This window comes from Lolium perenne, chromosome 3, assembly GCF_019359855.2.
Source record: "Lolium perenne isolate Kyuss_39 chromosome 3, Kyuss_2.0, whole genome shotgun sequence".
Lineage (NCBI taxonomy): Eukaryota > Viridiplantae > Streptophyta > Magnoliopsida > Poales > Poaceae > Lolium > Lolium perenne.
Window position 1 is genome coordinate 31,869,604 of NC_067246.2, and position 72,089 is coordinate 31,941,692.

Genomic DNA, 72,089 nt, shown 5'->3' on the forward strand with positions numbered 1-72,089 from the left:
CTTTTTGAGAACTCCTTCTGTAATATCCATGTAAATTTCCTGGAAATCAATGAAATTCTTCCTTGCACTATCATTGATCCCGAGACTTTCTTTTCCAGTGAATATTTGATAACTACTCGACCAATCCTTGCTCTGCCGATACTTCGCCTGCTTCTTCATTCTCGAAGAAAACCCTTATCGGAGATTTTTCAAGTGAACATTTGACGCAAGATTTGCAAGAACTTCGCCAACAACTCCAATCCATGAAGAAACAAACTCTTGCGATGATGGAACAATCTCGACAAGCATCCGAGAGACAGAAAATTGCTCTTCAACAGGCGAGAGAAGCCATTGCTGCAAAGGATGCTGCTGTTGCTGAGGCTACCGAAACTTCTTCTCGCGAGAGTTATATGCTTCAGCTAATGACTGACGCCAGCCTGGACATGACAGGTATGTTTCCTGTTCATAACCATGTTGGATGTTGTTCTTACTGTTTTTTCCTTCCTTGACAATTTATTTGCTGTACCGGGCTCATTTCTGGATACTGCTGCCGAAGATCAACGTGTTGAAGCTCGAGCCAATGTTTTGCTTAGGCTGGCTGCACAACATGGATCTAACTTTTGGGTTACTCCTGAGCGCACTCGCCAAATTGTCAGATTCCAAGATCGCGCGGCTCAGGTCCGTGACTTCCTTGACTTCTGTACGAAGACTTTATTTTTAGTTTATGGAACCATGTTCCCTCGAAACAAGATGCCAGAAACCCTTCCTGCTTTAATGGAAAAATTTCGAGATGCTCCTCGAATCCATGGCTTTGTGCGGGCTCAACTCTCTGCCGGCGCAAGATTTGCCATGATGATGATAAAAATTTGCTATCCAAAATTGCCCATGGATCAAATTGTTCCCACGTGCCTGGCTAAAATGTCGAAGAAGAAGAGAAATATGAGCAAGATTGATGATCTGGTGACTCCTGTCGCCGAGGATATGATGGATGAACTTCTTCGGATGGATGCTGAGTTCTTCGTGAAGGGAAGCTATGCCGAGCATAGTACTCGTCCTTCCAATGAGCGAATAACCATAGACCATGTGCTAGGTATCCATTGAGGGTTTTTTACTTTTTCTTGCTGTAGTTCCACCATTGATACGTCTTTGTGTATTTGTGAACATGATCTATATTGTAAAGCTGTCAACTCTGTAAATATGTATTGTTTCTATTTTTGATCGCCGAGCCCCCGAGCCTTTGGCTGGAGTTTATACTGTTTTTCTATCTCAAAGATTTTTTCCTCTTGTCGTAAGAAGATATATTTATTTTTCCATCGATGGGTTACGAGCCCCCGAGTGTCTTGGTGTCGAAGTTCTATATTTTTGTTGCGAGGTTTTCAGACCAAAGCAATAAGATTTGACGAGTATGCTGTATTTATAGTTGTTAGCTTCCGATGTTCTATTTGGCGAGGTATTATTGTACCAAGGCGAAATATTTCGGTAAGTCTAGTTTATCTATATTGTATATATTTTGTAACTTGAAGGCGTTGAGCCTCCGAGCGTGTCGAAGAATAAGAGGTATATCTCCACTATCTTTATTATATTGCAGCACCGCGAGCCCGCCTCATTAAAAACCTTTCCGGCCCCACTCGGTGCCCCGAAAAGGAAAAGAGTGCGTCTGAAAACTCGCGGGCGTTTCAGTACATTGTATTTTTCAGAGTAGAACTATATTTCGACTCTAGGCATAAAACCGCCTGAGCTGCGCCACATTCCAGGGTTTTTTCTCGGGAACCCCTGTCTTCTTGTCCTTGATCCTGTATGCACCTCCTTCGATTACTTCTGTGACGATGTAAGGGCCTAGCCATGGCGATTCGAGCTTTTCAGTACTTTTTTGATTCAACCGTAAGACCAAATCTCCGACCTGAAAAGATCTTGGCCTTAACTGTCAACTGTGGTAGTTTTTGAGGTCCTGCTGGTATTTGGTGACTCGTGAAAGTACTTCATCTCGAGCTTCATCGAGTGCGTCCATATCATCCTCCCGAGCTTTTCATGATGTTTCCTCGCCATACTCTGTTACTCTTGGAGAATCATGCTCTATCTCAATTGGTAGTACTGCCTCAGCTCCGTGGACGAGGAAGAACGGAGTTTCTTGTGTCGCCGTATTTGGTGTTGTTCGGATGCTCCATAAAACACTTGGCAATTCTTCTGGCCAGGTATGTCGAGCCTTTTCAAGCGGTCCTAGCAAGCGCTTTTTGATACCGTTGCAGATGATGCCATTGGCTTTCTAGACTTGGCCATTGGTTTGCGGGTGCCCAACTGACGCAAAGTGCAATTTAATGCCTACTTCTGCGCAGTACTCCTTGAATTCCTTGGACGTAAAGTTAGTACCATTGTCTGTGACGATGCTATGAGGCACTCCGAACCGAAAAACGAGGCCTTTCACAAACTTTATTGCTGATGCTGCATCTGGTGAATTTATTGGCTTCGCTTCTACCCACTTTGTGAATTTGTCAACAGCAACCAACAGGTACTCATATCCTCCTGGCGAAGCTTTGTGCAACTTGCCCACCATATCGAGCCCCCATTGGGCAAAAGGCCATGACAATGGTATTGGCATCCGTTCTGCCGCCGGAGAGTGAGGTTTTGCGGCAAATCTCTGGCACGCGTCGCAGGTTCGTACTATTTCTTTGGCATCCTCGATTGCTGTTAACCAGTAAAATCCTGCCCGAAAGACCTTGGCTGCAATAGCTCGACTGCTCGCGTGGTGACCACATATTCCTTCATGCACATCTTTTAAGATTATCCTTCCTTCTTCGGGTGTGACGCACCTTTGCAGGACGCCTGAAATACTTCGCTTGTATAACTCCCCTTTGACCACTGTGAAAGCTTTGGACCGTCGAATAACTCGCCTTGCCTCAACTGGATCATCGGGTATTTCTTTCCGAAGGATATACGATATGTACGCTTGCATCCAAGGAACTTCTACCATCATCACAAGCTCTTGGTCCTCTTCATCCTCCGCGGCTTCTTTAAGGGGCGCCGAAGTTTTTTCTTCCTTTGCTTTTTTCTGCGCCTTCTTCAGCTTTGTGGATCTCTCCGCTATTTCTTCCCAAAATACACCTGGCGGGATTGGAAGGCACTGCGAACCGATGTTTGCGAGAACGTCGGCTTCATCATTGCTCAACCTACTGATGTGATTTACCTCGCATACATCGAACAGCTTCTCAAGCTCATTGTACACCTCTTTATATGCTATCATGCTATCATTGACCGCATCACATTGGTTCATAACTTGCTGAGCCACCAATTGTGAGTCGCCAAATATTTTTAGTCGAGTTGCACCGCAAGCTTTCGCCATCTTCATCCCGTGTATGAGGGCTTCGTATTCTGCTTCATTGTTGGATGCGTTTGGGAAAGTCATCCGTAGGACATACTTTAACTTGTCGCCTTCAGGTGATATAAGTATCACTCCTGCGCCAGCTCCTTCTACTCTCTTGGATCCATCAAAGTTCATGGTCCAAGTTCTCGACAAATCTGGGGGTCCTGTGTTTTGCAGCTCCATCCACTCTGCAATGAAATCTGGCAAAACTTGCGACTTGATTGCCTTTCTTTTTTCGTACGTGATGTCCCGAGGGGAAAGTTCTATTCCCCAAAGGGAGACACGTCATGTAGCTTCTGGATTGTTCAGTATATTTGAGAGAGGTGCTTCATTGACTACTATTATCGGGTGTGCCGAAAAATAGTGGCGCAACTTTCTTGCCATTGTAATCACTCCATATGCTAGTTTCTGGTACTGCGGGTACCTCTGTTTGGAAGGCGATAAAACTTCACTGATGAAATATACCGGCCTTTGCACTCCATGGAGTTTCCCTTCTTCTTCTCTTTCGACGACTAGCACCGTGCTAACCACCTGGGGTGTGGCTGCAATGTACAGCAGGAGAGGTTCCTTTTCCTTCGGTGCCACCAAGATTGGTGGTGTCGAGATTGTGCGTTTCAAATCCTCGAAAGCTCTATCGGCTTCTTCGTTCCACTGGAATTTCTCCCCTTGCTTTATTAAAGCGTAAAATGGTAACGCTTTTTCTCCCAGCCTGGCGACGAATCTGCTTAAAGCTGCGACTCGCCCAGTCAATTGCTGTATTTCTTTTAACTTTGTTGGCTTCCTCATTGTTACGATAGCTTGTATTTTGTCGGGATTTGCTTCAATCCCTCTTGCTGAAACTAGGAACCCAAGAAGTTCTCCTACTGGGACGCCGAAGGAGCACTTCGTCGGGTTCAGCTTGAGGCAGAATTTGTCGAGGTTGTCAAAGGTTTCCTTGAGATCCTCGATCAGCGTCGTCCCCTTTTTTGATGTTATGACGACATCGTCGATGTATACTTGCACATTTTTTCCAATCTGTGTCGCCAAACACTTCTGCATCATCCTCTGATATGTTGCTCCCGCGTTTTTCAGACCAAAGGGCATTGTTCTGTAGCAAAACACGCCGTAAGGTGTGATGAACGCTGATTTTACTTCATCTTCTTCTTTTAACCTGATCTGGTTATAACCAGAATATGCGTCCAAAAAGGAAAGACGTTCACATCCTGCCGTGGAGTCGATAATTTGGTCGATCCTCGGGAGGGGAAAGTGATCCTTTGGACAATGTTTATTGAGACACGTAAAGTCGACGCACATGCGAAGGACCTTAGTGTTTTTCTTTGGCACCAACACTGGATTAGCTACCCATGTGGCCTCTGTATGCAGCTCCTTGATAAAACCAGCTTCTCTTAGTTGATCAATTTCTGACAGCATAGCCTTGCGGTTTGGTTCCGAAAAACGTCGCAAGGGTTGTTTGATTGGTCTCGCTAGTGGATCCAAGTTTAGGTGGTGCTCGGCAAGTTCCCTGGGTACTCCTGGCATGTCAGCTGGACACCATGCGAAGATTTTCCAGTTCTCACGGAGGAACTCGACGAGCGCGCTTTTCTATGCGTGGTCCATGTCGTTTGCGATGGATGTCGTCTTTTTCGGGTCTGTCGGGTGGATCTGCACCTCCTTAGAATTTTTCTCAGTATTGAAAGTTGATTCTTTATTTGGCCTTCCAACGTCTGGCAGCACGTCGTAGTCAGTCATGAGCCTTGACGCCAAATACTCAGCTTGCATCCCGAAATTTCTGATATTCGATGAAAATCCTTATCACATTTATCGGCTAGGGCGAAGCTTCCTTTGACTGTGATTGGTCCCTTAGGTCCAGGCATCCTCCATAACAGGTACGTGTAATGTGGTACCGCCATAAATCTAGCATATGCTGGTCGACCCAACAGAGCGTGGTACTGTGACGGAAAATCGACGACTTCGAACTCCAGCTTCTCGATCCTGTAATTTTCTCAGGTCCCAAACTGAACGTCGAGATTAATCTTCCCCAGCGGATAACTTGGCTTCTCTGGTGTGATACCGTGGAATCTTGTGTCTGTTGGCTTCAGGTTTGCTAGGGATATGTTCATCTTCCTTAATGTATCTGCGTACATAAGGTTTAAATTGCTACCACCATCTATAAACACGCGAGATACGTCAAATCCTGCGATGACCGCTGGTAGTATGAGTGCTGACTGCCCTGGTCGAGGAACTTGCTGTGGATGGTCCGCTATAGTGAAGCCAATGTCTTGCCCGGACCAGTTAAGGTACAAGACTGTTGGTGGAGGCATTTTTTCTGCCATAAACACCTGTCGCGAGATTACTTTCTGAGTTCTATTGGATGGCCTTCCCTTCTGAATCATCGAGACCGCTCCGTTAGAGTTAGGATCAACGTAGGGCGGTGGTGGAGGTGCTGCCGCTATTCTGAGCTGATGTCGATTGTCGTCCGTAATCGCGGGAGGAGGTGGCAAGTGAATCTCACTCCTTGGTTCTCGAGGATTTCTCTGTGCTGCTTGAGCATTAGCATGCCCTGCATACCTTAGCATTGCCTGGAAATTGCGACAATCCTTCTGCAGATGTCCTGACTGTCTTTTCCCGTTGCTGTCGAGGAAAAAGTGCATCTGCCACGGCCCGTTCATCATCTCTTCGGGAGACACAAAAGGCCTCTGGAACCTTGGCCCGCTATTTTGCCTATTATTTCGAGAGTCCTCTCTATTGTCGCCTCGTTGCTCGTTGCTTCTCTGGTACTCCTCTCTGTTGTTTCCTCCTGCGCTTGATCGGAAACCAGCCGAGATTTGTCCTGGAGCATCATAGCTCGAGTACTGCCGAGGAAATCGTCGCCTTGGTTGATAATTTCGACTGCGGTCTTCCTCTGGCGACCTATGCCGTTTGTTGTGAACAGCATCTTCTCCATCTGCCCATCTGTTTGCTATTTCCATTAACGCGGATACTGTCTTTGGATTGGTCCTTCCCAAATCCTCGACAAAATCTCCACGCCTGATTCTTGCGACAAACGCATCTATTGCTCTCTCGTCAGATATATTTTCTGCCGAGTTTTTGATGATATTCCACCTTTGGATATATTTTCTCATAGGCTCGTCTGGCTTCTGTCGGCATGCTCTTAGCTCCTCTAATGACGCAGGTTTTTTACATGTGGACCGGAAGTTCTTGACGAACACGTCCTCGAAGGTTTCCCAGCTGTCGATAGATCCTGGAGGAAGTTTCTTTATCCAAGATCGTGCGGCTCCACTCAAATGTACCTGGATACTTTGCATAGTTGTTGCTCTGGTTCCTCCTGTGAGTTTCACCGTCTCGAGATAATCGATTAGCCAATCCTCTGGATCCTGAAGGCCGTCGAATTTCTTGAAGTTATCAGGTAACTTGAATCCCGAAGGGACTCGAGTTTTTCGGACTCTCCTTGTGAAGCATGGCAAACCACACATATCCTCGTCGTTTAGCTCTGGGGACTGCCGATGTTCCCTTCTGCTTTGTCGCGCTCTATCGACCCTTGCTTGTGCTGCCGTGTCCCTTGCTCCAGTTGGTCCTTCGGGAGCTGCTGCTGTTGCTGCCGCAGGTCGTGGACTATTTTGCCTTGTTGTTCCTTCGGGAGGTGTTGATACAAACGCTGTCCCCATGGCTCCAACTCCTGCCATTGCCATGTTATACAATGCCTCCCTTGGATCTCCTGGGGGTGGTCTGGATGCAAGGATGAAAGCTTGTGTCGCTATATATCCAGCTTCTGGTGTCTTGGGTATGATGTTTCCTCTCGTGTCTATCGACATAAAAGACATGTCGAGGTTTTGAACCAAGTGCTCTCTTTCTCCTTCAGGTACGTTTTGTAACCTTGATCTTGCTCTGTTCCGAGCTTCTCTGTGGCAATCACCCGAAGTTCTAGATTGTCGACTCAGCTCTGCCCTTCTCCTACTTGATGCAGAGGCTGCCTCCTTTCTTCTGTTTAGCTCAGCTGTCTGTTTTTCCAATTCCTTGCAGCTCGTGCTAGCCTACATTGATATGCTTGTAATTCTTCTGGCGTGGCTGTGGTGGCCATTGGTTCTGAGCCATCCATAGCTCTTGCGGCTCTATCCCATGCTGCTTGCGGGAGTCGGACTCTGTCTCGCGGCTGTGGCCCGATATATTTATTGCCTAGGCCTCGTCGCAAATCAGAGGGATCGACGTATGGATTTCCCAAATCGTCGAAAGCCTCAGATGTTTCCTCCTGATCATGACTTGGCTCTCCGATGACATACATCTGATGATACTTTGTATTCAGATCTATGTTGGGTTTGGTGACACCATCATGAAGATTGGCGAAGACCTTGCCCACTGTAGTAGATTTGTCGATGAAGTCGTAGCTGTCGACACTGCTTGAGCCATCGCTTATATAGGAGTCCGCAGATGAATCAAGCGACATGTCGCTGAAGATCTTGGCAAGTTTTTCTCTTGCCCTGGTGCTGATGAAGCGTGACGATGAAGTTTCTTCCTTTCCTGATTCGGTTGATGATGTATAGCTTGAAAAATCGGAATTGACCGTCGACGATCCCGACGAAATCGGAATTTCGACACGATACGATCCTTCTTTCTCGACGCGAAAGTGAAATCTTCCGAACGTCATCTCCATAGGCTCCTCCAGATACGCATATGCATCCAAACGGGAGGGCGGGTGAGGAACAAAATCAACAGGACCAGTTGCGATCTGTTTACCTCGATCCATCGCGTTGCTTGCGGTTGATGAAGTCGACGATCTTGAACGTGCCATCGATATCAGATCCTTGACGTCTCTAGTTCCCACAGACGGCGCCAATTGACAAGGTATTAACTTGTCAATGCCTACGGGTTGTAGACTAGGGTTTAGTTGGAAGTAGAGGTCAAGTAGATCTCGAAGGTTTCAGCCGAAAAGTACTCGACGATTATGAAAACTAGGGTTTGAGAGATAATGATTCGATGCTTTCTTTGTCCCTCGACTCCCCCTTATATAGGAGGCGGAGCCGAGGGATTCGTATTGTACAAGTTACAGAGTCCGGGACGGTTTCTAACTCATCCCGCAAGATTACAAATAATGCTTCCTATTACAACTCTAGCTTTCCTTAATAATATCTTGGGCTTCCGAATCTTCTTATTCTTCGGGTAGTGGGCCTTTAGTAAACCCCGGGTACTATCTTCGGCAGGCCCATTGGGGATGCCTATGTCCTTATCACATTTATCGGCTAGGGCGAAGCTTCCTTTGACTGTGATTGGTCCCTTAGGTCCAGGCATCCTCCATAACAGGTACGTGTAATGTGGTACCGCCATAAATCTAGCATATGCTGGTCGACCCAACAGAGCGTGGTACTGTGACGAAAAATCGACGACTTCGAACTCCAGCTTCTCGATCCTGTAATTTTCTCGGGTCCCGAACTGAACGTCGAGATTAATCTTCCCCAGCGGATAACTTGGCTTCTCTGGTGTGATACCGTGGAATCTTGTGTCTGTTGGCTTCAGGTTTGCTAGGGATATGTTCATCTTCCTTAATGTATCTGCGTACATAAGGTTTAAACTGCTACCACCATCTATAAACACGCGAGATACGTCAAATCCTGCGATGACCGCTGGTAGTATGAGTGCTGACTGCCCTGGTTGAGGAACTTGCTGTGGATGGTCCGCTATAGTGAAGCCAATGTCTTGCCCGGACCAGTTAAGGTACTCGACTATTGGTGGAGGCATTTTTTCTGCCATAAACACCTGTCGCGAGATTACTTTCTGAGTTCTATTGGATGGCCTTCCCTTCTGAATCATCGAGACCGCTCCTTTAGAGTTAGGATCAACGTAGGGCGGTGGTGGAGGTGATGCCGCTATTCTGAGCTGATGTCGATTGTCGTCCATAATCGCGGGAGGAGGTGGCAAGTGAATCTCACTCCTTGGTTCTCGAGGATTTCTCTGTGCTGCTTGACCATTAGCATGTCCTGCATACCTTAGCATTGCCTGGAAATTGCGACAATCCTTCTGCAGATGTCCTGACTGTCTTTTCCTGTTGCTGTCGAGGAAAAAGTGCATCTGGCACGGCCCGTTCATCATCTCTTCGGGAGACACAAAAGGCCTCTGGAACCTTGGCCCGCTATTTTGCCTATTACTTCGAGAGTCCTCTCTATTGTCGCCTCGTTGCTCGTTGCTTCTCTGGTACTCCTCTCTGTTGTTTCCTCCTGCGCTTGATCGGAAACCAGCCAAGATTTGTCCTGGAGCATCATAGCTCGAGTACTGCCGAGGAAATCGTCGCCTTGGTTGATAATTTCGACTGCGGTCTTCCTCTGGCGACCTATGCCGTTTGTTGTGAACAGCATCTTCTCCATCTGCCCATCTGTTTGCTATTTCCATTAACGCGGATACTGTCTTTGGATTGGTCCTTCCCAAATCCTCGACAAAATCTCCACGCCTGATTCCTGCGACAAACGCATCTATTGCTCTCTCGTCAGATATATTTTCTGCCGAGTTTTTGATGATATTCCACCTTTGGATATATTTTCTCATAGGCTCGTCTGGCTTCTGTCGGCATGCTCTTAGCTCCTCTAATGACGCAGGTTTTTTACATGTGGACCGGAAGTTCTTGACGAACACGTCCTCGAAGGTTTCCCAGCTGTCGATAGATCCTGGAGGAAGTTTCTTTATCCAAGATCGTGCGTCTCCACTCAAATGTACCTAGATACTTTGCATAGCTGTTGCTCTGGTTCCTCCTGTGAGTTTCACCGTCTCGAGATAATCGATTAGCCAATCCTCTGGATCCTGAAGGCCGTCGAATTTCTTGAAGTTATCAGGTAACTTGAATCCCGAAGGGACTCGAGTTTTTCGGACTCTCCTTGTGAAGCATGGCAAACCACACATATCCTCGTCATTTAGCTCTGGGGACTGCCGATGTTCCCTTCTGCTTTGTCGCGCTCTATCGACCCTTGCTTGTGCTGCCGTGTCCCTTGCTCCACTTGGTCCTTCGGGAGCTGCCACATTGTCGCCGCAGGTCGTGGACTATTTTGCCTTGCTGTTCCTTCGGGAGGTGTTGATACAAACGCTGTCCCCATGGCTCCAATTCTTGCCATTGCCATGTTATACAATGCCTCCCTTGGATCTCCTGGGGGTGGTCTGGATGCAAGGATGAAAGCTTGTGTCGCCATATATCTAGCTTCTGGTGTCTTGGGTATGATGTTTCCTCTCGTGTCTATCGACATAAAAGACATGTCGAGGTTTTGAACCAAGTGCTCTCTTTCTCCTTCAGGTACATTTTGTAACCTTGATCTTGCTCTGTTCCGAGCTTCTCTGTGGCTATCACCCAAAGTTCTAGATTGTCGACTCAGCTTTGCCCTTCGCCTACTTGATGCAGAGGCTGCCTCCTTTCTTCTGTTTAGCTCAGCTATCTGTTTTTCCAATTCTCTTGCAGCTCGTTCTAGCCTATATTGATATGCTTGTAATTCTTCTGGCGTGGTTGTGGTGGCCATTGGTTCTGAGCCATCCATAGCTCTTGCGGCTCTATCCCATGCTGCTTGCGGGAGTCGGACTCTGTCTCGCGGCTGTGGACCGATATATTTATTGCCTAGGCCTCGTCGCAAATCAGAGGGATCGACGTATGGATTTCCCAAATCGTCGAAAGCCTCAGATGTTTCCTCCTGATCATGACTTGGCTCTCCGATGACATAAATCTTATGATACTTTGTATTCAGATCTATGTTGGGTTTGGTGACACCATCATGAAGATTGGCGAAGACCTTGCCCACTGTAGTAGATTTGTCGATGAAGTCGTAGCTGTCGACACTGCTTGAGCCATCGCTTATATAGGAGTCCGCAGATGACTCAAGCGACATGTCGCTGAAGATCTTGGCAAGTTTTTCTCTTGCCCTGGGGCTGATGAAGCGTGATGACGAAGTTTCTTCCTTTCCTGATTCGGTTGACGATGTATAGCTTGAAAAATCGGAATCGACCGTCGACGATCCCGACGAAATCGGAATTTCGACACGATGCGATCCTTCTTTCTCGACGCGAAAGTGAAATCTTCCGAACGTCATCTCCATAGGCTCCTCCAGATACGCATATGCATCCAAACGGGAGGGCGGGTGAGGAACAAAATCAACAGGACCAGTTGCGATCTGTTTACCTCGATCCATCGCGTTGCTTGCGGTTGATGAAGTCGACGATCTTGAACGTGCCATCGAGATCAGATCCTTAACGCCTCTAGTTCCCACAGACGGCGCCAATTGACAAGGTATTAACTTGTCAATGCCTACGGGTTGTAGACTAGGGTTTAGTTGGAAGTAGAGGGCAAGTAGATCTCGAAGGTTTCAGCCGAAAAGTACTCGACGATTATGAAAACTAGGGTTTGAGAGATAATGATTCGATGCTTTCTTTGTCCCTCGACTCCCCCTTATATAGGAGGCGGAGCCGAGGGATTCGTATTGTACAAGTTACAGAGTCCGGGACGGTTTCTAACTCATCCCGCAAGATTACAAATAATGCTTCCTATTACAACTCTAGCTTTCCTTAATAATATCTTGGGATTCCGAATCTTCTTATTCTTCGGGTAGTGGGCCTTTAGTAAACCCCGGGTACTATCTTCGGCAGGCCCATTGGGGATGCCTATGTCAACGACAGTGCCACATATAAGTAGAATTATCATTCAATTTAATTCGTTTAGCATCAATGTTATGAACATGTGTATCACTACTATCGAGATTTAACAAGAATAAACCATTCGTCTCAGGCGCATGACCATAAAAGATATTATTCATAAAAATAGAACAACCATTATTCTCAGACTTAAATGAATAACCGTCTTGCATTAAACAAGATCCAGATATAATGTTCATGCTCAACTCAGGCACCAAATAACAATTATTGAGGTTTAAAACTAATCCCGGAAGTAGATGTAGAGGGAGCGTGCCGACAGCGATCACATCGACCTTGGATCCATTTCCAACGCGCATCGTCACTTCGTCCCTCGCCAGGCTTCATTTATTCCGTAGTTCCTGTTTCGAGTTACAAATGTGAGCAACCGAACCAGTATCAAATACCCAGGCACTAGTACGAGAACCAGTAAGATAGACATATATAACATGTATATCAGATATACCTTTCTTCTTCTTGACAAGGCCGCTCTTCAGATCAGCCAAGTACTTGGGGCAATTACGCTTCCAGTGCCCCTTCCCATTGCAGCAATAGCACTCAGTATCAGGTTTAGGGCCACCCTTGGGCTTCTCAGGAGGCGCGGCAGCTTTCTTGTCGCCCTTCTTGATGTTGCCCTTCTTAGGTTTGCCTTGCTTCTTGAAACTGGTGGTCTTGTTGACCATCAACACTTGATGTTCTTTCTGTATTTCAATCTCAGCAGACATTAGCATGGAGAAGAGTTCAGGTAACTCCTTGTTCATATTCTGCATGTTGTAGTTCATTACGAAGTTCTTGTAACTTGGTGGCAGTGATTGGAGGACACGATGAATACCCAACTGGTTAGGAATCACTATCCCCAAGTCACTGAGCTTCTTCGCGTGCCCGGACATAGCGAGCACGTTCTCACTAACGGAGCTGCCTTCTTCCATCATACAACCAAAGAAGTTCTTCGAAGCCTCATAGCTTTCCATGGCCGCATGAGTTTGAAATATCGTTTTCAACTCATTGACCAGCTCATAAGGGTCGTGGTGCTCAAAACGCTTTTGGAGCTCCGCTTCAAGGCTGCATAGGATGGCACACTGAACTTGAGAGTACCGAATCACCCGAGTCTCGTAAACATTCTTTTCTTCCTCGGATACTGCAGGGGGTGGTGGGGGACCTAGCGGTGCATCAAGCACATGTTGCAGATTTCCGCCATTGAGGAAGATCCTCACATGACGGAACCAGTCGGTGAAGTTGCTACCATTGCTTTTAAGCTTTTCTTTCTCTAGGAACTGGTTAAAATTGATTGATGGGGACGCCATGATCTACAACATATATTTGCAAGAGTTTAGACTAAGTTTATGACAAATTGAGTTCAAATTTTAATTCAACAAAATTAAACTAGGTGAACTCCCACTCAAAACAATATCCCTCGCATTGTCTTAGTGATCACACGAACCAAATCCACTACACCAAGTCCGATCATCACGAGACAAGATGTAACTTCATTGGCGAACACTCAAAGTGTTCATCATATCAATCATATGACTCATGCTCTACCTTTCGATATCCCGTGTTCCGAGACCATGTCTGTACATGCTAGGCTCGTCAAGGCAACCTTAGTATCCGCGTGTGCAAATCTGGCTTGCACCCGTTGTATGCACATGTAGAATCAATCACACCCGATCATCACGTGATGCTTCGAAACGACAAGTCTTAGCAACGGTGCTACTAAGGATGAACACTTTATTATCTTGATATTTAGTGAGATGGATCATCTTATAATGCTACCGTCGCGATCTAATCAATATAAGATGCATAAAAGGATTAACATCACATGCTATTCATATGTGATATGATATGGCCCCTTTGTCTTTGCGCCTTTGATCTTCATCTCCAAAGCACGGACATGATCTCCATCATCAACGGGCATGATCTCCATCATCGTCGGCGTAGCGTCAAGGTCAATGGCGCCGTCTTCATGATTGTTCTCCATGTAGCAACTATTACAACTACTTTGAAATACTACTCAACATGAAATTTAAAGACAACCATAAGGCTCCTGCCGGTTGCCACAATACAATAATGATCATCTCATACATATTCATCATCACATTATGGCCATATCACATCACCAAACCCTGCAAAAACAAGTTAGACGTCTCTAATTTGGTTTGCATATTTTATGTGGTTTAGGGTTTTCGAGTAAGATCCAATCTACCTACGAACATGAACCACAACGGTGATACTAATGTTGTCAATAGAAAGAGTAAATTGGATCTTCACTATGGTGGGAGAGACAGACACCCGCAAAGCCACTTATGCAATACAAGTTGCATGTCGAGCGTGGAGAAAATCTCATGAATGCGGTCATGTAAAGTTAGCCCGAGCCGCTTCATCCCACCATGCCGCAAGATGCAAAGTACATGAACTAAAGACAACAAAGCATCAACGCCCACAAAACAATTGTGTTCTACTCGTGCAACCAATCTATGCATAGACACGGCTCTGATACCACTGATGGGATTCATAGCATAGAAAACAAAAAAATTCCTACCGCAATAACGAAAACAAGGCCAAGATGCAATCTAGAAGATGGTAGCAATGAGGGGATCACGAGACTAACCCTTGAAGATTTCCAAAGCCTACGAGATTAGATCTCGTTGTTGCAGAAGATGATCACTTGCCGCTTGCAAAAGCGCGTAGAAGATCTTGATGGTGCCACAATCGGGCAGCACCTCCGTACTCGGTCACACGTTCGGTGTTGATGAAGATGACATCCTCCTCCCCATTCCAGTGGGCAGCGGAAGTAGTAGATCCTCCTCGGAATCCCGGTAGCACGACGGCGTGGTGGCGGTGGTGGTGGAGAACTCCGGCAGGGCTTCGCCTATGCGCTGCGGGAGTAGTATGTGGAGGAGAGGCGCTAGGGTTTGGGGAGAGGGAGGGTCTTGGGCGCCAGCCACTTGGGGGCTGCGGACAAGAGGGCTTTGGTGTGTCCACCCCCCTCCCCTTACTCCTCATTATATATGTGGAAACCCACAAGAGTTAGACTACAAGTCTTCAAATAAGACCCGAAACCAAAACTTGCCATAAGGACGAATCCTACTCAAGATGGGACTCCCACTCAAGGTGGGACTCCCACCTTTCCTTGGAGGGGGGTGGCCGGCCACCATGGTGGAGTCCACCTGGGACTCCTCCCCCTTAGGGTTGGCCAGCCATGCTAGGTGGAGTCCCTCCGGGACTCCGCCTTCCATAGTGATTTCTCCCGGACTTTTCTAGAACCTTCTACAACCTTCCATAAATGCACCGGATCATTTTCAAACTTGGAAAATGACTTCCTATACATGAATCTTATTCTCTGGACCATTTCGGAACTCCTCGTGATGTCCTGGATCCCATCCGAGACTCCGAACAAAACTTCGAACTCCATTCCATATTCCATATCTACTTAAACGACATCAAACCTTAAGTGTGTCACCCTACGGTTCGTGAACTATGTAGACATGGTTGACACTTCTCTCCGACCAATAACCAATAGCGGGATCTGGAGATCCATAATGGCTCCCACATATTCAACGATGACTTAGTGATCGATTGAACCATTTACATACGATACCTATTCCCTTTGTCACGCGATATTTTACTTGTCCGAGGTTTGATCATCGGTATCTCTATACCTCGTTCAACCTCATCTCTTGACAAGTACTCTTTACTCGTACCGTGGTATGTCATCTCTTATGAACCATTCATATGCTTGCAAGCTAATTATACGACATTCCACCGAGAGGGCCCAGAGTATATCTATCAGTCATCGGGATGGACAATATCCCACTCTTGATCCATATGCCTCAACTCATAGTTTCTGAATACTTAATCCCACCTTTATAACCACCCATTTACGCAGTGGCGTTTGATGTAATCAAAGTACCCTTCCATTATAAGTGATTTACATGATCTCATGGTCGAAGGACTAGGTAACTATGTATCGAAAGCTTATAGCAAATGAACTTAATGACGTGATGTTATGCTACGCTTAATTGGGTGTGTCCATTACATCATTCATCCATGACATAACCTTGTTATTAATAACATCAAATGTTCATGATCATGAAACGATGATCATCTATTAATCAACAAGCTAGTTATACAAGAGGCTTACTAGGGACTCCTTGTTGTTCACATAACACACATGTATCAATGTTTCGGTTCATACAATTATAGCATGGTATGTAAACATTTATCATAAACATAAAGATATATAATAACCACTTTATTATTGCATCTTGGGCATATCTCCAACACCTAAACACCCCACATTTCCCTCATTCTCCAACACCATCCACCACACCCACCAACCCCACCCAGCCCCATGCATCCCACCTCCACCTACCCCATCGCACCTCCCATAGACACAACGTGTACCCTACCCATCATATTTTTCGGAAGTTCACTTCATTTTTGGAAGTTCAATTCATTTCTTCAGAAGTTCAATTCATTTTTTGGGAAGTTCATATTATTATTTTCGTAAGTCCACTTCATATTTTAGGAAGATCACTATTCTTTGGGAAGTTCACTTCATTTTCTTGGAAGTTCATTTCATTATTCGGAAGTTCTGATCATTTTTCAGAATTTCACTTCATATTTTTGGAAGATCACTATTTTTTCGGGAAGTTCACTTCATTTTCTTGGAAGTTCATTTCCAATTTCGGAAGTTCACTTCATTTTATGGAAGTTCACTTCATTTTGTTTGAAGTTCACTTCCTATATATTTTACGGAAGTTCACTTCATTTTTTGGAAGTTCACTTAATTCTTTTTTTCGGAAGCTCGCTTCATTTTCTTGGAAGTTCACTTCATATTTTTCGGAATTTCACTTCATTATTTTGGAAGTTCACTTCATTATTTTTGGAGGTTCACTTCATATTTTTTTGGAAATTCACTTCATTTGTTCAGAAGTCCACTTCATTTTTTTGGAAGTTCACTTTCTTTTTCGGAAGATAACTATTTCTGTTGGAAGTTCACTTCATTTTTTGGAAGATCACTTCGTTTTTTTAAGAAGTTCAGTTGAGTTTTTCGGAAGAACTTAACTATAATTTCTCGAAGTTAACTATTTGTTGAGAAGTTCAAATTCATGTTTTGAAAAGTTTACTTCCTTTTTCAAAAGTTCACTTTATTTTACTAAGTTCATCTTTTGCATGTATGTTTCATTTGTTCGAAAGTTCACTAACACATACCTGGAAGTTCACATGTGTGTATTATTGGGATGTTCACAAGTGGTTCCAAAATAGATATTCTACTATTTATTAAATGGTCATGATAACTTCGAGTCAGTAGCTAGTTTGGAGAAAAGGAAATTAATTAATTAAGGAATGTTTGATTCGTAGAATAACAAAGAATACATAAAACGTTGGATTGCATGCAATGTCATACCACTTCGATCCAGCCCACATGAATTCATACAAACCAAAGTTTGTGTGATTCCACCACATGAAATAGAGGTATATACATATGAGTGCATATGCGTTAGATTTCCTATGAAATTCAACGTAATTGATTCATTTTAAAAATACTAGTATCAAAATCAATCCTAGAAATAAAAGAACCATACTAGAAAAACTTCCTACTCCCTCTGATTAATATTACTTGATGCTAAAATGGATGTATCTATACCTAAAAGGTGTCTAGATACATCTATATTAGCGTCAAGTAATATCAATCGGAGTACTATAAGGTTTATCCTACAAATTTCCAATACAAATGCTTTTAATCAAAATGTTTGGTTTATGCAACTTCCTGCGCAGGTGAGCAACGACAGCGCAAGCCTGTGGTGACAAAAGCTATAGGGACACCAGTCAACATCACCCAAAAAGGTGATGCATGTCTCCGCTTCACCCGACCAGGTGAGGCGCCAGTAAATATTTTCCTTCTACACGCCATCTCTTTCCAATCCTGACTTCCTGATGTATGTCAGAGGGCTACACTCTTTACCTACTGCGGAGCCCATCATATTATCAATGTAACAAATTGATTATATTCTAGGCCTCATAAGGTTGGTGACCGGGTCAGGTTATGAAAATTGCAATCTTTTATTTCATTTGGCAATTCCTATTTTTCTTATTAATAGTATATGGATGGTAATTTGATTTGAGAATTCCCTCCATGTCCATGTAGCATGACCTCACACCCCACCATGCACCGTGAACATCTACTTGTTTTTCTTTGCATAATGTCAGACTAGATACGTTTGGTTCCTCTTTAACCGCAATACAATTGAATTATTTTCTTTTTGTATAGGCTGAGTGCAGTTGTTTGAAAGTTTTTAAGTTAGTATGGCATTTGGATAACTCATTATTGTAGCCTAGTGTATTTCCTAAAAAAAAATTGAGCATTTGAAATCCCAAGAGTTCTCCATGTGAACTGATGTGTTCTCTGTCTGATATGACTTAATAATGGAGCAGGGAGCATACAAGCAAAGATATACTTGAGTGCTCCATCATGGTACCTTTATCTTCTAGCTCAATTTTATTATGTTTGATTCGTTGATGACATGGTCTTAATTTCCTGTGCACTTCTCATCTCATGTACCTTAAATGTTGATGCACACAATGCTACTGCGAGACTTACAGTTAATTTGTTATGCTTAGTTACACACAATGCAACTGTAACACTAACCGTTATGCTTAGTATATATACTTTTGTGGTGAAACTTTAGGTGATGGATTATAGTTCCAAGTGGCAACATCATCGCTTCGTATACCACCAGACTTCAATGATAATACAAAACAAACTTTGATAGTAATACCTATAAGAATGCATACATCAATGAATTTGGCAGATCTTATACATCATAATGCTTTAGCTCATCGAAATTGTTAACAAGAATCATTTATGGCATCATTATGCACATGATTTTGATGTGAAAGTTTACTTTGTGCAATTTAACTTCGAGACTCTGCTCATCTATTTTCTATAGATTGAAAAAAATGCCCAAAGTAACTTCTCTCTCTATGTTTATACATGTAAGCTGAACAATAATGCACTTTCACCCTCCCAAATATTTTCATTCAACATACCTGAGGTATAATGTAAACATCATGTGTGTTTCAGATCAGTATGGCAGTTATTGGCTACGTGGAAATTTCACTTGGCATAGACTTTATTAGGTGGTTGACTCAAAACTCTTGAACGAGGTCATTTTTTTATTAATACTAGAAAAATACCCTTTGCATGTTCGTGCAGGTCACGCCATGCTGCTGTTGCTCAATAAAAGGTTTTATTCCACAACTCTTCACAGGAATGTAGTACTCTAAACTGTAAGCTGGGTTGGATGTGAGCCTTCCTAGGCCATCTTTTTTTTTTTTGACATGGGCTTGTCTGAATTATTAGCCGCCAGATTTAAGGGTTTCTCTAGCTTTGGATTATTTTATAATGTGACAAAACTATTGTAGTGTTCAAAAGTGCAATGTTCGAGTATTATTCAGTCTGGAGCAGAGCAAACCGTTCTATATATTGTTGCTTTTAGGTATATATGTAGCTCTGGTTCAGCAAAAGGAAGCTCAATTGGGGCACCATGGTGCCCATGCACCATACATCATGACCGTACAATTACATCGTGGGTGCTAGATTGCATCATATGTGTATAAAGGAGAGAAAATCACTTTCTAAATATCAACAGGAGAGAGAATGCACTTTCCAATTATCAGAAACAGAGACAAATCACTTCCCAGTTTCCTGTGCAGGTTTCTTTTTATGATTCGTGGTGCCCAGGCACCATGGAGCAAACAATTTCGAAGTATGCTATTTTTATCAGAGCTCTGAATTGGAGCTTGTAGGAGTCTGTTATATCTGCTTGAATACCACGTAAACTATAAGCAACTAGCTAGGCTGCTGTTTTTTATCTTTTTTTTTTTTTGCACAGAAATGGGGTCAAAAGACCCCAGTGGAGCATTTATATTAACACACGTGGCAGGTACATTTTACAGAAAAGCCCCTTAGCATCTACTGCCCTGAAAAACCTAGAATTTGAAGAAGAGGCCTTCCACTTTGCACAAAGCACCCTGACTAAAAAGAAGGAAAAGCAATCAAGTCCAGGTGCTTCTCTGCCACCCATCGCCGGCGGACTCAAGGCGTCGCCGCCGAGTCCCGAGTACATGACGCTCGAATACTCTTGTCCGGCGCGAAGATCAGGCCCCTGGCTACCACTTGAGAGTCGGGGACGCACCACTTGACTCCCCCGCGGCGTCGAGCTCCAGCAGCCGACCAAGAGGGCCTCCGCCATGGAGGTTGCAGATGGGCCGCCACTACGGCCAAGGATCACAGCGACGGTCATCGCTGTGTGTTGCGCCCAGGAAGAAGCTCCGAAGCAGCAAGAAACTCCCCGCCACCAAGCAAGCTGAGCTCGGCTACCTCCTTCGCCACCATGACGATGAGAGGAACAGCAGAGCTGATGAAGACCTTGACGGAGAAACTTTCTGCGGCGATTATTGGAGAAGATCTCGCCAGATCTGCATCTCCCACCACGCCTCCACCTTGGAGAGTCGTCGGAGCGCTTCACCGGAGAGCAGCCGTTGCCTCGCCAGGACATCGACTCCTTCAGAAAAGAAGGACAAGGGGAAAAAGGAGCAAAGAGAGCCGAAGCTACTCCTTGCCATGGATCCGGCCTGGGGGAGTCAGCTGAAGAGCAAATCACCGCCTCATCCCCACCAAGAATGGCAGGAGGAGGAAGAAGATAGTCTCCAGATCTGGCTTCGATTTTATTTGCCGGGGAGGAAGCTATCACTAAGAAACCTAAAACTACAAGGAGCCAGACCCCTCTCCCACCCAGCGCCGGCCACCATGGCCGCCGGCGGCGAGGGGGAGAGAGGCCGGCGAAGGATCTAGAAGAAGGGGTCAAGGGCGATGGAATCCACGAGGGTAATCTCCACTTGGGTACTGTAGCAGGCTGCTTCGGTCCATCTGCTGTTTTTTATCCTCTGGTCGACTGCTTTGGTGAGAAGGGCGAGACTATTGAGATTGGAGTTTTGCCATGGACAATGGCAGTAAAAATACAGATGTGTTATGCCTGACTATCCCGAATCAAAGCACCCGTGAGTGCATAGCAATGGACAGGCTGTGTGAAACCCCATGCCGACGGCGTGGCGAAGTGTGCCTATTCATCTAGAAGGGGTTAAGAAAAGGGCACGCAGGGAGTGGCGGGAACACGAAGTTGGCGCAAAAAAGTTTGTTGAGGAAGGAGCGGCCAAATATAGTTTGTTGAGATTGAACTTTCTTTAATCGTGTTTCTACAAAAATGACTATTAGTCATTTTTTCCAAAACGCATATTCCTGGCTTTGTGGAAACCAATTTTTATTAATCCCTATTTTTGTTGCCGCAGCCAAACACGGATTTAAGTTGTTAGACAGTTATATAGGGTTACGGAAAACTAGCTCTCCCAATACGGTGTATCCAAACAAGACCATAGGGGCGTCCGGGGTGGTGGGTTTGGTGGTCGGGAGAAATCCTTGTTGGCATGTCCAACTCCGACACAGTGACGCCTGCGGGTGCCACCTTGCTTTTTTGAAGGGCGTCGGATGTACCTCCTTCCTATTCCCCTCTGCATACCGGGGGAAACCCTAGGACTAGTCCGGGCAGCAGCGGCATCGTCGTTCCCTTGTTGAAGATGTTACTTGGTATGCAGCGTCTCGGTGTGCTAGGAGCATGGTGGTACTTCTCCGGAGGGTGCAGCGGTTGCGGGTCGTCCTCATTTTCGTCGATCTGCTAGTGTCAGCATTAGTTTACTTTTTCATGTCTTTGTCTTTTTTTTTGGGTCTGGTTGTGCTGCGGCCTTAGCGTGCTTGGTGTATCGGTTGGTTGCTATATTAATATAGCGGGACGAATTTTTATTTCGAGGATACCATACTAAAGGAAGAAATTCAACACAACTGATGGACTTATACTGAATAATTACTTCTAGGCGTTGGATATTGAAGAGTATCTGCATTAAAGAGGAGGGCTTATAAATAAATGCACAGTAAGTTAGAAATAGGTCTTCAGCAAGTTAGGAAGGCTAGAGAGAGAAGCGTGTCTTTGCATAACAATCAGCGGCTTGCTCTCTCCACCATCTCAGAAGAGACCTACTACAAGTCTAACTCTCAAAATTTGATCCATATTAACAGTTGTAAGTAAATCACAACAAAAAATAGCGCTAGTAACTACTCCTTCCGGACCCACGTAGTTTTAAAATGTTTCGGCCATAATTTTAGTCAAAAAAATATAAAATATATATCATAAAAAATAACATATAGTTTATATTTTGTTAACCAAATTAGTGATCAAATTTTGTCTTAAACTACATGCGTGTCTGTTAAACAAGAGAGTAGTAAGGCATCTTGGCATCACCTCCTCTTTCTCATCGGTGCCACCAGCAAGGCAACCGCAATGATCGTCAACAAACGATGTGCTCTAGTATTCCAGACTTATTCATGTGTGTGCCTGATATTAGGATGCCTCAACTCCCATCTCTATAGAAAATTGTACACTAGACATTAAGTACTCTTTCTTTCAAGGGTCCAGAATTGATTTGATCATTCACAACACAACGATGCAACGCTGGATCAAATGATAACCGAGGAAATCTTGGATCTAGTTAAGACAAGCGTGCTTCTAGTAAATGAAAAGATTGGAAGGCAAGGAAACAGAGGCAAAGTAGTATCAGTACTGAAGTTAGGAATGCACTCGGATACTCTCTTGGAGAGAGGTTCTGCCAAGCACAACAATGTGAGAAGTAACAAGATAAAACGAAACCCGACTTAAAATATTACTTGGGGAAGATGAAATTCCCTGGATTATGCATCCAAAAGCATCTTGTTGAATTACAAACTTAGGCAAGCTAAGGCATACATTCTGTAATTCCTTTGAGCTATCTTATATAAACACAGTGCCCACCACATTGATGCGACGTGAAAAAATTAGAGAGAACTGCAGATGCCTTTCATTGACCTGAAGAAACAAAAAAGGTCTATCCATTAGTTACCTGGTACAGATATCCTCTGAACATAATAGTAGCACACATATAATAGTCTATGAACACGATGTGTGCACAAACTCAAGATCAGCTCAGCAACTTATGGAGCTCTATAACAGATCAAACTCCTGGCTATATCTCCTAGGAATAACGATGACTACAAAGTAGCATATAAAATTCTGAAGCCTTTTGGCACTGTAATTTGTTGGAGTGGGTTATGACTGATATTTATAACAAAAAATGGACAACTAATGCAAAGCTTTCAAATTGCTGATTCTGGGATAAATAAAACAAGGACTATATGCATGGCCAGATAGGTACACACATGCAATTTCAATATCCACACATATTCAATCTGCATCATCTGGATATCACTTATGATCTGAAAATTAAGGATTTATTTTGCCTTTCAGACACACACAAAATTTATGTCTTTGTATATTAGAAAGCGGCATTGGGAAACCAACAAAAAAAGGAAAAACTGAAACGAAGAAAAAAGAGGAAAAACTGAACTGCACAAGAGCTAGAACCGCTAGCGAAACTTAAGGGTTTGATACTAACTTAACTGTGACCAGGAGTCTGAGAGCATTAGTACTAACCAACACGCCTCCTATAGCATAACCATTATTTTAAATGGTATATATGTTATTCACATGTGTCACACGCTATAGCTTAATGGAGAGAGTATGCGGGTGCCTACTCCTCCTTGGTAGCCAAATAATTTCCATAGAAGAAAACTGTGCACTACAAACTCTTATACTATATAACCAGATGATATTCTAACCTGCTAATCCATGCCACCACATCAAACTATAGAGTCATCCAATGTACCGTGCGATTCAACTCCATCATGCCCATCAGCAATGGCTATGCCTAGAAGCATAAAAAATCAAGCTATTCACTACGGGAGAAACTCCATGTGCCGACGGCCAGCCCATGTGCCGACGGCCAAATGTCGGGGCCGTCGGCACAGCGGCCCTCGTCGACCGGCGACGGAGCTGACCGTCGGCGCACGGTCACCGTCGGCACACTGCTGTCTACACCGACGGTCACCGTCGGCACAAACCGGACCGTCGGCACAGATAGTTGGCGCCCGAAGGTCACCGTCGGCACAGCCACGGCCGTCGGTACACGCGCAGACAGGCGGGCCCAGCCGTTAGGCTGTCACGGCGCCGTCTACACTGTGCCGACGGTAGCCCACGGCGCAACGGCGGCCGTCGGCACAGGGACTGGAAACTGGGTCCCCCTTCTGCTGTGCCGACGGTCACCCACGGCACAAACCAGGCCGTCGGCACAGCCAATTATGCACATTTTTTCTTTTTCTATTTTTTTTTGCATCAAAGAGATAATTATTACCCATATAATTATTAATCCATATCATTTTTTTTGTTTATTTATTTCTCACTGCTATTTTGGCGAACCCCTTTGCGAGAAACCTATATATATGTATAAGGGCGGTATAGAACCCCTTCGCCAGAAATCGAACCTCGGAGGGGGTGAATGGCCCACACACGATACAAAATACTTAAGACCCACACACGATACAAAATACTTAAATAACTAGACTCACACACATACCAAAGCGCTTACAGAACTAGACCCACACACGAACCGAAACAGTTAAAGAACTACACCCACACAGAGGAAGCAAAACACTTAAAGAAACTACACCCACACACATGAACCAAAACACTTAAAGAACTAGACCCACACACAAACCAAAGCTTTTAAAGAACTACACCCACACACGAACAAAGCACTTAACACTGGGTCGACACACACATATTAATCAGAGAAGTCGAAATCTTCATCCTCGCTGGGGGTGTCCTCTGAAGCGGTGGTTGTGAGGTTCCACAACCACCATTCATCATTCTCCCCCCATGTCGACGCCTCTCCTTTGGCGTACTCTGCTTCAACCTCGGCCTTCCTCTGCCGCTTTCCCGCCCTCCTCTCTCTCCTGTACGTCTGCTTCTCCTTCCAGAATGCGCGCGTTGCCTCGACGTCTCCGGGATGGTCTCTGCGCCACTGTGCCATGAACTGCTCGTCCGCCTCGGTGGTATCAATCCGCCGCTGGCCAGCCCTGTACCGCCGCGCTTCACCCTGTGAGCGAAGTAGTGGCTCAGTAGAGAGACTCTGAGCTTCCGTCAGAGACCTGACCTCCGGGAAGTTCATTTCGTGGCGCGGCCGGCCAAACCTCCAAGCCGCAACGTCGTATGCGCGGGCAGCAGCCTCCTTCGTGTAGAAGGTGCCGAGCCACACACGCGTACCACCGGCGGTGATTTCAGCCGCGAAATGTCCCGCAGGCCGCAGGCGAACGCCGATGAAGCCCGTGTTGCTACGGCGACGAGGAGCCATCTCAGCGGCAGCTCAGCTCAGAGGATTTTGTGGTTCTATTGGATGAGAGAAGTGATGAAGGGAGAAATGTTGCTGGTGCTGTTAGTGGAGAAGCCATGGCTATATATAGGCCGACGAGGGGCTGAAACGGCGGGAAAACATGGCGGGAGAGAATGGGCGGGAAAGGGTGGGCGGGAAAAAAGGGCGGGAGAGAAGCAGCGGGAAAGGGTGGGCGGGAAAAAAGGGCGGGAGAGAAGGAGCGGGAAAGGGTGGGCGGGAAAAAAGGGCGGGAGAGAAGCAGCGGGAAAAGGGTGGGCGGGAAAAAAAGGGCAGGAGAGATTCTGCATGTATAGGGGGGAACTCCCTCGGAGGTGAACCGTAGAGAACCTTGGGATCATATGGGATGATACTTGTTTCCACATGTACCTATGACCTAAGCAAGCTCAAACGTAGGCATACGCCCACCGGGGGACCCCCGATGGGATGCAGTCAAAGGGGTAGACGACGCGGTCAACAGAACTAGGGTTTCGTCAGAAATCGAGCATCGGACCTAGGGAATGGCCCCAAAAGTTGTGTGTGTCCACATGGCATGCACAAAAGTGATTTGAGATGGTTCTATATCCAATGCTACCCCCCCGGGTGTGCCCGGATTGTCGGACATGGGGTTCCTACACTTAGGCGGATTCTCGCATGTATAGGGGGAACTCCCTGAGGTGAACCGTAGAGAACCTTGGGATCATATGGGATGGTCCTTGTTTCCACATGTACCTATGACCTAAGCAAGCTCAAACGTAGGCATACGCCCACCGGGGGACCCCCGATGGGATGCAGTCAAAGGGGTAGACGACGCGGTCAACAGAACTAGGGTTTCGTCAGAAATCGAGCATCGGACCTAGGGAATGGCCCCAAAAGTTGTGTGTGTCCACATGGCATGCACAAAAGTGATTTGAGATGGTTCTATATCCAATGCTACCCCCTCCGGGTGTGCCCGGCTTCTCGGACATGGGGTTCCTACACTTAGGCAGATTCTGCATGTATAGGGGGGAACTCCCTCGGAGGTGAACCGGAGAGAACCTTGGGATCATAGGGTATGATCCTTGTTTCCACATGTACCTATGACCTAAGCAAGCTCAAACGTAGGCATACGCCCACCGGGGGACCCCCGATGGGATGCAGTCAAAGGGGTAGACGGCGCGGTCAACAGAACTAGGGTTTCGTCAGAAATCGAGCATCGGACCTAGGGAATGGCCCCAAAAGTTGTGTGTGTCCACATGGCATGCACAAAAGTGATTTGAGATGGTTCTATATCCAATGCTACCCTCCGGGTGTGCCCGGCTTCTCGGACATGGGGTTCCTACACTTAGGCGGGTCTGCATGTATAGGGGGAACTCCTCGGAGGTGAACCGGAGAGAACCTTGGGATCATAGGGTATGATCCTTGTTTCCACATGTACCTATGACCTAACCAAGCTCAAACGTAGGCATACGCCCACCGTGGGACCCCGATGGGATGCAACAAAGGGGTAGACGGCGCGGTCAATGTAACTAGGGTTTCGTCAGAAATCGAGCATCGGACCTAGGGAATGGCCCCAAATGTTGTGTGTGTCCACATGGCATGCACAAAAGTGATTTGAGATGGTTCTATATCCAATGCTACCCCCTCCGGGTGTGCCCGGCTTCTCGGACATGGGGTTCCTACACTTAGGCAGATTCTGCATGTATAGGGGGGAACTCCCTAGGAGGTGAACCGGAGAGATCCTTGGGATCATAGGGTATGATCCTTGTTTCCACATGTACCTATGACCTAAGCAAGCTCAAACGTAGGCATACGCCCACCGTGGGACCCCCGATGGGATGCAGTCAAAGGGGTAGACGGTGCGGTCAACAGAACTAGGGTTTCGTCAGAAATCGAGCATCGGACCTAGGGAATGGCCCCAAAAGTTGTGTGTGTCCACATGGCATGCACAAAAGTGATTTGAGATGGTTCTATATCCAATGCTACCCCTCCGGGTGTGCCCGGCTTCTCGGACATGGGGTTCCTACACTTAGGCAGATTCTGCATGTATAGGGGGGAACTCCCTCGGAGGTGAACCGGAGAGAACCTTGGGATCATAGGGTATGATCCTTGTTTCCACATGTACCTATGACCTAAGCAAGCTCAAACGTAGGCATACGCCCACCGGGGGACCCCCGATGGGATGCAGTCAAAGGGGTAGACGGCGCGGTCAACAGAACTAGGGTTTCGTCAGAAATCGAGCATCGGACCTAGGGAATAGCCCCAAAAGTTGTGTGTGTCCACATGGCATGCACAAAAGTGATTTGAGATGGTTCTATATCCAATGCTACCCCCTCCGGGTGTGCCCGGCTTCTCGGACATGGGGTTCCTACACTTAGGCAGATTCTGCATGTATAGGGGGGAACTCCCTCGGAGGTGAACCGGAGAGAACCTTGGGATCATAGGGTATGATCCTTGTTTCCACATGTACCTATGACCTAACCAAGCTCAAACGTAGGCATACGCCCACCGTGGGACCCCCGATGGGATGCGATCAAAGGGGTAGACGGCGCGGTCAACGTAACTAGGGTTTCGTCATAAATCGAGCATCGGACCTAGGGAATGGCCCCAAAAGTTGTGTGTGTCCACATGGCATGCACAAAAGTGATTTGAGATGGTTCTATATCCAATGCTACCCCCTCCGGGTGTGCCCGGCTTCTCGGACATGGGGATCCTACCCTAAGGCGGTCTCGCATGTATAGGGGGGAACTCCCTAGGAGGTGAACCGGAGAGAACCTTGGGATCATAGGGTATGATCCTTGTTTCCACATGTACCTATGACCTAAGCAAGCTCAAACGTAGGCATACGCCCACCGGGGGACCCCCGATGGGATGCAGTCAAAGGGGTAGACGGCGCGGTCAACAGAACTAGGGTTTCGTCAGAAATCGAGCATCGGACCTAGGGAATGGCCCCAAAAGTTGTGTGTGTCCACATGGCATGCACAAAAGTGATTTGAGATGGTTCTATATCCAATGCTACCCCCTCCGGGTGTGCCCGGCTTCTCGGACATGGGGTTCCTACACTTAGGCAGCTCCGGGCTGGCATGTATAGGGGGGAACTCCCTCGGAGGTGAACCGGAGAGAACCTTGGGATCATAGGGTATGATCCTTGTTTCCACATGTACCTATGACCTAAGCAAGCTCAAACGTAGGCATACGCCCACCGGGGGACCCCCGATGGGATGCAGTCAAAGGGGTAGACGACGCGGTCAACAGAACTAGGGTTTCGTCAGAAATCGAGCATCGGACCTAGGGAATGGCCCCAAAAGTTGTGTGTGTCCACATGGCATGCACAAAAGTGATTTGAGATGGTTCTATATCCAATGCTACCCCCTCCGGGTGTGCCCGGCTTCTCGGACATGGGGTTCCTACACTTAGGCAGATTCTGCATGTATAGGGGGGAACTCCCTCGGAGGTGAACCGGAGAGAACCTTGGGATCATATGGGATGGTCCTTGTTTCCACATGTACCTATGACCTAAGCAAGCTCAAACGTAGGCATACGCCCACCGGGGGACCCCCGATGGGATGCAGTCAAAGGGGTAGACGGCGCGGTCAACAGAACTAGGGTTTCGTCAGAAATCGAGCATCGGACCTAGGGAATGGCCCCAAAAGTTGTGTGTGTCCACATGGCATGCACAAAAGTGATTTAAGATGGTTCTATATCCAATGCTACCACCTCCGGGTGTGCCCGGCTTCTCGGACATGGGGTTCCTACACTTAGGCGGTCTCGCATGTATAGGGGGGAACTCCCTCGGAGGTGAACCGGAGAGAACCTTGGGATCATAGGGTATGATCCTTGTTTCCACATGTACCTATGACCTAACCAAGCTCAAACGTAGGCATACGCCCACCGGGGGACCCCCGATGGGATGCAGTCAAAGGGGTAGACGGCGCGGTCAACAGAACTAGGGTTTCGTCATAAATCGAGCATCGGACCTAGGGAATGGCCCCAAAAGTTGTGTGTGTCCACATGGCATGCACAAAAGTGATTTGAGATGGTTCTATATCCAATGCTACCCCCTCGGGTGTGCCCGGCTTCTCGGACATGGGGTTCCTACACTTAGGCGGTCTCGCATGTATAGGGGGAACTCCCTAGGAGGTGAACCGGAGAGAACCTTGGGATCATAGGGTATGATCCTTGTTTCCACATGTACCTATGACCTAAGCAAGCTCAACCGTAGGGAGACGGACTCCGGGGTTACCGCGATGGGATGGTGTCAAAGGGGTAGACGGCGCGGTCAACAGAACTAGGGTTTCGTCAGAAATCGAGCATCGGACCTAGGGAATGGCCCCAAAAGTTGTGTGTGTCCACATGGCATGCACAAAAGTGATTTGAGATGGTTCTATATCCAATGCTACCCCTACCGGTGTGCCCGGCTTCTCGGACATGGGGTTCCTACACTTAGGCAGATTCTGCATGTATAGGGGGGAACTCCCTCGGAGGTGAACCGGAGAGAACCTTGGGATCATAGGGTATGATCCTTGTTTCCACATGTACCTATGACCTAAGCAAGCTCAAACGTAGGCATACGCCCACCGGGGGACCCCCGATGGGATGCAGTCAAAGGGGTAGACGACTCGGTCAACAGAACTAGGGTTTCGTCAGAAATCGAGCATCGGACCTAGGGAATGGCCCCAAAAGTTGTGTGTGTCCACATGGCATGCACAAAAGTGATTTGAGATGGTTCTATATCCAATGCTACCCCCTCCGGGTGTGCCCGGCTTCTCGGACATGGGGTTCCTACACTTAGGCAGATTCTGCATGTATAGGGGGGAACTCCCTCGGAGGTGAACCGGAGAGAACCTTGGGATCATAGGGTATGATCCTTGTTTCCACATGTACCTATGACCTAACCAAGCTCAAACGTAGGCATACGCCCACCGGGGGACCCCCGATGGGATGCAGTCAAAGGGTAGACGGCGCGGTCAACAGAACTAGGGTTTCGTCAGAAATCGAGCATCGGACCTAGGGAATGGCCCCAAAAGTTGTGTGTGTCCACATGGCATGCACAAAAGTGATTTAAGATGGTTCTATATCCAATGCTACCCCCTCCGGGTGTGCCCGGCTTCTCGGACATGGGGTTCCTAACTTCCTACACTTATTGTTTAGGGTTAGGGTTAGGGTTATGATTTGAGATGATCTATTCTATTCTTATTTTTTGTAGTAAATAGTGACAATATTTATTTAAAAAAATAAAAAGGAAAATAAAAAATAAAATAAAAAAATAAAAAAAACAGCCTGTGCCGACGGTCACCGTCGGCACAACACCACCGTCGGCACAGGTGGGTCGACCATAATCAGATCGGCGCGCGGCCCGACCACCTCATCCACTCTCACTCACACCCCCACCCCCGCGCCGCCGCCGTCTCTCCCGGCCGCCACCCGCCGCCACGCCCGGCCGCCCTCGCCTCCGCCACCACCAGCCGACGCCGCCCGGCCACCCTCGCCTCCGCCACCACCCGCCGACGCCCAGCCAACGCCCGCCCGCCCTCTTCCTCCGCCACCACCCGCCGACGCCTCGGCCGCCTCGCTTTCCGCGCGTCGGCAGCCGCCGCGCGCTGCGTACCGCCCCGCCCCGACCCCCTCGCTCCGCCACCACTCCGCCGACGCCGGCCGCTTCTTCCTCCGCCACCACCCGCTGACGCCGGCCGCCCTCGCTTTCCGCCGCTGCCGCGCTTCGCCGCGCGCGGCCGCTTCGCTTCGACTCCCTCGCCTCCGCGCGCTTGTAGCGCCGCGCTCGCTTCGCCCCTCGCCTCCGCTGTCGCCCGCTTTCGCTTCGTAAATGAAGGTAATATTTATTATTTTTATTTTTATTTTTGTGTCTATTTGGTAGTTAGTTAGTTATTGAGTAGTTAATAGTTAGGGAAAATTGAAATGGAAAATGAAATTGAAAATGAAATTGAAATGCTAATTGAAATTGAAATGCTAGTTGAAAAAGATATTGAAATGCTAATTGAAAATAAAAATTGAAATGCTAAATGAAATTGAAATTGAAATGCTAATTGAAAATGAAAATGAAATTGAAATGCTAATTGAAAATAAAATTGAAATGCAAAATGAAATTGAAATTGAAATGCTAATTGAAATTGAAAATGAAATCTATTTAGCGATGAATTTGCATTGACAAATTTTTATTATTTTAACTAGGTCCCGTAGTGAGCACCCCGCGTGACGACCCCGGATCTTGCGGCGCATCTCTACGGCCGTCGACATCGCCGGTTGTTCGACTACTTCCTCTACAGCCGAGGGTGAGCTGAATTGCCGACTCCCCCTCCGCATTTTTTATGTCATTAGATTTAATTTCTCCGTCAAGTCGCGTATTTTCTCCTTTCAGCCAATTCCATGATGAAATGTGGTCAGGAAGAAATGGTCCCACTCCCACGCAGTGGTACACTCTTCTGAAAGAGGGTGCCCCGCCCTTAAATAAAAGCTTCGTGAACTGGTTCCATGAAAAAGTAATTTCTCAAATGTTCCTCTTACTTTGCAATCCGTGACTTGTCTTATTACACGTAACTAATGCACAAAATAATCTGAACTGAACTTGTAGGGAGCTGATCCCAACGTTGAGATGACAGATGAGTTGAGATGCGTTTCCCAGGGTTTTAACCGTAGAGTCCATACGCATGAGAAGTATGATGTAAATGGGTATCGCTTCCATACAGAGTTTCACCAGAAGAACCGGCCTAATGCAAAAACAATAAATACTGGGGTCTACACCCGCGGAGCCGATGATCTTGATTACTATGGAAGGTTACAAAAGGTATACGAGTTGACGTTCAACAACGCAAACATAGAACTCAAGCTCTTTGTGTTCAAATGCCACTGGTTTGACCCACACGGTGGAATGAGAAGCACCCCCTCCATTGGTTTAGTTGAAGTTAGGCCTACAACCACCTACAGCGGATCCGACGTCTATGTTGTGGCTCACCAAACCAAGCAAGTTTATTATTTATCCTACCCATGTCAGAATGAGGAACTCATGGGCTGGGAAGTCGTGTTCCGTATCGCCACATGGTAAGCTACCCATCCCTCCGAGGACGATTACAACAACATTGACCCGGTAACATATGAGGGAATTTTCTATCAAGAGGAAGAGCAGTTCGGGGCTCTTCAAATAGACATAGGTCTTCAGGATCTCCACAACGATGTACAAATGCGTGGTGAGACCGTGGTGGACCTGAAGGACATAGCTATGCTCACCAAGCGCCATGCGAACAAAGACAACATTGTCGAGACTCAACCGGAACCCAATGCCGACCATGAATACTCATATGATACTGATTTTGATAGTGAGGCTGAGAACCCAATGCCTAGAGATGAGAGTGGTGATGAATGGTGAGGGTCTTTTATGCTTAGTACCTACATTATCATTATGCTTAATACATACATTTGTCATTATGCTTAGTACCTACATTATCATTATGCTTAATACATACATTTGTCATTATGCTTAATACCTACATTTTTCATTATGCTTAGTACCTATATTTGTCATTATGCTTATTAATTTTCAACATGCTTATTAATTATTTTCTCTTTTCTTATGCAGGTAATTGCCCAATATGAGCGGACGGAAGGCATCATCGAGCTCCTTGCTTGATCAGATGCATCGGCGGAAGCCGGGGCCGGGTGCTTCCGTGACGGAGTGGAAGACCCATTGTTCCCACCCGGCGTTACGAAGACGCAGACGGAGGACGGGGGAGGACGAGGGGGAGGACGAGCTGGAGGACGAGGGGAGGATGAGCTGGAGGACGAGGGGGAATGCACGGCTCCTTCTAGCTGACATTCCCTCGCCTGGCTCGGTGGCTTCACTGATCTATGGACGAGGAGGAGGACACTAGGGAGGAGGAGGAGGACACTAGGGAGGAGGAGGAGGAGGAGTCTAGGGACGAGGAGGCTTCGACGGAGATGGCTCCGAAGAAGTTGCGGATTCGTGGGGAAGCGCAGGTTCCCGATGAGAGTAAGGAACCTGCTACGGAGGATGAGAAGTGGCTCCTTGTCCCAGGAAAGATAGAGTAAGTAGTAAGGTGATTTCATTTTCATTATGACACTTAGCATTTTCTAATGTTTGATAATTGTGCAGGAATTTCACATACACGGGGAAGAATGTCCGCGTGCCAGGGAGTCTGATTGGAGCTGCTATTAGGAAGTGCGGCCGGGGATGTACACTCCGGTCCTTGGGGCGAGTCCAAGCTAGCCTACACTTGGGAAGACTTTGAGATAGCGCCTTACCCTGGCTTTACTTCCGCCGCCGACGCCGTGATCAAGAAGTTTTGGGTACGTAATGCATACTCTTTGGGTTTCGTTCATATGTAGTTGATAACCCCACCGTGATAACTCATGCCTCTCACACTTTCTGTTATGCTTGATTGCAGCGCAATTATAGGGTGGCGACTGAGCATAAGGAGAGGGCGAACGTGGTGCTCCGTAACATGTGTCGGAAGTTGACACGGCAGCAGTGGTACAACCAGAGGATCACGTGCATCGGCCACTTCTATGCTGAGCAGGGCGTAAGGTACACAAAGCCTGAGATTGTGCAGGGACTCGCCCCGGCTATGACGATAGATGACTTCATGTCGGTAAGTAATTGTCAATGCGATTCTATGTACCGCGGCTAACTTGCAACTATATTGTTTGTTCTTCAAATGAGTTTTGATTTTGCAGGTTGTACCACATTGGGCTGATAATAATAAGAGGGCCGCCTTCATGGAGTTGGTCAAGAATTGGGTCGGCGAAAACCCCGATTTCAAGGCCGTGAGCGACCGGAACAAGGCCAACCGTGGGAATCAGGGAACACACACTGCGGGGAGCAGCAGCACCGATCGCTATCGGGAGCGTCTGGTACATATAAAAATGGAACAAGCTGCATTTTTTTGATTTTCGATGATATGCATAACATTTGTTTTGTGATGCAGGGGAAGAAGCTCGGGAGGGAACTTGGTGAGATGGAAGCGTGGACGCACATGAAGCTGGTGACGCCCCGTCCGAACGAGCCTCGGCCCGCGCCTGAGATGTACTACGGCAAGGCCAAAGAGAACAAGGAAAGATACTGCGAGGAGTACGCCAAGCTCCATCCAGAGGTGGAGGACCCTATGACCGAGCCGGTCGACGAGGTGGCGATGATGTCGCGGGGTCCGGCCAGCCGCATGGACGTCCCGCCTGCCTTGCCGGGGGTTTCAAGCCTCAGAGGAACTTCACGCAGATCAAGGCTACCCTCCCCTCCGGCAGCTACGCTACCTCCTCGCGGACTACATGCCGTTCTCGGGTAGAGGTTGATGTAAGTCATCCACACTTTCATCCTCTTTGACTCTTGTTCCTGAATGGCTATGTTGATGAGACACATTATTTCTGAAATTGTAGACTCAGCTCGAGGAGGCCTATGCAGTAGCTTACGAGGAGTATCTCGAGAAGATTAAGGAGCATGACCTTGTGAAAGATGCCTATGTCCAGTGGACGAGCAACCAGATGGCGGTAAGTTTCAATCTCTATGGTTGCAAAACATCATAAGTCCCCATGTTTGAATCTGAGCTATCTCTCCCGTTTCTTGCAGAGTTTCATTCGGTTCATGATGACTGGAGTGCGAGAGGAACCACTCCCAGAGCCACCTCATCCGGGGCCGACGCCAGTGTTCCCGTCCAAGGAGGAGTTCTATATCATGTACAAGCGTCAGCGTCAGTTGACCCCGGTAAGTTGCTAACTTGGCTAAGTTGCTAACTTGGTGTGACATGGCTAAGTTGCTAACTCCCTCCAACATGTAGGGATTGGGAGAATCCGGGAACGACACTCCTTGTGGTACGCCGATGCACCCCGGTCGCCATTCTCCTGGTGCTTCTGCCGAACCTCGGCATTTTTCTGGTTCCGGTGGCTCTCGTCGTGGTTCTACCTCCCTGAGCACCGTCGAGATACAGCGGCCTCACTTCACCTACTCGGAGCTAGATCGTCTGTAGCTAGATCGTCACTCGGGTGGTGCACCACCATAGTTTCTACATTGTACTAGCTACATGACACATGCTATATGTGTAGAATGATCTATGTAGGATGACTATATGTACCGTATTGCTTGTGTGCTATATTTGTACTAAATTTGGGATTTGGTGCCATATTTGTGCTATATCTGTGATGTGAGCTATATGTGTGCAATTCGTATACGATACTGCTATTTTATATGCAATTGCTGTGCAAATGGAGCAAAATCAGGGAAATTAAAAAAAACTGGGCAGCAGCTGTGCCGACGGTGTCACCGTCGGCACAGGCCCATAGCTGTGCCAAATGGCAGGGTCTGTGCCGACGGTGACACCGTCGGCACAGCTGCTGCCCAGCGCGCGTTTTTTTCCCGTTCAAATCAAAACGTTTTCCCGCCGGTTCTGGGAAAAAAAAAATGAAACTGTGCCGACGGTGAAACCGTCGGCACAAGTGGGCACGTTGACGGCAGCCGGCGTGACGGCGAGATGGGTGTGCCGACGATGGGCAGGCCGACGGCCACCGTCCAGCCGTCGGCGTACGCCTGTGCCGACGGTGTCATGCTACGCCGACGGTGCCCGCGCGAACCCCGACGCCATCTGTGCCGACGCCGGTACGCCGACGGTCACCGTCGGCAGACACGGTGCCGACGGTGGACTTACCTGTGCCGACGGTGCGGGGCCGTCGGCCCACGGCGTCTTCCCCGTAGTGATTGATGGATTTTCCGAGGAACACAAGATAAGAGAAGGCAGCAGCAGCAAGTAACTTAGGTAGATGAACCAACAAATATTACCTAGAAAAATAACCCACTTCTTATACTGTTTTAGAACTCATGTTTGATACTAGCAATAGAGAAACAAAATCGCAAGTGCTGCAAAATTCAAAGAATTCAGCAGAAAAGAGGAAAACAAGGCGAAGTCTAGAATTATCTTATGTAAACTTATCCCTCTACATGTCAAACAGATAATTAAACATGCCAAAACTAATTAGTTGTATCATGGAATTAAGGGAAAAACAGCAAGATTAAAACATATAAAAGTACTGCATAGAAGAATATACATGTCTTTAGGTTTGAGGTTCCGAATATGCCAACTGATTTACACATTTCATATTTAAATTTACAGTTTACGCATTTGATATTTGAGACATCTACATTGAATAATGTAAGTTTTTATCATGTAAACTCACCCCTCGCAAAAACTTATGTCAAGAAAGCAGACAAAATGAAAAAAATGCCGAGGCTAATAAACTAGAACATAAGTTACCTTGGATACTCAATTTGAGCAGACATGTATGAAACATAACTGCATTAGGTTACGCTATAAGGATCAGCAATCACCTGGTGTATAGAAACTTGTGAAAGGATGGTAGTTACAGATATACTCTGTTTCATGAAGTCTCTTGGATTGCATAGACTTGAATTGAACCATGTATACATCGCCTTCCAGAAATATGAAAAACGCATCAGTATCCTCAGAATATCCCAGTATAGTGTTCATTCTCCCAATAAGAGGGAGCCCAGGAATGTTATGCATTTCAATGGTCTTCCATACTGCCCAGGTGGCAACACCATGGCAATTAACATTCCTCCGCCACATCTGGAAGCGAGGGTAAGACAATATTGCTAAGCCAACAGCGCCACCCTCAGCTTGGATGATCCGACTGCTGCGACCACGGAAACCATTTGCAACTGGAGGCGCCTCGATCACAGCAAGATTCTGCTCATCCAAATCAAACACAAGTATGGCATTGCCCAAGCGATGCTGCAACCAATAAAGCGCGTTACCAACAAGTGCCCCAGGAATACCAGCATCATTGAGCTGGCATATAGCAGGTGTTTTGACGAGATCGCCCCATGTGCCAGTTTCCGAGGAGTAAACACAGGCGGCGGGTCGATGGTCGGCGGGGTACAAGGTCATCAGGACCACCTTGAAGGGGCAGCCGCCGTGCACGTGGCCCTGGTCGTCGGCAGCAGGGCAGAGAACCGCCCCGTTGACTATGCCCCTGCTGAACTCCGATGGAGCAGCCACGCGGTGCTGCTCGCCGGCGACAGGGTCGCACACGAGGACCTCTCCCTCCCACCGGTTCATGGCGAGGACGCGGCCGTGGCGGCACCCGAGAATATCGTAGTCGCCGTAACATCGCATGTCGAAGCGAATGCGATCGGGAGGGTCGAGGATGGGGACGAACGTAATCCCCGAGCTGCTGCGATGGAAGACGCCGAGGAGGGGCGGCTTCCGGTGGTGGGCGCGGAAGCGGGCGATGAACTTGGGGTCCGTCATGAGGCGCCGCCACCGCCTGCACACCGCGGAGGCGCGCGGAAGGGACGATGGCAGCGGTGGGAGGCGAAGGAGGATCTCCCATAGGAGATCTTCGTCGTCCGGCAGCGAGGCAGGCGACGCCGGCGAGCTGCCGCCGCGGCGACGCGTCTTGTCGGCGCCCTCGCTCTCGCTCATGTTGGATTAGCGATTGAATACACCTGGAGAAGTGTTGGATTGTTTTTTTTTTTAGCAGAAGAAGTGTTGGATTGTTGGGCGCACCCCATCAGAGCCCAACAGATCGTTTAACAATGGACAACAGATCCTTAACAATGGGCCATAGATATTTCACACGATATTCTTAAGAAGCATTAGAGTAATGTTTTTTCTGTCCCATGTGTTTTTTTTCTGTCCCATGTGTTTGCGCTCTATATTGAAAAAAAAACTACTAATTTGATGAGCCCAACAAGGAGCCGCTATACAAGTATAGTTGCACTCACAATCCATTTCCCCATGTACCTCCGCCCATGTGTGGGCCTTCTTTGGTGATGCCCTAAACTTCATAGTTGAATTGTCAAAATACCTAAAACCGACATGAAATATGTTGCTTCATGTAACTTTATTTTTGATTAATGAAATATGTAGTTAGGGTTATGGTTAGGGTTTAGGGGTTAGGGGATGGAGGGGCGAGGACGACGGCGGCCGAAGAGAGAGGCTGGTGGGGCGGCTGGCGATGGCGCGCGACTGGCGGGCGGCCGGCGGTGGAGACGGACGGGGCAAGGCGGCGAGGAAGAGGTGGCGGAGGCGGTCAAGCGCGGCAGAAGCCGGAAGCGGGCGCGCGGCTGCGAGAAGAGGAGCTAACGTAGTTTTGATACCATGTTAGGGTAATAGACTTGTTGTATTACCAGGGGACAAAAGGTCACAATATATAGTACATGTACATGTGAAAATATGCAGAAAGCCCCCTAACATATGAGGAAAACTACAATATACAATATATATATCTAACACTTTTTACCGATTGGATCGATCAACAGTAAGATTTCGTCCAATATGTTGTTTTCGTTTTGATTAGGTGAGTGCTCCATCCCTACACATAAACCCACTTACTTTCGGTTTCTAGAAGGATATCTCTTAGAAGTTATCCTATCTTAGCTTCTCAAAAAAGCCCGTCAAACTTCTAACGGCTTCTGGAAGAAGTAGGAGAAGGTAGCTTCTCGGAACAGCTTTTTTAGAAGTCAAAAAGAAGTCTCCCATAATCGAACCTGCTAACGCACTATTGATATTCAAATCGAGGAGGGTAGGAATGGGGTGGGTGTTTCGTGGATTTGCAGGGGCAAAGCATGGGTGTGCTCATACCCTCCCAACGGTAGCCTTGGTTGTCGTGCGTGTGCGAGTCTGTCCACATGGCCATCAAACCGGCTTTGAGATTATTTAAGAGCAACTCCAATAGTATAGCTGGTTGTTGGCTATAAGTAAGATGTCATGTCATCTATAGCTAACATGTAGCCAATAAGTATAATAGTTGGCTATTAGAAGTACTACTTTTTCAAAGGATGACCCACCTTTCATTCACACACCTTGCCTAGGAGCACGTGTTAGAGCCCACTCACATTCTCTCTCCTCTTCTCTCTCCTCCAACTAGACATAAATATATTATTTTAATCCTTATAGCCAACTGACTAGACCTTATTGTACTCGCTAAAACAGAGTGAATGGGACCATTATTGTAGAATGCCATTGACGAGAGGGATGTCGCTTACATAAAACTTATCCCATTGGTAGAAAAGGATTCGATCGTACAAATCCGATCCGAGCATCGCATGTTCCACCCCATGTACTTTATTAAAAAATTCAGAAACCAATGTTTGACCTGGAGTGAGCGTTGGTTGGAGGGTATTTGTCAGTTGTCACCACACGCACAAGATATCGTAAAAGCATTTCCAACCGCATTCTTTAAAGCGTTTTCTAAATAGCGTCAGATTAAATATTTGGGAGACGTGTTTTTTTCGTGTCACGTTTGGAGACGTCGCTCTTCAGCCGCGTCACCCAAAAACGCACCCCAAATAAATAAACATGCACAAAAATAAAGGTTTTTATTTAAATTTGATTATATATTATAAATTCGAATAAAAATGGCTAGATTTCATCTAACCCTAGACTACTGGCCGTTCGGCGGTGTGTTCGACGACCCCGCCCGTCGTCGTCTACCCTCCACCGCAGCTCCTGCTTCGTGCGCTGCCTCTCCCTACGGAGGGCGTAGGCCAGACGCCGCTGCTCCATCGGCGCGTCATCGTCTGCCCTCCCCTGCTGCGCTGCCTGGTGCGGCGAATCTGCGCCTGTTCGAGGTACGAGAGTCTTCCTGGAGCTACTTCTCCGACTCGAAGGAATCAACGAGACCTTGTTGTTGATCCACCACCTCGTCCGGGTGCGGCCCGTCATCGTTGGACCACTCGAAGCAATTGGTGTCCCTCCTCCTCCTCCATTTGCGCCACCAACGCATCCGCCCGTGCCCCCCAAGCCGCCTCCCACTGCTGACGGTCCTGCGCCGCCTCCCGCCGCTAACGCTACACCGCTTCCGTCGCCAACGCATTCGCCCGCGCCCCCAGACCGCCTCCGCTGCCTCCCGCCGTTCATGGTTCTGGAGATCCCGCTCCATGTGAAGGTGTCGCCGCTCCGCACTCCACCGCTCCACTCGGCGCCGCCGCGACTCTTCCTCCGTGGTAGCGTCGAACGCCGCTATGGCGTCCACCAGCGCCGCCTCCTCCCACGCCTCGGTCTCCATAGCTTCCGGGTCTATGTTGGACTGCGGTGCTTTTGGTGGTGGTGGTGGAGGGAACTGGCCGGCGCCGGAACGGTTCATCATTACGCAACGGTGTTTATGCGACGAGGGATGTGTTAGCCGCAAAGAAAGGGGTGCCGACGGCTATGGGAACTGCCATTGATTTGTGTGTGTGGGGGGGGGGGGGGGGGGTTATAGATGCCCGCGTCGCCAGAAGGGGCGGGAAGAGGCCAGAAGCAGCGGGAAGAAAGCGCGGGAACGCGTGGTGTCGTGCGAACGGCAGCAACGTGTGGAGGTTGCGTAGCACCGACGAGACGTCTCACCTAAGTGTCAATAACTTCCGTCGCGAGGTAGCGACGGTTAGGTTTAAACTTGAATGACCCGCTGACGAGTCAGCCCGCCTCGCCTAGCTTTTCGTTGTGTCTGGCGTGCCCGGAGTGTCCCCTGTGTAGCGGGAACAGGTTGGGGACGCCGGACATCAGGTTAGGCTGTGCCGGACAAAAATAGGTTTTGGGGCGCGCGGCTGGGAACGTTTTTCGTCCGGGTGGGCCGCAAATTCCTTTAGAAGACATTTTGGAGGACGAGATGCTCTGACATGCCAAAGGAGGCAATAATCCTACATCTACGGGCTAAACCTACGGAATGGGACTTACGGGGAAACGTGCCCAGATGTGGTTGGGTGAGTGCTAGCATGCGGTTGCTTGTCAGCAAATCAGAATTCACCACTGCTAACCACGTCAGCCCGTAGACCTTTTACGTAACTAAGTTGCCCGTACGTGTAGCATTCTCCCAAAGGAGGTGATGTGATCACCGGATTTTCACCAACCAAATACTACTAGTAAAAGCAAACGCTCAGCGCCTTCCTTCCAGCTCCGTCCATCCATCCATCCTACTCCCTTTGAAGCTGCTGCTCCTAGCTAGGTAGTTCGGTCTCCAGTATACCCTTGGCTCCTTGCATCCTCTATGTCTCGTGTGAACAACTGATCGAGAGGCAGATCGACAAGAAGGATGGCGGACATGATCCTGGGCTCCGCCCAGGGTGCCGTTGACTCGCTGCTGGGGCGCCTGACATCAGTCCTCGTGGAGGAGGCGCAGCTGCTGGGAGGTGTCCGTGGCGACGTGCAGTTCATCAAGGACGAGATGGAGAGCATGAACGGCTTCCTCATGCACGTCGCCGAGGCCACCGGCGACGACGACGACGACCACCACCAGGTCCGGGCGTGGATGAAACAGGTGGCGGAGGTCGCGTACGCTTCCCAGAACAGCATCGATCTCTACGTCCAGAGCCTCCGCGTGGGTACGAGCCGCAGGGAGCCAGGCTTCCTGGGTTATCTGCGACGGCTGCCCAGGCTTGTTTGGACGCTGCCGACGCGTCACCGCGTCGCGACGCAGATCCGGGAACTCAAGATCCGGTCCTGCGAGGTCGGGGAGAGACGCGTGAGGTACGACGTCAGAGCCCCTGACCGCGGTAACCGTGATGATCTTCGTCGTGCAAGTACCAAATCGGCATTGTGGCAGGCTGCCCGCGGAGACAATGACGCCAAGGAGCAGGAAGATGCTCGACGGCGTGCCCTAGCTGATGCTCAACAGTCCAACGGTTACAGGGGCATCATCATCAAGTGGTTGAGGGATGAAGAAGATAGCCATGGTGAACAACACAAGGTCAGAGTCATGGCAATTACAGGAGCTGGTGACGCGGGAAAGACTTCCGTTGCGCGCAGTGCTTACCAAGATGCCTTTGCCGTGAGTTCGTTTGACTGCCAGGCATGGGTCCACGTAGGACAAGGATCCAGTCAGACTAGGTTGCTACGGGAAATCCTGGCACAAGTAACCGGTACGGCTTACATGCCAGACTCCGATGACAAAGAGGAGGTGCTCGTGGAGAAGCTTCTGCTGCATCTGGAAGGAAAAATGTTCTTGCTTGTTCTGGATGATGTCTGCCACACCTCTGTCTGGGATTCCATCAGATCTCCTCTCTTTGATAGGAACTGCTGTCCAGGTAGTGCAGTAATAGTAACAACACGCATTCAAGCTATCGCCCGCTCATTTGTTTCCAGTGCTTACCCAAATATCAAATGCGGTTTCAAGTTTTCTGGTGATTATTTGGAGAGTAAGACAATCTCTCTGCTCGATATCGACAATAGAGGCCTTGATCCGGATGTCCAGATGCTCCTAAATGGACAAGGTCTCCCTGATGCTGACCGATCATACAGCTATAGGGATGCAGTCGTCAGGTGGTTGGCGGATGAACGAGATGCTCATGCTGAGCTCAGAGTCATGGCAATTGCAGGGGTGGGTGGCATGGGAAAAAGTTATATTGCACGCAAAGCTTATGAAGATCCCGTTGCCATGAGTTCGTTTGATTGCAAGGCTTGGGTCAATGTACAAGGCGAGTTCAGTCAGGCTAGGTTGTTACGGGAAATTCTGGCACAAGTAACCGGCCGGGCATACCTGTTGGACTCCGATGAAAAAGAGGAGGTGCTCAGAGAGAAGCTTCTGCTTCATCTGGAAGGAAAAACATTCTTAGTCGTGCTCGATGATGTCTGGGACAGCTCTGTTTGGAGTTCCATCAAATCCGCTCTCTCTAACGGGAATTGCGGACCTGGTAGTGCAATACTAGTCACCACGCGTTCTGCAGCTATGGCCTTCTCAGTTTATTCTCGTGAGGCCTCAAATCTCCAATTCGGTTTCAACGTTTCTGATGATTATTTCGCGACCAAGGCAACCTCTCTACTCTACAACAACAACAACAACAATGACGTTGATCTGCATGTTTTAAGTGACATTATAAGACAACTGGACTCGCACTTCGCTGTTAGGTTGTTCCTTCGTGATTTATATGTCAATCCTAATCAGAATCAAGAGAATTTACAAAGCCTGTGCGATACACTGAGGGTCAATGGCAACTCTAGCATCTCAAGGCAAGTTCTGGTGCACGTGTACAGCAAACTACCCAGCGACTGCAAGAACTGTTTTCTGTATCTGAGTATTTTACCTGAGAATACCACCTTCACACGCGCAAGATTGCTACGGAGATGGGTTGCTGAAGGCATGATAACAAAAAGGGGAAGGCTGGGTGCACTGGATCAGGCCGATCGCAATTTCAATCTGCTTGTTGCCCACGGGCTTGTTATGCCTACAGACATCGGTACTACTGGCAAGGTGAAGACCTTTACATTGCATGCTTTGGTCCATGACTTTGTTATGGAGATTGCGAGAGGAGAGAACCTTTCAAATGCAAACCTTCAGCCTGACTTGGCTCATCGGCTTTCCATTCGTAATGAAGTCCAACTGCAACTAGCTGAAAATAATGCAACCCGTTCCAAAGCCAGCTGCTGGAACATTTGCAACCATTTCAAGGAGAGTGACCAAACACAAATTGATCAGTCTAATGCCACTGAAATGTTCTTGGAATCCCTTTCTTCATCATCAACTCACTTGGGGCTTCTCGAAATGCTTGATCTAGAAGATTGCAAGCAATTGAAGGACCACCATCTTAAGAACATTTGCAACCATGTGTTCCAGCTGAAGTACCTGAGCCTCCGGAATACAAACATAACTGAATTGCCCAAGCAGCTTGACAAACTTCGGTACCTTGAGACTCTGGATATTCGACAAACAAATGTTAGAGCTTTCGCCAAAAATTCAGTTTTTCTTCCGAAAATAAAGTACCTACTTGCGGGCCACCATACAAACTGTAGAAGCCAAGGCAATAACAACAACTCAGAAGAGACCTTTTTCACCGTTCAGATGCCCAAACATGTTGGCGGCATGACAGAAGTGCAGGTTCTATCTCATATTGCAGTTTCTGGAAGTGGTGATGAGCTCAGTTACATTGGTAATCTACTGAGATTGCGTAAGTTGGGCGTGGTTCTCAGTGGATGTGACGGAGCAATCTTCAGACACTTGTACCATACAATTGGAAATCTGAGCAAATGTCTTCGCTCTCTATCAATTCGGGCCATACAGTTCACACCAAGCGAAGAGAATGCAGGCATGGACACGGAAGGGGTACCACCCATACCTCCAAAGCATCTTGAAAAGCTAGAAATCAGTGGTCTGGGAAATGGATTGCCTCCATGGATTGAAAAGCTTGGGATGCTTACCAAAATAACTCTGCATAAGGCTTCCTTAACCACCGGTGATCTTAGCATCCTTGGAAAACTTGCAAGCCTGTGTTGCCTTAGGCTTCGACAAAAGTCATGTGTTGAAAGCATGCTAACCTTCAAGACAGAAGAATTTCTAAATCTGAAGTTCCTTATCATCGAGTGCTCAGAAATTAGCAGCATCAACTTTGACAATGGAGCCTCTCCTAAGTTGAAGAAGATAGTTTGGTCTTCCACTGAAAAACAGTCTCTTTTCGGGATCAAGTACCTGCCAGGACTACAAGAGATCGAGCTGACGAAAGGCAAGTTTGACCTCAAAAGGATGAAAGAAGAAATTACAGCAAACAAAAACAATCCTGTCCTCAAAATAAAGTGAATCAACACTTGGAATCAAGACGCGGCATATAAATATCTGATCCTTAAGTTATCTTACCGCATTCCTCAACAGTCTTATTCTTGAGTACAATCTCTTTCCATTGTGTTCCACTCCTTGATATTTTATTTTCTCTGTTATTTGCATGAGTTTCTATGTACTACCAACTGATTGAACTGTAAGTGTCATGTCATATGCTCTCAGATTGTAATTGTGTGTTATGTACTATGATTATATATTCTTCAATAAAGTACAGAGCTGTTTCTCTCTGGAAATGCTACCATTACTGTCCTATCGTATTTGTAAGGATTTAGACTTGTAGGTTTTTCGATAAAGATTACACTTGGTAGATGCCAAGTGATGTCTACAGTGTACTGTATTTTTTAATCTTCAATTACATTGCCATATCGTACTGTAAGGTTCTAGACTTGTAATAGTACGCTGGATTTGACAAAGATACTGTGAGCTCATGACAATAAGATAAGCAAGTGCAGTCATTGCTTACCTTGTAGTACTGTCTTTCTACTGTCAGTTATCTGAACCTCTGATTCTGTCCGGTGGGAGCATTCTCCCAACAATTTAGCTGGTATATTTCTAGGAAAAGCCTGCAATGCGAATGGATGGATGAATACTGATAGCAATAAGGCTCTGATTTCTCTGACAACGAGGAAAAAGAGTTGAGATTAGTTGAACTGAAGGAGAGGGCGGAGAAGGAGCGCGGGGTTAACCTTGTGGATGCCGAAATAGGAGGGGACTGAAGCGGGCGGGCTGGCGTGGATTGGAATGGTTGCGGTGGTGGCATCCGCCGCGGTGCTGAGGGATGCACAGGGGTTAGGTTTAACTGCCGGGGTAACGGAGCTCGCGAGCAGCGCCGTGCAGCGACGGGGAGGACGCGTGCAGGGGAGGTGCGCCGCCGCCGCCGCCGCCGCGGAGCCCCAGTCCCGTCCCCCAAGTACGAGGGGGTTGCAGTGCCCGCGTGGCGGCACGGCGGCGACGGTTGGCTGCCGAATGGTGGCCGACCGGGCGGGGCTGGAACCAATATCGACAGAGTTGGTGTGACACGAGCTATGTTGTATTCTGTTCCGAAATCTATTTATCTGACGGACTATGGGCGTGCCAACCGTGCTAGGCGTAGCACATCTACAACTCTATTTCGTGTTTCTCAAGAAAGAGAGTTGTTTGCCCCTATATATAGTCTCATGTAGTCATAGAATAGATGAGAGTGTTTCTCCATATTGATAGCATATAGAGGGTCTGTCCTCTCGTGTATAGTAATACTCCTCCAATTATAGTGATACGCCGCCGTACGTTCTGTGGTTTTTTCCCGTTTGGGTTTTCCACGTAAAATCTGTGTTCTTGTTCTTTATTTAATCTACTTTTATTTACGTGGTTTTGTAACAAGATGATAAGGGGTGGCCCGATCTTCTCAGTAAGCAACGGTCGTGGTGATGATCACAGGGTGATGGCAGCGGAGAAACACGATGATGTAGTGGATGATAACTTGTATGACGCAACGAGATCTCTCGATTGGTCCATGTCGCCAATGCAACAGCTCTCAACCCTGCAAGATATTCGCAACTCCACACACTTGCGCACGTAGCCGCCGACCACGAAGCGGTAAGTTGCAACCGTCTAATTTCCAATGGAACAGCAGATCACACAAGACTTTATCAGGATCTACACAATATCAAGCAATATATTGTAGGGAATTCAATAGTTTTGCAGAGCAAACAACTAAGAACTAGGGTTTATCTTAAACGTGGTCTAAAGCAGCTAGGGGGGCGTCCTGGGGACTTAAATAGGAGTTCAGGACGACCTCAGGTCGAAAAAGTACGAAAATAACCGACCCAGAACAGATCTGGTCGAGACAGACTCGGAGTCGGCCGGTCGGGAGGCCGGTCGACCGGGTCTGGGACCGGCCGGTCCGGTTCAACCGGGCCTGGCGTCGGGCGGCGACCGGGCGAGGCTTCCGGGCTTACTGGATAGTGCCCGGATGGCACAAGCGCCGCGGCCGGTTGAAACCGGACGGACCCGGCGTGGGATCCGGTCGGACCGGGCCTGGGACCGGACGGTCCGGCGGCACGGCCGGTCGGGCCGGATCTGGCACCGGCCTGGACTTCAGCTTTCCCTCTCGCGCCTTCCTCCCGCTCCTCCCTCGTGCGTCCATGGGATATCTTCATGTCCAGCTCCATGTCCAGCTTCACGTCCATCTTCTGGTCCAGCTTCTCTTCTCCTCCTCGTGCGATGTTTACTCCCTCCTCATACCTGATCATACATAAGTAATAGCACTTAGGCAGTATAAAGTTCTCATCAATTAAAGTATCGTTTAGGAACAAGTTCACCTGTTGTTTGAGTAGCTTCGCACGAGCTCGTGTTATTGGTCCAATCCTAACTTCATTGGACTTGAGCTTCACAGCAGGAACATCTTCAGCTTGCAATGACGGAGGTAGTAGTGAGGTAGGGATGTCCTCATCATCTCCCTCCCTTCAAAAGGCGTCGACCCCGACGCTCCAAGGTCTTCTCCGTCATATGGTGTCAAATCAGCAACATTGAAAGAATTACTGACACCAAACTCATCAACCGAAAGATCTATCGAGTATGCATTATCATTGATCTTGACAAGCACTTTGTAAGGACCAGCACCACGAGGCTTCAACTTAGACTTCCGCAGCTTCGGGAACCTATCCTTGCGAAAATGTACCCAGACCATATCACCAGGCTTGAACAACATCTCCTTACGCTTCTTGTTCATCCTTGCAGCATTGCTCTTGCCTTTCTTCTCTATCAACTCTTTAGTCTTCACATGGATCTTTCGCACAAAATCTGCCCTCTTGGATGCCTCCATATTAACTCTCTCATGTATGGGCAAAGGCAACAAGTCAAGTGGAGTTATGGGTTTGAAACCATACACCACCTCAAAAGGACACAGCTCCGTGGTAGAGTGTACATACTGTTGTAAGCAAACTCCACATGTGGCAAACACTCTTCCCACTCCTTCAGGTTCTTCTTGATCATGGATCTCAACAGTTGTGACAATGTTCTATTCACCACTTCAGTTTGACCATCAGTTTGAGGATGACAAGTAGTGCTGAAAAGCAGCTTCGTCCCCAGCTTTCTCCACAACGTCTTCCAGAAGTAGCTCATAAACGTCACGTCACGATCAGAAACAATAGTCTTCGGGACTCCATGTAGTCGCACAACCTCCCTGAAAAACAGGTTAGCAATATGCGACGCTGATACGTCTCCGACGTATCGATAATTTCTTATGTTCCATGCCACATTATTGATGATATCTACATGTTTTATGCATACTTTATGTCATATTTATGCGTTTTCCGGAACTAACCTATTGACGAGATACCGCAGTGACAGTTCCTGTTTTCTGCTGTTTTTGGTTTCAGAAATCCTAGTAAGGAAATATTCTCGGAATTGGACGAAATCAACGCCCAGAACCCTATTTTCCCCGGAAGCATCCAGAACACCCGAGAGTCGCCAGAGGGGGGCCACAGGGGCCCCAGATGACAGGCTGGCGCGGCCAGAGGGGGGGGCCGCGCCGCCTTAGTGTCTGGTGGCCCCACAAGCCCCCTGACGTCGCCCTTCCGCCTACTTAAAGCCTCCGTCGCGAAAATCCTATGACGATCGACGAAACCCGCAAAAACCTTCCAGAGCCGCCGCCATCGCGAAGCCAAGATCTGGGGGACAGGAGTCTCTGTTCCGGCACGCTGCCGGGACGGGGAAGTGCCCCCGGAAGGCTTCTCCATCGACACCGCTGCCATCTCCACCGCCATCTTCATCAACGCTGCTGTCTCCCATGAGGAGGGAGTAGTTCTCCATCGAGGCTAAGGGCTGTACCGGTAGCTATGTGGTTCATCTCTCTCTCTATGTACTTCAATACAATGATCTCATGAGCTGCCTTACATGATTGAGATCCATATGATGATGATTGTAATCTAGATGTCGTTATGCTAGTCAAGTGAATTTTACTTATGTGATCTCCGGAGACTCCTTGTCCCACGTGTGTAAAGGTGACAGTGTGTGCACCGTGTGGGTCTCTTAGGCTATATTTCACAGAATACTTATTCACTGTTATGAATGGCATAGTGAAGTGCTTATTTATATCTCTTCATGATTGCAATGTGTTTTGTATCACAATTTATCTGCATGCTACTCTAGTGATGTTATTAAAGTAGTTTTATTCCTCCTGCACGGTGTAATGGTGACAGTGTGTGCATCCGTGTTAGTACTTGGCGTAGGCTATGATTATGATCTCTTGTAGATTATGAAGTTATTTATTGCTATGATGGTATTGATGTGATCTATTCCTCCTACATAGTGTGAAGGTGACAGTGTGCATGCTATGTTAGTACTTGGTTTAGTCGTGTTGATCTTTCATGCACTCTAAGGTTATTTAAATATGAACATTGAATTGTGGAGCTTGTTAACTCCGGCATTGAGGGTTCGTGTAATCCTACGCAATGTGTTCATCATCCAACAAGAGAGTGTAGAGTATGCATTTATCTATTCTGTTATGTGATCAATGTTGAGAGTGTCCACTAGTGAAAGTATGATCCCTAGGCCTTGTTCCTAAATACTGCTATCGCTGCTTGTTTCTTGTTTCTTGCGTTACTACTGCTGCGTTACTACTGCTTGTTTACTGTCCTGGGCAAAGCACTTTTCTGGTGCCGTTGCTACTGCTACTATTTATTCATACCACCTGTATTTCACTATCTCTTCGCCGAACTAGTGCACCTATTAGGTGTGTTGGGGACACAAGAGACTTCTTGCTTTGTGGTTGCAGGGTTGCATGAGAGGGATATCTTTGACCTCTTCCTCCCTGAGTTCGATAAACCTTGGGTGATCCACTTAAGGGAAAACTTGCTGCTGTTCTACAAACCTCTGCTCTTGGAGGCCCAACACTGTCTACAAGAAAAGGAGGGGACGTAGACATCAAGCTATTTTCTGGAGCCGTTGCCGGGGACGACACTCCATCAAGCCCGTCAACCGCCATCAAACCTCCCACGTCAACCTCGCGCCAGTTGTGGACAGCAAGCTATTTTTTGGCGCCGTTGCCGGGGAGGAAAGGTAAAAGGTACTCACACTCCGGATCTCGGCTACCAAGCTATTTTCCGCCGTTGTAAGTACTCGAAGCTATTTCCTTTAGATCCTGCAATTGCATCTTTTTGTTTCTTGTTTAAACTAGTAAGGCATAATGGAAAACAACAAAAATATGAGATATCTTTTTGAACTTTATCTTGAATTAGGACATGATGTGTTTGAAGAGAGAATTAAAAAACCCATGGAACTTTATATGCATGCTAATGGGAATGTTATTACTATGAATGCTTTGAACACCATTGTTGCTAATGCTATGGAAAATTCTAAGCTTGGGGAAGCTGATTTTGATGAGCATGATATTTTTAGTCCCCCAAGCATTGAGGAGAAAAATAACTTTGATGATACTTTGCCTCCTATTTATGATGATTATAATGATAGTAGTCTTTTAGTACCACCTGTTATGGAGGATAAATTTGATTATGATTACAATATGCCTCCTATATTTGATGATAGCTACTTTGTTGAATTTGCTCCCACTACAACTAATAAAATTGATTATGCTTATGTGGAGAGTAATAATTTTATGCATGAGACTCATGATAAGAATGCTTTATGTGATAGTTATATTGTTGAGTTTGCTCATGATACTACTGAAAGTTATTATGAGAGAGGAAAATATGGTTGTAGAAATTTTCATGTTACTAAAACACCTCTCTATATGCTGAAATTTTTGAAGTTACACTTGTTTTATCTTTCTATGCTTGTTGCATTATGCCTACATAACTTGTTTATTTACAAGATTCCTTTTCATAGGAAGCATGTTAGGCTTAAATGTGTTTTGAATTTGCCTCTTGATGCTCTCTTTTGCTTCAACTACTATTTCTTGCGAGTGCATCATTAAAACTGCTGAGCCCATCTTAATGGCTATAAAGAAAGAACTTCTTGGGAGATAACCCATGTGTTATTTTGCTACAGTACTTTGTTTTATATTTGTGTCTTGGAAGTTGTTTACTACTGTAGCAACCTCTCCTTATCCTAGTTTTGTGATTTTTTGTGCCAAGTGAAGCCTCTAATCGAAGGTTGATACTAGATTTGGATTTCTGCGCAGAAACAGATTTCTATCTGTCACGAATCTGGGCTGTTTTCTCTGTAGGTAACTCAGAAAAATATGCCAATTTACGTGTGTGTTCCTCAGATATGTACGCAACTTTTATTAGTTTTGAGTTTTCTGATTTGAGCAACGGAAGTATTTATTAAAAATTCGTCTTTACGGACTGTTCTGTTTTGACAGATTCTGCCTTTTATTTCGCATTGCTTCTTTCGCTGTGTTGGGTGGATTTCTTTGTTCCATTACCTTCCAGTAGCTTTGAGCAATGTCCAGAAGTGTTAAGAATGATTGTGTCACCTCTGAACATGTGAGTTTTTGATTATGTACTAACCCCTCTAATGAAGTTTATGAGAAGTTTGGTGTGAAGGAAGTTTTCAAGGGTCAAGAGAGGAGGATGATATACTATGATCAAGAAGAGTGAAAGCTCTAAGCTTGGGGATGCCCCGGTGGTTCATCCCTGCATATTTCAAGAAGACTCAAGCATCTAAGCTTGTGGATGCCCAAGGCACCCCCTTCTTCATCGGCAAATTATCAGGTTCCTTCTCTTGAAACTATATTTTTATACGGTCACATCTTATGTGCTTTACTTGGAGCGTCTGTATGCTTTTGTTTTTGTTTGTGTTTGAATAAATTGGATTACATCATGCTTGTGTGGGAGAGAGACACGCTCCGCTGTTGCATATGAACACATGTGTTCTTAGCTTTACTTTTAATTTCATGGCGAAGGTTGAAACTGCTTCGTTAATTTGTTATATGGTTGGAATCGGAAAATGCTACATGTAGTAATTGGTAAAATGTCTTGGATAATTTGATACTTGGCAATTGTTGTGCTCATGTTTAAGCTCTTGCATCATATACTTTGCACCTATTAATGAAGAAATACATAGAGCTTGCTAAAATTTGGTTTGCATAATTGGTCTCTCTAAGGTCTAGATAATTTCTAGTATTGAGTTTGAACAACAAGGAAGATGGTGTAAAGTCTTATAATGTTTACAATATGTCTTTTATGTGAGTTTTGCTGTACCGGTTCATCCTTGTGTTTGTTTCAAATAACCTTGCTAGCCTAAACCTTGTATCGAGAGGGAATACTTCTCATGCATCCAAAATCCTTAAGCCGACCACTATGCCATTTGTGTCCACCATACCTACCTACTACATGGTATTTTCTGCCATTCCAAGTAAATACTTCATGTGCTACCTTTAAACCTTCAAAATGCTTCTCAATTTGTGTTAATGTTTTATAGCTCATGAGGAAGTATGTGGTGTTTTATCTTTCGATCTTGTCATTTACTTTTGACAGACTTTCACAATGGACTAGTGGCTTCATCCGCTTATCCAATAATTTTGCAAAAAGAGCTGGCAATGGGTAACCCAGCCCCAATTAATTACAACTTGCATTAATAATTCTCTTCACATGTTTTGCTCTGATTCATCAGTAAGTGATACGTCTCCAACGTATCGATAATTTCTTATGTTCCATGCCATATTATTGATGTTATCTACATGTTTTATGCACACTTTATGTCATATTTGTGCATTTTCTGGAACTAACCTATTAACAAGATGCCGAAGTGCCAGTTGCTGTTTTCTGCTGTTTTTGGTTTCAGAAATCCTAGTAACGAAATATTCTCGGAATCGGACGAAATCAAGACCCAGGTTCCTATTTTCACCGGAAGCATCCAGAACACCCGAGAGCCGCCAGAGGGGGGCCCTGTGGGCCCCAGATGATAGGGTGGCGCGGCCTGGGCCCTGGCCACGCCAGCCTATGGTGCCACCGCCTCTTCGACCCTCCTGCGCCGCCTCTTCGCCTATATAAAGCCCCTGGATCGAAAACCCTGAGGCGAAGAACCACGATACGGAAAACCTTCCAGAGCCGCCGCCATCGCGAAGCCAAGATCTGGGGGACAGGAGTCTCTGTTCCGGCACCCTGCCGGAGCGGGGAAGTGCCCCCGGAAGGCTTCTCCATCGACACCGCTGCCATCTCCACCGCCATCTTCATCACCGCTGCTACTCCCATGAGGAGGGAGTAGTTCTCCATCGAGGCTCGGGGCTGTACCGGTAGCTATGTGGTTAATCTCTCTCCATGTACTTCAATACAATGATCTCATGAGCTACTTTACATGATTGAGATTTATATGAGTTTTGTATCACAATTCATCTATGTGCTACTCTAGTGATGTTATTAAAGTAGTTCTATTCCTCCTGCACGTGTGTAAAGGTGACTAGTGTGTGCACCGTGTGGTTCTTGTCGTAGGCTATGATCATGATCTCTTGTAGATTGTGGAGTTAATTATCATTATGATGGTATTGATGTGATCTATCTGGTTATGTTGATCTATCTTACACTATAAGGTTACTTAAATATGAACAAATTGTGGAGCTTGTTAACTCCGGCATTGAGGGTTCGTGTAATCCTACGCAATGCGTTCATCATCCAACAAAAGTGTAGAGTATGCATTTATCTATTCTGTTATGTGATCAATGTTGAGAGTGTCCACTAGTGAAAGTGTAATCCCTAGGCCTTGTTCCTAAATACTGCGTTACTACTACTTGTTTACTGTTTTACTGTGTTACTACTGCTGCAATACTACCACCATCAACTACACGCCAGCAAGCTATTTTCTGGCACCGTTGCTACTGCTCATTTATATTCATACCACCTGTATTTCACTATCTCTTCGCCGAACTAGTGCACCTATTTGGTGTGTTGGGGACACAAGAGACTTCTTGCTTTGTGGTTGCAGGGTTGCATGAGAGGGATATCTTTGACCTCTTCCTCCCTGAGTTCGATAAACCTTGGGTGATCCACTTAAGGGAAAACTTGCTGCTGTTCTACAAACCTCTGCTCTTGGAGGCCCAACAACATCTACAGAAAGGAGGGGGAACGTAGACATCAAGCACTTTTCCGGCGCCGTTGCCGGGGAGGAAAGGTAAAAGGCACTCATACTTCGGTTCCAGGTAAAGTACTTTTAAAGGCGCCATTGTGTTTGTGCTCAAAGCTATTTCCTTTAGATCCTGCAATTGCATCTTTTTGTTTCTTGTTTACACTAGTTTGGCATAATGGACAACAATGAGCTTCTTATTCTATTTCCTGATTTAAAACATGGATGGTTTGATCCGAAAATTAAAAAACCCATGAAACATGTTAGCATGAATACTTTGAACACCATTGTTGCTAATGATATGGAAGATTCTAAGCTTGGGGAAGCTGGCTTTGATGAGCATGATCTTTTTAGTCCCCCAAGCATTGAGGAGAAAATTTTCTTTGATGATACTTTGCCTCCTATTTATGATGATTATAATGATATTGGTCTTTTAGTGCCGCCTACTATGGAGAGTAATTTTTATGATGATAATACTATGCCTCCTACACTTGATGAGAATAATAATGATAGCTACTTTGTTGAATTTGCTCCTACTACAATTAATAAGAATAACTATGCTTATGTTGGGAGTAGTAATAATTTTATGCATGAGACTCATGATAAGAATGCTTTATGTGATAGTTATATTGTTGAGTTTGCTCATGTTACTACTGAAAGTTATTATGAGAGAGGAAAATATGGTTGTAGAAATTTTCATGTTACTAAAACACCTCTCTATGTGCTGAAATTTTTGAAGCTATACTTGTTTTATCTTCCTATGCTTGTTACTTTGCTCTTCATGAACTTGTTTATTTACAAGATTCCTATGCATAGGAAGCATGTTAGACTTAAATGTGTTTTAAATTTGCCTCTTGATGCTCTCTTTTGCTTCAAATACTATTTCTTGCGAGTGCATCATTAAAACTGCTGAGCCCATCTTAATGGCTATAAAGGAAACAACTTCTTGGGAGATAACCCATGTGTTATTTTGCCACAGTACTTTGTTTTATATTTGTGTCTTGGAAGTTTTTTAATACTGTAGCAACCTCTCCTTATCTTAGTTTTGTGTTTTGTTGTGCCAAGTAAAGTCTTTGATAGTAAAGTCAATACTAGATTTGGATTACTGCGCAGAAACTGTTTTCTTGCTGTCACGAATCTGGGCCTAATTCTCTGTAGGTAACTCAGAAAATTATGCCAATTTACGTGAGTGATCCTCAGATATGTACGCAACTTTCATTCAATTTGAGAATTTTCATCTGAGCAAGTCTGGTGCCATTTTAAAATTCGTCTTTACGGACTGTTCTGTTTTGACAGATTCTGCCTTTTATTTCGCATTGCTTCTTTCGCTGTGTTGGGTGGATTTCTTTGTTCCATTACCTTCCAGTAGCTTTGAGCAATGTCCAGAAGTGTTAAGAATGATTGTGTCACCTCTGAACATGTGAGTTTTTGATTATGCACTAACCCTCTAATGAGTTTGTTTCGAGTTTGGTGTGAAGGAAGTTTTCAAGGGTCAAGAGAGGAGGATGATATACTATGATCAAGGAGAGTGAAAGCTCTAAGCTTGGGGATGCCCCGGTGGTTCACCCCTGCATATATCAAGAAGACTCAAGCGTCTAAGCTTGGGGATGCCCAAGGCATCCCCTTCTTCATCGACAACATTATCAGGTTCCTCCCCTGAAACTATATTTTTATTCCATCACAGCTTATGTACTTTACTTGGAGCGTATGTGTGCTTTTGTTTTTGTTTTTGTTTGAATAAATGCTTGTGTGGGAGAGAGACACGCTCCGCTGTAGCATATGGACAAGTATGTCCTTAGGCTCTACTCATAATATTCATGGCGAAGTTTCCTCTTCGTTAAATTGTTATATGGTTGGAATTGGAAAATGATACATGTAGTAATTGCTATGATGTCTTGGATAATGTGATACTTGGCAATTGTTGTGCTCATGTTTAAGCTCTTGCATCATATGCTTTGCACCCATTAATGAAGAAATACATAGAGCATGCTAAAATTTGGTTTGCATATTTGGTTTCTCTAAGGTCTAGATAATTTCTAGTATTGAGTTTGAACAACAAGGAAGACGGTGTAGAGTCTTATAATGTTTTCAATATGTCTTTTATGTGAGTTTTGCTGCACCGGTTCATCCTTGTGTTTGTGTAAAACAACCTTGCTAGCCTAAACCTTGTATCGAGAGGGAATACTTCTCATGCATCCAAAATACTTGAGCCAACCACTATGCCATTTGTGTCCACCATACCTACCTACTACATGGTATTTTCCGCCATTCCAAAGTATATTGCTTGAGTGCTACCTTTAAAATTCCATCATTCACCTTTGCAATATATAGCTCATGGGACAAATAGTTTAAAAACTATTGTGGTATTGAATATGTAATTATGCACTTTATCTCTTATTAAGTTGCTTGTTGTGCGATAACCATGTTCCTGGGGACGCCATCAACTACTCTTTGTTGAATATCATGTGAGTTGCTATGCATGTTCGTCTTGTCTGAAGTAAGAGCGATCTACCACCTTATGGTTGGAGCATGCATATTGTTAGAGAAGAACATTGGGCCGCTAACTAAAGCCATGATCCATGGTGGAAGTTTCAGTTTTGGACAAATATCCTCAATCTCAAATGAGAAAATTATTAATTGTTGTTACATGCTTATGCATAAAAGAGGAGTCCATTATCTGTTGTCTATGTTGTCCCGGTATGGATGTCTAAGTTGAGAATAATCAATAGCGAGAAATCCAATGCGAGCTTTCTCCTTAGACCTTTGTACAGGCGGCATAGAGGTACCCCTTTGTGACACTTGGTTAAAACATGTGCATTGTGATGATCCGGTAGTCCAAGCTAATTAGAACAAGGTGCGGGCACTATTAGTACACTATGCATGAGGCTTGCAACTTGTAAGATATAATTTACATGATACATATGCTTTATTACTACCGTTGACAAAATTGTTTCATGTTTTCAAAATCAAAGCTCTAGCACAAATATAGCAATCGATGCTTTTCCTCTATGGAGGACCATTCTTTTACTTTCAATGTTGAGTCAGTTCACCTATTTCTCTCCACCTCAAGAAGCAAACACTTGTGTGAACTGTGCATTGATTCCTACATACTTGCATATTGCACTTGTTATATTACTCTATGTTGACAATTATCCATGAGATATACATGTTACAAGTTGAAAGCAACCGCTGAAACTTAATCTTCTTTTATGTTGCTTCAATACCTTTACTATGAATTATTGCTTTATGAGTTAACTCTTATGCAAGACTTATTGATGCTTGTCTTGAAGTGCTATTCATGAAAAGTCTTTGCTTTATGATTCAGTTGTTTACTCATGTCATTACCATTGTTTTGATCATTGCATTCATTACATATGATTTACAAATAGTTTGATCAAGGTTATGATGGCATGTCACTCCAGAAATTATCTTTGTTATCGTTTTACACCTTTCGGGGACGAAGCGAGAACTAAGCTTGGGGATGCTGATACGTCTCCAACGTATCGATAATTTCTTATGTTCCATGCCACATTATTGATGTTATCTACATGTTTTATGCACACTTTATGTCATATTTGTGCATTTTCTGGAACTAACCTATTAACAAGATGCCGAAGTGCCGATTCTTGTTTTGCTGTTTTTGGTTTCAGAAATCCTAGTAACGAAATATTCTCGGAATCGGACGAAATCAAGACCCAGGTTCCTATTTTCACCGGAAGCATCCAGAACACCCGAGAGCCGCCAGAGGGGGGCCCTGTGGGCCCCAGATGATAGGGTGGCGCGGCCTGGGCCCTGGCCGCGCCAGCCTATGGTGCCACCGCCTCTTCGACCCTCCTGCGCCGCCTCTTCGCCTATATAAAGCCCCTGGATCGAAAACCCTGAGGCGAAGAACCACGATACGGAAAACCTTCCAGAGCCGCCGCCATCGCGAAGCCAAGATCTGGGGGACAGGAGTCTCTGTTCCGGCACCCTGCCGGAGCGGGGAAGTGCCCCCGGAAGGCTTCTCCATCGACACCGCTGCCATCTCCACCGCCATCTTCATCACCGCTGCTACTCCCATGAGGAGGGAGTAGTTCTCCATCGAGGCTCGGGGCTGTACCGGTAGCTATGTGGTTAATCTCTCTCCATGTACTTCAATACAATGATCTCATGAGCTGCTTTACATGATTGAGATTTATATGAGTTTTGTATCACAATTCATCTATGTGCTACTCTAGTGATGTTATTAAAGTAGTTCTATTCCTCCTGCACGTGTGTAAAGGTGACTAGTGTGTGCACCGTGTGGTTCTTGTCGTAGGCTATGATCATGATCTCTTGTAGATTGTGGAGTTAATTATCATTATGATGGTATTGATGCGATCTATCTGGTTATGTTGATCTATCTTACACTATAAGGTTACTTAAATATGAACAAATTGTGGAGCTTGTTAACTCCGGCATTGAGGGTTCGTGTAATCCTACGCAATGCGTTCATCATCCAACAAAAGTGTAGAGTATGCATTTATCTATTCTGTTATGTGATCAATGTTGAGAGTGTCCACTAGTGAAAGTGTAATCCCTAGGCCTTGTTCCTAAATACTGCGTTACTACTACTTGTTTCTTTGTTTCTTGTGTTACTACTGCTACAATACTACCACCATCAACTACACGCCAGCAAGCTATTTTCTGGCACCGTTGCTACTGCTCATTTATATTCATACCACCTGTATTTCACTATCTCTTCGCCGAACTAGTGCACCTATTTGGTGTGTTGGGGACACAAGAGACTTCTTGCTTTGTGGTTGCAGGGTTGCATGAGAGGGATATCTTTGACCTCTTCCTCCCTGAGTTCGATAAACCTTGGGTGATCCACTTAAGGGAAAACTTGCTGCTGTTCTACAAACCTCTGCTCTTGGAGGCCCAACACTGTCTACAGGAAAGGAGGGGGAACGTAGACATCAGTAAGCAACTTATTTTTGCAAATAGACACTCCTTCATGGTATGTGAATGTTGGAAGGCACCCGAGGATTCGGTTAGCCATGGCTTGTGTAAGCAAAAGGTTGGGAGGAGTGTCATCAATAATGAAACTAAAGTACATGTGTAAACAAAAGAGAAGAGGGATGATCTACCTTGCTGGTAGAGATAACGTCCTTCATGGGAGCCGCTCTTGAAAGTCTGGTTGATAAGGTAGTTAGAGTACCCATTACCATTCGTTGACAACAACAAACACCTCTCAAAATTTTACTTTTATGCTCTCTATATGATTTCAAAACTTGAAAAGCTCTAGCACATGATTTATCCCTGCTTCCCTCTGCGAAGGGCCTTTCTTTTACTTTATTGTTGAGTCAGTTCACCTATTTCTCTCCATCTCAAGAAGCAAACACTTGTGTGAACTGTGCATTGATTCCTACATACTTGCGTATTGCACTTGTTATATTGCTTTGCATTGACAACTATCCATGAGATATACATGTTACAAGTTGAAAGCAACTGCTGAAACTTAATCTTCCTTTGTGTTGCTTCAATACCTTTACTTTGATTTATTGCTTTATGAGTTAACTCTTATGCAAGACTTATTGATGCTTGTCTTGAAGTACTATTCATGAAAAGTCTTTGCTTTATGATTCATTTGTTTACTCATGTCATTTACCATTGTTTTGATCGCTGCATTCATTACATATGCTTACAATAGTATGATCAAGGTTATGATGGCATGTCACTCCAGAAATTATCTTTGTTATCGTTTACCTGCTCGGGACGAGCAGGAACTAAGCTTGGGGATGCTGATACGTCTCCGACGTATCGATAATTTCTTATGTTCCATGCCACATTATTGATGATATCTACATGTTTTATGCATACTTTATGTCATATTTATGCGTTTTCCGGAACTAACCTATTGACGAGATGCCGCAGTGCCAGTTCCTGTTTTCTGCTGTTTTTGGTTTCAGAAATCCTAGTAAGGAAATATTCTCGGAATTGGACGAAATCAACGCCCAGAACCCTATTTTCCCCGGAAGCATCCAGAACACCCGAGAGTCGCCAGAGGGGGGCCACAGGGGCCCCAGATGACAGGCTGGCGCGGCCAGAGGGGGGGCCGCGCCGCCTTAGTGTCTGGTGGCCCCACAAGCCCCCTGACGTCGCCCTTCCGCCTACTTAAAGCCTCCGTCGCGAAAACCCTATGACGATTGACGAAACCCGCAAAAACCTTCCAGAGCCGCCGCCATCGCGAAGCCAAGATCTGGGGGACATGAGTCTCTGTTCCGGCACGCTGCCGGGACGGGGAAGTGCCCCCGGAAGGCTTCTCCATCGACACCGCTGCCATCTCCACCGCCATCTTCATCAACGCTGCTGTCTCCCATTAGGAGGGAGTAGTTCTCCATCGAGGCTAAGGGCTATACCGGTAGCTATGTGGTTCATCTCTCTCTCTCTATGTACTTCAATACAATGATCTCATGAGCTGCCTTACATGATTGAGATCCATATGATGATGATTGTAATCTAGATGTCGTTATGCTAGTCAAGTGAATTTTACTTATGTGATCTCCGGAGACTCCTTGTCCCACGTGTGTAAAGGTGACAGTGTGTGCACCGTGTGGGTCTCTTAGGCTATATTTCACAGAATACTTATTCACTGTTATGAATGGCATAGTGAAGTGCTTATTTATATCTCTTCATGATTGCAATGTGTTTTGTATCACAATTTATCTGCATGCTACTCTAGTGATGTTATTAAAGTAGTTTTATTCCTCCTGCACGGTGTAATGGTGACGGTGTATTGCATCCGTGTTAGTACTTGGCGTAGGCTATGATTATGATCTCTTGTAGATTATGAAGTTAACTATTGCTATGATGGTATTGATGTGATCTATTCCTCCTACATAGTGTGAAGGTGACAGTGTGCATGCTATGTTAGTACTTGGTTTAGTCGTGTTGATCTTTCATGCACTCTAAGGTTATTTAAATATGAACATTGAATTGTGGAGCTTGTTAACTCCGGCATTGAGGGTTCGTGTAATCCTACGCAATGTGTTCATCATCCAACAAGAGAGTGTAGAGTATGCATTTATCTATTCTGTTATGTGATCAATGTTGAGAGTGTCCACTAGTGAAAGTATGATCCCTAGGCCTTGTTCCTAAATACTGCTATCGCTGCTTGTTTCTTTGTTTCTTTGCGTTACTACTGCTGCGTTACTACTGCTTGTTTACTGTCCTGGGCAAAGCACTTTTCTGGTGCCGTTGCTATTGCTACTATTTATTCATACCACCTGTATTTCACTATCTCTTCGCCGAACTAGTGCACCTATTAGGTGTGTTGGGGACACAAGAGACTTCTTGCTTTGTGGTTGCAGGGTTGCATGAGAGGGATATCTTTGACCTCTTCCTCCCTGAGTTCGATAAACCTTGGGTGATCCACTTAAGGGAAAACTTGCTGCTGTTCTACAAACCTCTGCTCTTGGAGGCCCAACACTGTCTACAGGAAAAGGAGGGGGCGTAGACATCAAGCTATTTTCTGGCGCCGTTGCCGGGGACGACACTCCATCAAGCCCGTCAACCACCATCAAACCTCCCACGTCAACCTCGCGCCAGTTGTGGATAGCAGACGCATCGTCGCTTTTGTGGCAAGCAATAAAGTGTGACATCTTAGAAAATCTGTCCACTACCACAAATATAGAATCATGGCCTCTCTTAGTACGCGGCAAACCCAACACAAAATCCATACTAATATCCTCCCAAGGTGTAGTAGGTGCCGGTAACGGAGTATACAAACCGTGAGGCTTCAGCTTGGACTTGGACTTGTTGCAAGTAATGCACCTCTTCACATACCTGTCCACGTCCCGCCTCATCTTTGGCCAATAAAAGTGGTCAGCTAGCATGAGTAGCGTCTTCTCACGCCCAAAGTGGCCCATCAAACCTCCAGCATGTGATTCCTGCAATAAGAGCAAACGCACAGACGATTCTGGAACACATAGTTTGTTAGCTCGAAACAAGAACCCATCATGTATGTGATATTTTTCCCATGCTTTACCAAGAGCACATAAGCGATATGGTTCAGCAAAATCATGATCAGTAGCATATAAATCACATAATACTTCTAATCCAGGAATTTTAACATCAAGTTGAGTTAATAGCATATTCTTCCTAGATAGAGCATCAGCAACAATATTATCTTTTCCCTTCTTATGCTTAATAATGTATGGAAAAGACTCGATGAACTCAACCCACTTAGCAAGACGCTTATGCAAAGTAGACTGAGCTTTCAGGTATTTTAAAGCTTCATGATCAGAATGTATGATAAATTCTTTTGGCCACAAATAATGTTGCCAAACCTCAAGAACTCTAATTAAAGCATACAATTCTTTATCATATATAGGATAGTTCAACTTAGCACCAGAAAGTTTCTCAGAAAAATATGCAATTGGGCGACCCTCTTGCATCAAAACACCACCAATTTCAATACCACTAGCATCACATTCAATCTCAAATTGCTTATTGAAATCAGGAAGTGCAAGCAACGGTGCAGAAGTTAACAATCTCTTAAGTTCATCAAAAGCATGATCTTGGGCTGCGCCCCACTCAAAAACAACACCCTTTTTTGTCAAGTCATTCAAAGGTGCAGCAATAGTACTAAAGTTGGGCACAAATCTTCTATAAAACCCAGCAAGACCATGAAAACTTCTAACTTGACTCACATTCATGGGAGTAGGCCAATTTTGAATAGCTTCAATTTTAGACACATCTACTTCTACTCCATGCTGAGAGACAACATAACCCAGAAATATGAGCTTATCTTTGCAAAATGTGCACTTCTCAAGATTACCATAGAGTTTATTATCACGCAACACTTGCAAAACATGTCGAATATGTATAGTATGATCAGATTCATTGCTGCTGTAGATTAATATGTCATCAAAGTATACAACCACAAACTTGCCAATAAATTCACGCAAAACATGGTTCATCAGTCTCATGAAAGTGCTAGGTGCATTAGTTAGACCAAAAGGCATTACTAACCACTCATATAAACCAAATTTTGTTTTAAAGGAAGTTTCCACTCATCCCCTTCTTTCATCCTAATTTGATGATAACCACTACGCAAATCAATTTTAGAGAACACAGCAGCACCACTCAATTCATCTAGCATATTCTCTAAATGGGAAATAGGGTGACGATATCGAATAGTAATGTTGTTTATAGCTCTACAATCTACGCACATAAGCCATGTACCATCCTTCTTAGGAAATAAAATAACAGGAACAGCACAAGGACTAAGGCTTATGCGGATATAACCTTTGTCGAGTAGCGCTTGTACTTGCTTCTGTATCTCCTTCGTCTCTTCGGGGTTTGTTCTATATGGTGCCCGACTGGGTAGCGAAGCTCCGGGAATCAAGTCAATTTGATGCTCAATACCTCGCAACGGTGGAAGTCCTGCGGGTACCTCCTCCGGAAACACGTCACCAAATTCCTGCAAAACATTAGAAACACCAAGAGGAAGAGGGGTCATGTCGTTAGAAACCAAAACCGTACCCCTGTACAAGAGCACAAGAGGCATGGCTGTAGGATCCTCACTAAATTCTCTCATGTCTTCTTTGGTGGCTAATGAGACTAAGGAATTCACTCTCTCACTTTTCGTTATATCACTCACAACATTACAATTCTCTCGCCTATCTAAAGAAGCATCCTCCAAGTTCACTTCAACTTTCTGACGAGATTCATTGACAATTTGCTGTGGTGTCATAGGCTGTAAGTTGATTTTCTTGCCCTTGAACTCCAAGTGATATGTATTGGCACGGCCATTGTGTTGCACAGAACGGTCATACAGCCAAGGCCGACCCAATAGTAAGTGACACACCGTCATAGGAACCACATCAAAATCAATGCAATCCTTATACGGTCCAATAGCAAATTCAACACGCACCATGTGGTTTACCTTCATCTCACCATTGTCGCTCAACCACTGAATATAGTATGGATGCAGGTGCGGTAGATATTTCAACTTCAGCTTGGTACACAACTCCTTGCTTGCTAAATTGCGGCAACTCCCGCCATCAATAATGACCTTGCAAGCCTTGTCAGGACCAACTAAAGCCTTAGTTTGGAACAAATTGCAGCGCTGAGTAGATGCACTAGGCAACACATTAAGAGCACGCTGCGACACAACAATGGTGCGAGCATCAGACGGATATGCATCTTCACCATCAGTGTCATAGTCATCATCTTCTGGAGCATTAGGATCAACATCATCTCCAGTCTCATACTCATTGTCCTCATTGATAATCATGACTTTACGGTTAGGACAATCTCTCTTAAAGTGACCTTTGCCACCACATGTGTGACAAGCCATATCACGGTTACGCGCAGTAGACACATTAGAACCACTCGTACTTGCAGCAGATTCGGACTTCTTTGTGTTAGACACATTGGAGACCGACTTACTAGGCGGAGTAGAGTAAGTGGTGGAGCGCGTCGAAGGCGCCGGCGCCGTAGGTGTGGGCGCGCGAGGCGTGAAGCGCCCAGCTCCTGAAGCTCGTCCTTTAACCTTTGCTTCGTCAGCCAACTGTGATTTAGCTTCTCTTGCATGATGTAACAATTGATTCATATTGGTGTAACTGTAGTGACGAACAATGCCTTTGATATCATATTTCAAACCATTCAGAAAACGCTGCATTGTCATCTCAAGAGACTCACGGACACGGCCACGCTGCATAAGCATCTCCATCTCCATGTAGTATTCATCCACAGTCTTCACACCTTGCCTCAATAGTGTCAATTTATCAAATATATTCCGCAAGTAATTTGTAGGCACAAAGCGAGAGTTCATTGCCTCCTTCATAGCACGCCATGCGTGTATAGGTTGATCACCATCCTCAGCACGGTTACGAACAAATGTATCCCACCAACGCAAAGCATAGCCATCAAATTCGGAAGAAGCAAGCTTGATCTTCCTATCTTCAGTGTAGTGCGGATGTAGGTTCCATAGCTTCTCAATCTTGAGTTCCCAAGTGAGGTATTCTTCAACATCAGCACCTCCTTCAAACTTGGGTATGGAAAATTTGGGCTTACCCAATCCATCTTCCTCATCATGTCCACGGCCATTGCGGCCAAGTGGAGCCCAACCGCGAGCGCGATCACCACGAGGCGCAACACGAGCATTGTGCGCGTCATCTTGAAGATCAGGATCGTCATCATCGTCTTGTTGTTGTTGCGCGCTCAAATTCTCAACAAGTAAGCGCAAATCAGCAAGACTGCGTTGTATATCCGTCGTTTGATCTTGCATCCTTGTGACGGTCGCACTTGTAGCATCCAACTTCTGGGAGATCCCTTGGACCGTCCCTCTAAGCTCATCATCCTGAGCGCGGAATTCACGTCGCATCTCATTACGAAGAGCCTCATACTCCCTCCATGTCATCAAATCCGCAGAGTTCTTGTTCTCCTGGTTAACAATTTTCTCATCACTAGCAGACATGGTTAGTAGATTAGTGCACTAAATCTAAAATATATGGTGGTACTCTCACAACTCACTCAAAAACTGATAAGAAAAGGAGATCTTACCGTTCCAAAGTAAATTAGTGTTGCTTACCACTTGTATGAACAACTAGTGCACGGATGTAGCGAAGCGAATATCAAGGGTATAAGAACAAATCACACGGCAAAGCAGGATATATGTGGGGCTGTAGGTAGGCTACCTATTTGCACCAATAACAAGCTCTAGCGCTGATCGTAGACAACCAATGATACTCACACAAGGCGATATAATGGGGCAATGCAACTATTTGGAGGAAAGGTTGCAATGCACTATAGAGACGCTAGCAAAGCTCAACGAGACAGGCACAAGATTGCTCAACTACAGGTGCAGTAAAATAAACTTAGGCCTTCACTTGATTCTTCTAGCACGTCACTTTTCTTTTTGTATTTTCTCTTTATATAACACACGCAGCTATGTTGCTCTTTTTGTTTCTTTTCAATTTTCTATTTTTTTTTGATTTTATGACTCAACTCGTTGATAACACGGCCAACAAAATATGCAAAGCACCAAACCCTAATGAGCAGCCTAACGAGCGGTAAAACTAGTCTCTTCTAGGGAAGTTCCTAGTCACGTATATCGATAGGCTGTGGCTATGGTTGGGAAAAGCACACTGTACGCTATGTGGACTCGGAGTAACAAAAACTAAAACTAGATGAAAGTAGAGACTCAAACCCTAACAACTAGATGATAGACAAAGATACGCAAAAACAACTACGAAAAGCAACTAAAACTTGAAATTAGTGCAATCTAAGGCGATGGCAAACCCTAACCCTAATATTTTTGGCTTTTTCTGGATAGGAAAACACTCACAACTCAACTATGGGGTAGATTGTGGATGGCTTACCGAGGAAAACTGGAAATCTGATACCAAGATGATAAGGGGTGGCCCGATCTTCTCAGTAAGCAACGGTGGTGGTGATGATCACAGGGTGATGGCAGGGGAGAAACACGATGATGTAGTGGATGATAACTTGTATGACGCAATGAGATCTCTCGATTGGTCCCTGTCGCCAATGCAACAGCTCTCAACCCTGCAAGATATTCGCAACTCCACACACTTGCGCACGTAGCCGCCGACCACGAAGCGGTAAGTTGCAACCGTCCAATTCCCAATGGAACAGCAGATCACACAAGACTTTATCAGGATCTACACAATATCAAGCAATATGGTGTAGGGAATTCAATAGTTTTGCAGAGCAAACAACTAAGAACTAGGGTTTATCTTAAACGTGGTCTAAAGCAGCTAGGGGGGCGTCCTGGGGACTTATATAGGAGTTCAAGACGACCTCAGGTCGAAAAAGTACGAAAATAACCGACCTAGAACAGATCTGGTCGAGACAGACTCGAAGTCGGCCGGTCGGGAGGCCGGTCGACCGGGTCTGGGACCGGCCGGTCCGGTTCAAACCGGGCCTGGCGCCGGGCGGCGACCGGGCGAGGCTTCTGGGCTTACTGGATAGTGCCCGGATGGCACAAGCGTCGCGGCCGGTTGAAACCGGACGGACCCGGTGTAACACCCCAAATTTCAAAACAAAGAGAAAATGAATTTCCTTTTTCCAAAAATGAGAACCAACAAAAACTTTTCTTACATAGAGTGCTATGCATAGTGCCCATACCTAATACTTGTGATTTTTCCATGATGAGTGTTATTATGCTTACGTGATAAAACCTAAAACCCTAAAGTGATCAAGTGAAGATCACAAACCAAATAAAATCAAAGAGAAAGAAATCATATAAGAAAAACCCTAAACCCTAACCTTCTCAAAAATACTTTGGATCTTTTTTTTTTGAGAAAACAAAATAAAAGAAAAAGACATATGTGGGCATGTAGCCCTAATGGGTAAATTTTGAAATCTACCTTTCTTACTTTGATAAATGGTGGTGAACGATTGCAAAACTTATTAAATCCTAAACCTCATCCCTCTTGGCCCAATCTTTGGAAAACCAAAATAAAAAAGAAAAGATCTTAATTAAGAAAAAGGCATATGCAAGCCTATGGCTACTTTTTGCAAATGCTCCAACCTTGAGTGTTGACCTTGGTAGATGTTTTGAAATACATCAACACACTCAACCAAGTACTTACCAACCAATTCAAGCAAAAAAACAAAATAAAATCAAACATATGCATAGAGGTATATGTGGCACTTAGCCAAAATATCCAATCTTGACCTAGGCACTCCCATTGCCTCAAAATGGTTTGAACCTTTCACCCAACTCAATCTAACACCAAATAAACCTCACTCTTGTCAAAATAAAGCAAAAAAAATAAAGGAATAAAAGTTAAAAATTCACAAAACCCTCACATATGGTTTATGCCATTTTTATAAATTTTGACCCTAGACCATTTTGGTCTTCACCATTAGTTGAATAATGTTACTAAACACTTATTACAACTTTTGGAATCAAAGAAACACAAATCAAATGAATTTCAAACTCAAATTTGGATCACATGTGATATTGGTCAAATCTGCCATTTATAATCTGGTCCCTACTTTGAGCCCTTGCAATTCAAAATTTTAAAACTAAACTCTCTCAATTCTTTGCACCTCATCCAAGAGCACATGAAGGAGAACAACTTTGGTAAAGACCACCTGGTCAAATTCCTCTTGGATCAAATTCTATGCTCATGCCAAGTTGAGACTTTTTATCAAATGCAACAATCTCACACATTGCAATTTTGCAATTCTTTTATTTTTAAAATTCCACCACCACTTGTATTTGTCCCTGGTCATTTGCAACTCATCCAATCAACCCATTTTCAAATTTTGGAACCATTATGCATAGATCAAATTTGGTGAATTTGAGCAAATTGCAAATAGGGAACTATGCACCACTATTTGAAATAGTGATCTACTCAATCCTACCCTACCCCAATTCACTCTACATGTTCCCTTGCCCCCTCTCACCCTAGCCAACCCACAGAAACCCTAAGGGGACAAGCAAACCTAGTATGTGCATGGCCATGCCGGCCATGTCACACATGGACATGCTTCCCTCCTCTCCTTCCTTCTCCAACCCTGCCCCCCATGTCTACTGGCTCCACCTCACTCCCCTACACCATCCTACACCAGCCATGGTCGAGGAGAAGGCCGACACTCGCCGGATTTGGCGCGCCCAGGTCTGCCAGGCATGCCGTGGGCATCGCACCAGCGTGCACCACGGCACCCATAGAGCACGCGCCGCCCCATCCCTCTGCGCCTCCCCTGGACCACCGCTGAGCACCTTGAGCTTCGCACCGCAACGCGCATCCACCGGACACGTTCCCCTGCTCGCGCGAGCCTTGTCGCCGGCGACCGCATCGCCGGATTCCCGCGTCCTTGCCGCCAGACTCCGCCATCGCCAGCGCTCGCCAGACCGTCCCCCACCTAGCTATCGAGCACCGCACTGACCTTGCCTACCTCGCCCTGCAGTCGCCGACTCCTCTCCATCGCCCTCGCCGCAGACCCACAGCCACCCCTCGCATCTATAAAAGGAGGCTTCCCCTGGACGAACTGAGCACGCCATCGCCTTTCCCTCTCCCTCCTGAGCTTCCCTGACCACCACCCTTCGCCGATTACCCCCTCCGCCGTTGCAATTTCGCCGGAGTTTGCCGCGCCAGTACATCAGCGACGCCATCGATTGACGCATCCCCAAGCGACGCCACGGCTACCATTCGACTCGCCGTCGACGACAACTTCGCCTAGCATCAACGCCGCCGCTCGCCGGAGCCCAGGATCGCCGCCGACCCCCTTCCTCCGCCGCGCCAGCACCTGCTTCTCGCCGCCGACGACGACGACGCTTCACCGTCAGATCATCTTCTAATCCAACGCCTCACACGCAGCGTACCTATTCGGTGAGTAACACCCACTGACAGGCGTGCCCCACCTGTCAGGAAGCCTGCCGCGCGAGATGCGCTGTTGGGCCAGCCCAACTCCCTCTCTCCCGTTTCGGCCCGTTAGATTTTCCCGCTCAGCCCACTTAATTCAAATCCGAAATTCCAGTTTCTGTTAAATTTTCAATACTGACTCAGTGTTTTAATTCAACAAAATCTGTTTGGCTTGGCCAAATTTAGCAAACTTTATATCTCTGGAAAGCCCATGAAATTCTCTAGATAATGCCACTGGTCTCAACCCTAGATCTTTTGTAGAACAAATGTGACAAAAAGAACAAGTCAGGGACTTTTGTGACTTCAAATAAATCTTAAAAATCAACCAATTTGAATTTTGGAGTAAACCCAATTGCTATAATTCACATTTCATTTACACTAATTATTTATGCAAAAATATGGTATGGTTACCTTGAGTGATCATGGCCCAAACTAAATAAAAGACTATATGGCTATTCTAGTAAAGTGATATTGTCCAAAACTATTATGCAAATCATATGAAGTGCTTCACTTCATTTAAATCTTGTCACAAGTACCTTCATATGAGGTTTGAACCCATGGTCAACTACTCTCACATGAAATACTTGGTGATTTTAAATCATAATAAGCTTTGTTAAATTGTATGAGGTATTCTACCTCATTTAAAGCATTTTCTCAAATGATGATGATGACTGATTGACTTGGGTCAACATGATTTCATGTATGATTGTTTGATAAATTAAATCTTAAGAAGATTTCAAGGAGAGGAAATTATTCCTCAAGAACTAAATGAAAACTAGCATTCACATATGTAATGAGAGGAAATTATTTCTCTAATCCTAAGTAAGAAAGCCCTAGACTAATTCTTGGTAGCAATGCTAAGTAATGATGCTAGATCATTTGTAGTGGGCCATTAAGGCTAATTAAGACTACTTAAGTATTGCTTGGTGATTGTATCCTCGTATTCGTGTATAGACGCTGGTACCGGAGAATACCAGGAAGAGGAAGGATTCTACCCAGAAGAAGAAGAGCACTTTGACCACCTCAACCACCAAGGCAAGCTAACACCAATGCAAGCTAGACTATTGCAAGTTATAATGTTGCAAGCTGGACTATTGCAAGTTACCTTTTGCAAGCTAATATTCTTGCAAAGTGCAAAGCTCTTTGGGGCAAGGCACCATTAGTCTTACCTTTTCTTACCATAAGCCTATCCCAAGTTTTTACCATACAAGTTTTACTTGTTGTTTTCCAAGAGTTGCTTTTATAGTTAACTTTGGTCAAAGTTAAAGAAGGTTACTAGAGTAGTAAAGTTAGTCTCAAGCTAGCCAAGCAAGATTAGCACCCCTCATGATTAGTGCTAGTGCTAAATACTAAAACTTGACTACTCTAGATGGGAACATGTGACTTTGAAATGAATTTGAAACCTTGGAATGATGAGTCATTCCATTGAATGAATTTTTGAAGGTGAATGTGACCAAGAGAAGATGGTGATTTTTGATAAAAATGATATTGGTTTGAATGCGATACCTTTCCAATATTTAGTACCCCCGCAATACCTGATTATGGGTAGGGTGTAACTGGAAATTTATACATCTTAGTATGGGTTCCCTCTGAACACACATCATAGGGGTTATGCCGAGGCTGCCTCCGTTGTTGAGAAATGATGTGAATTGAGGTGAATTGTACGACCAAGCCTTGTGCAGTTCCCAGGTTGACAGTTGGTCTTCACTGGGAGGCCAAGCTCATGGGGAGAGGTGCTCATACTAGGGTATGTAAGTGAAAGGTTATGGTTGATGATCCGCGTACTGAGTTACGATGATTCGGGGTAATCCCGACGGATGAAATCAAATGTTGTGGCACAAGTGTGCAACCTCTGCAGAGTGTAAATCTATTCGAATAGCCGCGTCCACGGTTACGGACGGTTGGAAAGGCCATACAGTTTCCAATGTCAATTTCTTGAAAATGGAGGTGAAATGATTTGTGAAGTGGTGAATTGAATTGGAATCACCACTTGAATGGTGGGAATGACACTAATGTTCCCACTTGAGTTAGTTAGCACTTGAATAAGTCTTTTCTCAAATACTTGTGAACTAAAATTGGCTTTATGCAAAATAGACTAGAGCTTAGCACCCCCTTATTAGAATTGTTAGTACTTACATTAGTATTAGTTTGCGAGTACTTTAAAGTACTCACGGCTGTGTCCCTGGCTATTCAAATGGCCAGACTATGAAGAGGAGCAGAACTACCAAGAGGACTACAACCAGGACGTCTACGACCACTAGGGAATCTTCTGACGTCAGACGTTGGCCTGTGGACTAAAGAGTCCCTTCTACTTACGCTTCCGCTATGAAACTAGGAACTTTGTGTTCGTTGATCAATCGATCAACTATTTGTGTAATATTGGATCATGTGATCTGAAATTGTAAGACGACTATGGTATGTAATGAATGATGACTTATGATATTCAACTGTTATGTCTCGCAACAACAATATTCCTGGGATTGCGATGTATGGCATAACAGGTATCTGGACTTAAAAATCCGGGTGTTGACAAGTTGGTATCAGAGCCATTGTTTGACCTTAGGAGACCCTAGTTAGAATGGACGTCCAAAAAACTTAGTTTCAAAAACCAATGAAGTGAATAGTTGTGAAAATTTGTTCTTACTCTTATCCTTGAGATCTTTTGCAAAAAAATGAGGAATCTATACTCTACTCTCTTTGCAAGCCTACATAAAATGTTGCACACTTGACTACTTCTTTAACTTACTTACCCAAAAATGAGTGCTATTACATATGTATGATCAGGTATGAGGAGGGAGCAAGCATCGCACGAGGAGGAGAAGAGCCGCTGGACCAGAAGATGGACGTGAAGCTGGACATGG

The 72,089-nt window shown here is 45.8% G+C and overlaps 2 protein-coding genes across 3 annotated transcripts; one reads left to right on the top strand and one right to left on the bottom strand.

Moving 5' to 3' along the window:
* Positions 1-22,677: 22,677 nt before the first annotated feature.
* On the bottom strand, positions 22,678-37,846 carry LOC127340816 (uncharacterized). 2 transcript variants are annotated; one of them, XM_051366569.2, is made up of 2 exons: positions 36,636-37,846; positions 22,678-22,920 (listed from the first exon to the last, which is right to left on the bottom strand). In XM_051366569.2, the coding sequence occupies exons 1-2, from the start codon at positions 37,750-37,752 to the stop codon at positions 22,913-22,915; spliced, it is 1,125 nt and encodes a 374-aa protein (XP_051222529.1). In that variant the 5' UTR covers positions 37,753-37,846; the 3' UTR covers positions 22,678-22,912. The 2 variants fall into 2 exon arrangements, with proteins under 2 accessions (XP_051222529.1, XP_051222528.1); XM_051366568.2 differs by lacking the exon at positions 22,678-22,920 and adding an exon at positions 23,739-23,818.
* A 3,298-nt stretch (positions 37,847-41,144) lies between these two features.
* On the top strand, positions 41,145-44,986 carry LOC127339098 (disease resistance protein Pik-2). The gene has a single exon (XM_051364994.2). The coding sequence runs from the start codon at positions 41,345-41,347 to the stop codon at positions 44,816-44,818; it is 3,474 nt and encodes a 1,157-aa protein (XP_051220954.1). The 5' UTR covers positions 41,145-41,344; the 3' UTR covers positions 44,819-44,986.
* The last annotated feature ends 27,103 nt before the right edge of the window (positions 44,987-72,089 follow it).

What these genes read in the sequence shown, in the direction of transcription:
- LOC127340816 (XM_051366568.2), bottom strand. Translation starts at nt 37,752, where the DNA reads ATGAGCGAGAGCGAGGGCGCCGACAAGACGCGTCGCCGCGGCGGCAGC. An exon ending in CACAAGTTTCTATACACCAG is followed by an intron (nt 23,819 to 36,635) that starts GTGATTGCTGAT and finishes TTATGCTTCTAG; the next exon opens with GCATAGCCATTGCTGATGGG.
- LOC127339098 (XM_051364994.2), top strand. Translation starts at nt 41,345, where the DNA reads ATGGCGGACATGATCCTGGGCTCCGCCCAGGGTGCCGTTGACTCGCTG.